Raw genomic sequence first — 72,089 nt, 5'->3', positions numbered from 1 at the left:
TTTCATCCTTTTGCTTATGTCGTAAGCTCTATAATAAATTATTTGGGCAACTCAAAGAGTGGCAAAATAAGTAAAATGCAATGAAAACCTCGTTTGACAGCAAAATACCCTAACTATTCACTAAAGGGGATTTTGATCATTAGTTTTAAACTTTTATTAATTAATTTTGAAAGTATACAGTTCTTTTCTAAAATGTAATTTACTCAGATTGTAAGTGCTAAACGTTCTTCTAAATCTTTAAAGAAAATGTCTTATGCCGTGAATATTGCAGTTCCGTTTACCACTTACAGCACAAACATCATCAACACAGTTTTCAAGTGCATATATCCGAACATCAAAATAAAATTGAACAAGTTTTATTAGTATTAAGTTTAGTTTGAACGGCCAGACCGTATTAATACTTCTTCAGCATTCTTGCTTGTCTTGATCGGTTACTCAGTGCTGTAAATTATTGATTGCAGTAAATTATTTTGTAAGAAGTTTAATATCGGTGACCAAAACCGATTTTCGGTGACCTCCTATTTTAATATTTCAAATGTATGTAGGATTGATATTGGATATTAAGGAACGCTTGAATAGATTAATACTAACTGTCCATTAAAAGTCTTGCGTCCATTTTGCGATCCTTCATTATGCTTCTCTTTAGTTCAGGGTGTGATTTTACCAACCAATATCTCTCTTTCTAATTGCATCAAATTCCTTCTTCGAATCGCACCTCACAAAGTGGACCTTCCTGTCCACCTTACTGTGTTGCCGCCGCTTCGTCCCTTAAGGTCACCGAAAAACGTCGCCGGTGGTCCCGGGAATCATTCCACACCAGATTAGAAATCTCGCGTTCAGGAGTGAAGTAGAAAATAAAAGGAACAAAACGTGCACCCGGACGGGTTCGGAAGTCCAACGCGGCAACCGAAAACGGTAAGCCCTGTGAGGAGAAAACTAGCCGCCGTGTAGTTGCACTGCCAAGCGTCGAAGAAAAAGGAAAGGCCGCCGGGACAATTTCCCTGCCCCGTATTGTATTGAGCTGATGACGGCATGTTGCACAACAAATGGGCCCGATTACCCGGGTTTCTTATTGTCAATGCGATGGGCCAGCGCCTCGGTTTGGGAAGGGACGCCGTCGGCATTCCATGATTGTGCCCGTAAGGGTCCACGGAAGGCTTTTCTGGACTCGGGGACCATAAACCCAGTGTGATACGCCGCAGTGCGCCGTGTTTTCCCAGGGGGAAAAAAGGTAGATTTTAGGGCCCCACAGGATCGGACATTCGGGAATGGAATTCTTCAAGGGCGAAGGTCCTAAAACGCTCGCCATCGTCGGAAAACGGTGTTTGATGTGATAATACGACGACAACGGCACGGAACGGTTCATTCGCCGGGTAGAGGTCCGAGGAACACTGTTTACCGAGCACCAAACTGTCAGAGAGACACACGAAATATAGATCCTTAGATTGCGCGTCCCGAGCGACGCGTCCTGCAGGCCGACTTTTCGAACTCATAGACACGTTAATAATAATAGAACCAGCCACCTCAGGACCTCCGGGCGACGTGGCGCACCGTTGTTGGACCCGCTCGAGTCGAAAATTAAGTTTCTATGATAAATGATTGGCTGTCTAGGCCAGCTTTTCTGCCTGTTTGCGAGTCCCGGGACTCGTCCGTGTACGAGTACGCCATTTGTTGTACGCCATGCCCCGGCTGGATGTTTCTTTTCGGTGATGGTGAAATTAAATTATAGCTCCTAATAGACATTGTGTTTTCCCCTCGCCCGACGCAAGACCCGCAGGTTCTAGCTCGTTGATGTGTAGTTTAAAGTTTCCTTTTCCACAACCGAAGCCCGTTCGCCCGGTGATGAAGGGCTTTTTCAGGCAACAGCGCAGCGCAGAGGACCAAACAACAACGCCTGGCAGCCATCAGCAAATTTGAAGGGTTCGTGAAGTATAATTACGTCCTGTGCCTTCGAACTTTTTGAATCCCGAAACACCGCCCGTAATCCCGCCAGAACGCCGCTGTTGAGCCACTTCATCGCTGGCGATAGGTTTGTTGGCTTCATTTTCCTGTCGGAGTGGGAAGTGCTTTGCAGTGCTACGGTTCTAACTACTATATTACTCAAACGTCGGTCCAGAACGTCCGTGGCGGGCCTAAGGTGGCTCTATGCTCTCCTGGCGTAGGGTTCTGGAATGGAAAAATGAAATGAAAACCGGGCCGTTGCGGCTAATGAACCGATTTGCATTTTTGAACTCCCGTGATATAAACCCATCACCTTCGTTACTAAACAAACATATGGAATTGTGCTGCCCACGGTTGACGATGATGATGATGATGCATGCGAAAGGATTATACATGTGGGGGATTTCGATACATTCGTTGTGGCTTTGATTTGTGCTTTGCGTGACGTGCGACGAATAAACAAATATTTATACCGAACGAACAGTATGAAAATGTTGTAAAATTATTAGAGCATCAAATACAAATATGAAATAATTTAAAATAGACCACTCTGTATATTGATACCTGGCAATTGATTCACCATTCATATTTGAAGTCTCGAATTATGTGATATCTAAAATCATATACATTTCTCTAGTCAACACAAAAGAGCATGTCGTATCTCAACACAAATCACTGTCAAAAGATAATTTTCAAAGCTGGCTCCAAAAAGTAATTTTTAGCCGAAATATAAACCACCCAAAATCATCATGTCAACCTTTGTACTTCGTTGGCCACAAAGCCGGCTCCAAAATTGAATCGATTATTCTTACGCTCGCCTGCGCATAATCATTAGATCATTATCAAGCGATCATTTGCCCAAAACGGATGCCTGGAAAAAAAACTAAAACCAAAAAAAACACGCGCCATTTAATATGGCGACCCCAAACTCCCGCCCGCCCTGGGGGTCATAACAAAATGACGATCGATCATGGTTGGGTAGGTTCCGATCGAAAACGCAAAGCCTACTAAAGCAAATGGAAACGGTTGAAAATTTGAAACTCCGTACCAGCTGCGGGAAGCAGCACTTTTTTCCGATTGCTGTGTGATTAATTTAGCTGTCAATCTCGGCGGGGTGATTTCCAAACGAATGCTGCTGCACGGAATGATTTTAACTGCTTGTTTCTATTCGCTTTTTCTCCTTGTTCTTCCTTAAGGCTCAATTTTGTAGCTCCGTTGATTGCTGCGCGCTACCGGCTTCGTTTCTGCTTTTCATTTTTCTCCCCGCTCGGGTGGCTTGTAGTGGTTGGTGATTTGATTACTATTGCTACTATAATAACGGCTATCTACACATTCACGCTGTCATTTACGGTCCCACCACGACCCCCAAATCACTCCCGACGGCATGCTGCAGCTGATGATTTGCATGTCTAGCGAAGTGTAGTTAATCTGTACCGGCTTTTGACCTAATCTGATCGAACCAACAGTGGTGGGTGAACATGAGGATCATGAATTTTTCATTTTTAATGATATTATTTAACTTAAGTTAAATGATTTAAGTGAATGATTTCAACATTCAAACAGAAGACGAACCGATCAATTTGTAAAAGGAAATATAATAAAGTTGATCGTTTGAGATAACAGTTTAGTTCAAATAGAAAGCAATTTCAAATTTAAAGCTTAATCGTTGTAGCTAAAATAAATAAATATTATACCATAACCCTAGTAAATTAAGCCCCCAACTGTTTAATACATGTGACAAACACTTTTGTTCGAGCAAACACTGTACTTACTGGGCATTTTGCAACTTATCCACTAACCAGCCAACTCCGAATAATGCCTCCACAGCAAAGTTTTCCCCACGCACCATGACCGTACCATATTTTCCCCTGATAACACCGTCGTGATAGATAGACGGATGATTAGCCCTGAAGGTTTGCCCTTCAGCCCGGATAATTAATGCGAGTCCATGCATGCATGCACGGAACCGATTATTTAGCCAGTTTGTATGCGTTTCTCTGTGTGTTTAGTAGTGGCGATGTGGTCTTTTTTTTCTGCCTCCCTTGACTCTCGCAATGGTTTCCTGCCTGCTTAACCGCGTCCGGGGGAAGGGCTTTGATTACATTGTAAAAATAAAACAACGACGCACAGCGGGGCGACAGTGATAAAATACAGTAATTTACCGAGCAAGCAAAGGGTTTTCCACGCCACCGAGCGGGAGGGAAGAAACGGGTAAACGGGTAGGATGAAGCAGAGCAGAGTGTACACTAGCACGAGATCGCACACAATCGAGGCGGGCGGCCACGTAATTGCAATTACGATAATTATCGCCTCCTAATCGTTTCCAATCGGGAGCCACTCAGCTCAGGAGCCACGAAGGAAATGGAGGAAGAAAAAAGTGATGATCGTCGGGGACCGTGGACCGCCATATTCAATCTTCTCCTCGATCGCTCGATCATTGAATAATGAACGGTTTCGAGGAAGACGCGGACTCGATTCATCTTTTCTTTGCATCCCACGACTGGCCGAGTGGGGCTTTATTTTTAATATCCATATCGATTGTCGGATCAATCGATTGGTGCGGAAAAAAACCAGACCGTGACACATTTTATTAACCTTCCATATACCGTCGGATGAAAGAAGAAAACCATTTGTGTTTGATGGAAAAAAGGCCGCAACCGTTTCAGTTGACGCATTTGTCAACCATAAATCATAACCGGACTTGGTGGAGTGCCGGAAGCCAGCAGCAATCCGTCCCGACTAGGTTAAGTTGTAGGACATGCAACACGAAACGTGGCCTTTTCCACCCCCAACTCTCTCCCTCCTTCTCCCATTCTAAGCCACAGAAGTGACAAAACCTTCACTCGAAGTGGCCCAGTCCTTGCGGGAGCCCTATTTTACACCGTTTTCAATTTGGACGCGCAAACGTTCCCAAAGTGCCCGGCCCCGAGCCAACCACAACAAATCAAGATGACAAATGAGGTCGCGACAAATAATGATGTATAGGAGCGCTCGGAGTGGGTTTCGGTCGCGCCACCTCCGCAAAAGGGTTTGCTGGTTTGATCGAGAGGGGGTCGCCCGGTCGATATGTGGGCGTTTGGTCACGAAATTGACGAATGACTGTTGAATGATTATGACACGACCCTGGTTCGACATTTCCTACCAAGGAAGGCGAGGGAGATCTACGCTGGACGATAATGTTTGTCGAATTAAGCGTAACGTTTATTAGTGGCATGCTCCGGGAGATGATCGAGAAGATAAAAACCAATTTGTTCGGGAACTAATAGTTCACTGGTTGTAGATTAATACTTGTGGCATTCAATACTGGAGAATGTTAACTTTCTCACATTTTGATTTCGTTTTTTCAAATGTATGTTTGTAACGCCGACGTGAATCAAGTGATTCATCCAGGATTTAACCCTACAGCACTTTGAGTGCGATACTTTTCACCGATCGTCTAACTCGAAATAACTTTCCAAAGATCACGACACTTCTATTCCCAACCGCTGAGGGCTGCGCCCTTTTTCGATCATGATTAATTGATCGGCGGCTCGACGATTTGTCTGTCGTCATTCAGCTCATATCAATCTCCCGGGAAGAAAAGAAACCAACCAACGGACCACCCAGGCCGCCCGATCCAGGGCGCAGAAATCGACTTCGTGACTTCAAAATATTGTGAAACTGTTGTGACAATTATATTACGACCCTACGGGGCAAAAAAAGAGGGAAACGGACCTAGGGCCCCAGGGAAACTTCAAAGCCAACGAAGGGATTCCGACCGGCATTCGTCTCGATGGCAACCGGGAATTACCGGCTGTCACAACATGGTTAGCTCATGGTGCACACGCACGCAACCTGTGTCCCCGGTACCTGTGCCGATCTCCCCGGGCAACCCCGGGGTGATCAATTGACCGATATTAATTTATGTTCTGCCATCCCATGGGATGGGACCACAAACGTTGAACATCAAACGACGAACGGCGACCGGCGACAGAAACTCAAAAAGGATCCAAAATCCTTTAGTGCATTCAGACTTTGACAACATTTTTGGTCGCGTTTGGCAATTGACCTTCGCCGCAGGAAGGGTGGGTGCCCCGGATCTAACGCTCCAGGAGTTCGCAGGGCACGAAGACACCAAGGGGAAGTTGTGGACTACAAACTAGATGCCACTGCGTTAAGAACAGAGACGAAGAAGAGCACTTTGTTGTTATCGAATTTTGCGGCATTTGACACAAGAATCAAAGGGCTAAAGGTAAGACCAACGATTGGTACGATCCCTAGGATCTCCAGAATCCTCCTGCGACAAATAAAAGAGCATCGAAAGAAAAGAAAGCCGCAACAGAATGATGCGTTTTGGTCCCAGAATTCACTGAGGCTGGAGTGCGTCTCACGCTGCGCCAAGGGTTGGACTTTCTCAGCCGATGAAGGTGTCGCCCGAGGAACGTGCAAATCGTGGGAAAACTTAGTTCCCGGTATTCGTGCTCAGGTTGAACTCTAGGATGGAGAAACTAGGACGTGCTGTTGAATAGAATACGTTGTTTCAAGGAGTTGTAAAGTGCTTTCCAAAAGGATCGCTCATGAGGGTAATTTTTATTGATCGAAACGTCGACTCAATTTATTCTCCCCGAAGCTTCCTCGAACGTTCAGACACGCAACAAATCAATCAAGGCTTCTTGATCATAGGGTTATCATATATTGAGAAGTCTATCATTTTATTCCACCAACATCGGTGAAATGGAATAAGTAAAACCAAGGCCAAACTTCCGAAACACGAAACCGTATAATGAACCACTTCCTTTCATTCTTCCGGAAAAAAAACTCCAGGGAAAGGAAAAAAAAACCCACATCCGTTCCGACATTCCAAGCCTGATCTACAGGAATTCGGACGGCTTAAAAACGAACGAACTTTCCTCCCAAACAATGCCCCTAAGCTGGCTCGGAAAAGCGGGGAGGAAAAGAATTAATTCCATGCCATCGACCTCCGAAAAAAAGCGGGTTTAACGTAGGCAATCAAGATCAAAGTCGGAACGGGATGGGGACGATCCACCGTGCTTCTGCCATTGATCCCGAGTGCTTTTCCACCATTTTCGAGCTCCAGCTCGCGCGGGGCGTGAAGATCCCCGCGCTTCAAGAAGCGAGATCCGGACGAGTACCGAGTAGGCAATCATTATCTATTTGCTTTTCGTAATTAATTTTCATTGGTCATGCTACCGACCGGGGGCTTCCGGCGAACGGAGAGGGGAACAAAAAAAAATACTATTCACTAGGAGAATGGAGAATTCATCCATCAAAAGAAGCTTGCAATCTTCCTAGGAGGGACCGGTTTTGGGAGGTTTTGCGTGAAATCCGAAAGAATAGTATTGTCTTATCGTGGACGCAATCCATCGCGATGGAAACGAATCGCACCGGCACATCCGCTGGCCCATGACAACATGGCGGACAGTATCATCATCATCATCACCATCACCCTTTTTCTGGCCATCAGCGCCGAAAGAGAGGGGTGCTCGTTGCGCCCAGGGTCTAGAAAATGTATGGTAATTTACCTCTGCTCGGTACAAGTGAAATAATTTCGGGTCGGTTTCGGACGCGGGCAGCTCGGACGGCATAATTTGTGGCGTTAATGATCGATAGAAGTGTGGCCCCCTCATCAGGCGCGGTGTCAGATATCCGTGACGTGCGCTCGCGACTCAACGAACCTTGGAGCGTTCCGTTCCGTCCCCAGGAGGAAGCCCCGACCAGAAACAATGAGCGATTCTCCCGAAAGGCCGTATAAATTGGGCTCAAAAACCTTCCCATTTTGTGGAACGTTGGATGGAGGTCGTCTTAGAAGGAGGTGAGCAATTTGGTAGCAATAAGCAATTATCTACCATGAATACGAATCTGGGCGACCCGTGCTAAAGTTCAATGATTTTGGAATAGTATCGCGAACAGTAATCGCTTGGTTGAAATCTACGGCAAGTCCCCAAATCGTGATCTTGAAGTAATTTAAACAGGGGCTCTGTTTAAAGGTTTGAGGAAGGTTGGAATTATTAAATACAAACTTACGTTTGGCAGAAAAGATTAATCATGATTAATCAACTTTCGTTAATGGATTTTTTTTGTGGAAATTTTCAAGCGATATCCGTAGCATTGCTTCCGATTTTGAAAAAAGCTCTGTTTTCCGAGCAACTGGAAGCCGAAATCGTCTATCCTGACATTGGGAACTTAACAGAAAAGATCGTTTTGACAAGGGTTGCTAGATATAATAGTCCGGGCTTTCACGTTCGAAGTTTTTTCATCTTTTAACGCGTATTATTTTAGCGAATATTTCTTTCACGAAATAAAATTTCAATAAAATACCGGGTTGCAACCAATTTATTTCAATCTACATGAGTTTAATCACGGGCTTCAAAGAATTACTTTAGTTTTGATAGAACCACAATGCAAACTATAGGATGGAATTAATTTGTGTATTTTGTCAAAATTAACGTTTTACGATCAACGTTAATTAAATTCGTTTTTAAAAATAGATTTCAGGCCTATTTGAATAGCTATAGCTATTTTCTAGAGTGTTTGAATTGAATTGAAGTAGCCATTAAAAAACCTATTAAAACACGTTATTGAGAAAGTTTATTTACTTCTGCTTGACGCTTAAGTTGATATAAATGGATATAACAATATCATCATCCACATGAAAAATAACGGCTAAATGTAACAAAGCACAGTTATGTGGTACAAATATGAGCATGAAATGTGTTCTTTATTTTGAGGACCAGCTAAACATTCTTCAACACAAAAGGATCACTTACGGAGGCACCGGAAACAAGTCTGAAACGTATTTTCAACCAATCCAATCCAAAAAACAAGTAATAGGTCTCATTTAAATTATTCATAAAGTATCCATAGACATATTTCATGCAAATTACGATGGCAAAATAAAACGTCTAGCTCGAGCCAACTCATTTGATTAACGCAACATGAAAGTTAACATTGTTTTCCAGTGTTCTAGCACCACATCCCCTTGCAACCCAATGGGGCAGTGTTCATTCACCAATAATCAAGCTAAAATTGTCAACCCGTTATTCCACCGGCAGGCCGCTGAACAACGGAATCCTTTTCAGGAGTTCCATTCCCGTTGATCGATAGACTTGTTGCAAGATTTCCATAATACTTTGCCCCCCCTCAACTGGACACCGCCGACGCTGGAGGGGAGGGTGAGGGTAGCCCAACGAAACATACGAGCAAACGCAACCGAAAGCGATCAGCACCGATTACCATAAACATATGCTCGATGACAATTTCCCGCCGGCCCCATCGCCAATCCGATCCGCACATCGCCGCTTCCACCGGCGGCTTTCAACGGTGTGGCATTCACTAATGATATTGTTTTGCATACATGTGGAGTGAAATTTTCATAAAAGCGACCACTTCCTCGCCGAGTATTTTCATCCCCCGAGGCGGATTACGCTCCTGGGAAACGGTTTCGTTTCGACAGATGTTGTACGACAAGTAGGAAACAAACCACACAAGCGCACACACTCGCACAGAACCATCGCCTGGAGGCTAAATAAGGCTAATTTATACGGTAAATTGAAGCACAATAAATAAATAGATCTGGCCCGTTTCGATGCACTTCGATGGTCGTGTAGGTGGGCGGTTGCACCGAGAGAGATCGAGAGAATGGTTTTGACGAACCAAAACTGGCAACCAAAAGGGTTGGCAATGATTGTTCCTCAAAGTGTTTTCTTTCCTTCGCTTGTTCCTTGTTCGTGTCGAAGTTGTGCCGTAATTGAATAATCACAATTGGAGTAGAAAATTGCATCTCCTACCGTAATCGTACTACCTATTGCAACCAAAGAATAAGTACAACGTAGGGAAGAAAACAACCACCTACCCAGATGTGGAAAGTCGGAAAATGCATCCACCCGGAATTGTGTGGGACAATCGTTGCCCATTCCGTCCAGACCCGCAACGAGCACCGAAACCTCCGCATTATGCAGTCACGGTTGACGATGAAAAATGCATCAACAAGCGGACGACCACGGCCGGGGACGGTATTGTGCCGAGTTCGATCGATTGTCTTCGCAAAGTTCAAGGGAGACCAAATTGGCCACCGGACGAACGAATGAATTGTCATAGCGAGAGGTTTTCAATTTTCCTATTGCTCCGCTCATTACGATAATGGGTGCAGCCGTCCGCGTACGCACGTTATGCACCCCCGTTTGGCGCCGCCATCTTGTTTTTGTTGCACGCACCCTGCCCTGCCCTGCCCGCTGCCTTACCTCACCCGGTAAGTTTGGGAAAGCGAGCGTGACAAGCGTCTTTATGGGGTGAAATATTGAAGGCAAGAAAATGAAGCATATTTTTAAGCAGAAAAAAAACACCCCATCCCTCCAAGGCTTTGACGGATTGGGAATTGGTTTAGTTTCTCTCGATCGCCACCCCACAAGGAAGGCGAAAGGAAATGCTCCACGACGACGACGACGACGACGCCATTACGCTAATTACTTCATCAACAATTTACATTAAAGGAAACACGCGCTCGGTACGCAGCGTTTGGTGCATGTGTTTCTCTTTTGCCCGGAGTTGGGACCAATATTTTCTTCGTTTTCTTCTTCTGCTTCGTGCCTCCGGGCTGCACCATTGGGTGCCATCGTTTGTAACGACGGGGGGAAGCTAAATTGCGTACCGTATCTATGCGAGCGAATGCAGATGCATCTATGGTTTCACGCTGTGCCAATCGGCCGGTGGTGTTTATCGAACAGTGCCGTGGTAGGGTTTTATGAACGTGTAGACACATAATAAATTCGATACTTAATTCGACTTAAAACTCACCGCATTTATTTATCTACAATAAATAAATAAAAATAGGTAACGACGTTCGATTTAGAAACAGAAAAACAGTTAGAAATATCATTACAAAATAAATTAATTTATTTTTATTTGATACTAATACAAGTTATGGTGCAGAAGGAAGCTACATTTAATCGAAGATAAACCCAAACATACGCCCGGCAGTGTGAGCGCAAAACCTGGCGCGTACATTAGCGACGCAAGCTTTGCATTGCGCACCATTTTGTAGACGAATATCATCACGTAATTCGAAGGTTTCCCGCAAATGGACGAAATTGGGCTCGGACAGCGCTCATCACAGCGGGCATCCCTCCATACCATTCGCGTCTCAAGGGGACTCGCGTCGTAAAAGGACTTCCATTAGAGAGCACCGGTGCCGGTTCGGTGGTCGGCTCGGAAGAAGCCGTGGTGGAAACATGGACGACGGACGAGTTTCGGGATTGTCGAGATGCTTTCCTAACACCGACCGCTCGGTCGAGGTTTGCATTTTAATTAGTAGAAGGGAATAAAAAAACCGTAAGGCGATTGTTTGGTGGAACCGATCCGGATCCGGCACAATTAACGCAACCGCGACCGGGACGCATCCTTATTCGGGGCAGGCACCCTCGGATGCGTCGTTATGCGCCCAGCGCATAAGTGCATAGGACGAGCGAAACAATTTAGATGAGCGGCAGAACCGAACGCAAAAGCAGAAGCTGCGGCATGCCCTTTTTCGGGGCTCTCCGATCGCGTAATGAATGCCAACGAGTCGGGCGATCCGAAATGTTCACTGAACCCGGGAGAAGGTGCATCTTTTGAGACGTTTGGTTTGGTCCACACATTAGGTAAATTAGATCATTCGTAATTCGCGAGGTTGCGCATTCGTCAAACGATGAACAAATAAATTAATTTATCCTTTTTCGGTAGAAAAACAAATCGTTAAATGAAGCATTCCAGCTTGAACGAGTTTAAGTATGTGAAAATATGTCTATCAGTCTGAAAGGATAATGTTTACGTTTCATAATTTAATTCTTTAATTGAAATTTAATTCAATAAAAACCAAATGAAAGTTTTCGCTAATCCGTAAAAATCCTGATGTCATAAAACAAAAAATGATTTTGATCAAATCCTGATTATTTTAGGCTTCACAAGCCACATATACATTTATTGTCTGCTTCGTCCATGTTATCAGCAAAAGATACCCTTCAACTTAGTTCACTTTGAACAAAGCCAATGGCAAAACAAAAGTAAGATCTTCACCCATCAATTCTTCGATAAACAAACGCTGGCGGAGACAAACGACACCATCCGTTGGCAGCCATCGAAGTAGAAGCCTTGTCCGGTGACTTGATTTGTGGCTCGCTCGTGGATCTATCAGCCTTCATCTTCCTTCAAACATGGCGGCTATTATTGTCAAGCGAAGGGCAAACATTCTCCTCATTAGCGTGACAACCGAGCCAAGGTCCGTCGTTGATCCACTCCGAAAAAGGATCTCCAGTACGCGACGGCGGCCAGTAGCGGTATGGAAATTAGATTAGCTCGAGAACGAGAACGTCATAACTGACATGCTACCGACCGGATCGGTCGATCGTGATCGCGAGCGAAACCCTTCAAATGCGTTTGCAAATGCGACAAATGCAACAGTTTCATCATGTTTTCTGGTCACCAACCAGAAGCCTCGCCGCATCCATAATTGAGCCTCCAAAGAGAGCGAAGGAGTAGGGAGTAGAAGGAGGTCTATCCTAATATGAATTGGATCATTCAACGACGGCATCGACATGGAAATGAAGGCGAAAAAAGCAGCAACCGTGTGTCAGGAAAGGCAATACAAAAAAAAGCACACACACATAAGCCTTCAACTCATAACAGAGTCGCGCGTGACGTGCGACGGGTTTTAGATAAAACTCCCAAAGAAGGAGATCATTATGCAAATGGTGCGGACTGGACGCTTCGAGCCCGTCGCATGTCGTCTTCGGTTCGGTTCGCATGATGAATTGGTGCACGATCGTCATGTGCGCGCGCGATGGAAAGGAAAATGTGGCAAAGATGGATGGAAAATAACACTCGTGCCAAGCGGGCTTCTTACGAAGAAAAACACCGATGCGGCGGAAACAAAAAAAACTGGGATAGCGAACTGAGTTGCTTTAATTTGTTAATCGAACTGCACTTATGCAGCATTTTGTCACGACACTCGCGGGCAGTTGGGTTAATTTTTGCTCAATTTAAATAAAGTTTCGTGCGAGGAATTTCGCCGAACGAACGCCGATTTGCTCGAGATTTCTTCCGTTCGAATTTCGGCGAGCGTGATTCACACCGGCTCCCTTAAAAGGACACACTCGGACACCATCGAACCGGGCGAGTACCGTTTTTCCATCGGTACCGGTATCGATTTCCATAAAATATTGGCTCGCGGCCACCCAGCGAAGGCCATCGTTTTATTGATTTGCGATTGAGGGAAAAGCGGCTCGCGATATGCAATTGCGTGACGAGGCCTTGAGGAAGACACGGGGAACGACTCGCGGGCAGACACGGGGCACACCTTTAATCAATTTAAATAACATCATCTTCCTTTGGCGAGCAACGGAGACAGCGACTCCACGACAATGGTTCCCTTTTTTTCTCACCCCTCTTTCGGGGTGGAAAACAAGAAGTGGCGAACGGACATGTAGATGCACCACGGCAAACCTGAAGTCGGCGGTGGTTGTCGCCGTTTTGTCGTCATCCAGGGGGCTCGAATAGGGAACGCTGTTAACAACTTGTCTGTAAATGTTGTGTCTGCGAACGGTGTTGCAGGGTTTCCCGGCTGAGGTTGTCTTGGGACGAGAAAGGCTTCCGTGGGTTGGCAAATCAAAAGTAACGCGAGTCGAAACCGGGTAGTTTACAATGTAACGGAGAAAATTGGTCTCTATAGATGTAAAACACGCGTAATTTGAATACTCCCTAAGAACTATAGCTTGATTTATTGTACAACAGAACATTACGGTGGTTTGGAATACAAACTAAACAGCTGCTTGAGACCACAATAAAATAACAAAATTTTCATTTACAGAAAAAACATTTTTGTTTTAAATCAAACAAAACATTTGTTTAAAACGTTAAACGTTTTTTTTCAAGTCTCCATATTGTACAACACTACGATTATTTTTATTAACGAAATAAGCTAAGAATACAGCTAATGAGATTACTCATACACACTCATAGATGCTAAAATAATGGATAATTGTGTATGATATATTCAAATTTTAGTGTAAGCGCCAATCGTTGAAAAGTGTATTCAAATCTCATATTGCATTCTCAAATGAAGTCAAATAAAAATAATCAACTTAATGTAAGGAAATACTTAACAGTGCTATGGGGTATGTTACAAAATGTATGGTAAATAGATAGAAAAGCACTCATGAAATGGCATTCAAAAATTTTCGAAAAATTGTGCAAGCTATCTACTAAAACTATCAGTTTAATTTTGTTCTTATATTGTCATGTGAAGATGCCATTTTAAACAATATCTGTTTTACTCCGATGAAAGTTACAAAGAAAGAAAAGTAGATTTCTTCACACGCGTTCCTTCTCATACGTGGGACGGAGCGTTAAGAATGTTCAATTGTTGAATTGTTTATTGGTTACTCGTTGCTTGCTTATAGAGCTGTGCAAATATATCTTAAAACTAACAAAGGTATAATATAAACTTAACTACATAGTAATACGTAGATTGGCGAAGCGACCGGAATGACTAGATTCAATATATTACACATTTGTCAAAGAAGCTAGTGGTTAAATTATAGTAAAACCAGGGTCAGTTTTATTTGTATCCCCTGTTTAATTTCATTTTTACACTAACCATGAAAAACATTACTATAAAATAACTTTCACCAAATATACTGTAATTATAAAAATTAACCCATATATAATTAAACTCCGTATAGCCTTTTACTTCTGATTCTTCCAGCAAAAAGCCATGCCCCAGGAACTGGAAGACTTCGATGGGCAGAAATATTCCTAATTAATATATCAATATGGCCATGCTGCCCGGTAAGTGATGTGGAAGTAATGATACGAAATAATGCTACAAATTTCACATTTTTTCTAGCGCGCACGCGCGCATTTGCACGACGAAAAACCATACGCATCGTAACCGAGGAAGATCGTTCGTAAAAATATCATCATCAGCGGTCCCGATCCTTCCCGGTCGGTCGGTGATCGTTATCTGCACGCCACAAGGAAGCTCATTATCAAATGACTCGCCCGGCGGAGGAAATGTACGCCTCCTTGGAGCTTTTCCCCGCCTCCCGTGGGGGAAGGGAAATGTGCGTTTGGTGACATTTTCTTCCATCGATGTAGCTGTAGTAAGATGCCTTTTCGCTACGCTGCTAGCGGGGGAAGGGTGGAGAGGTGGTATGTGGGCCTGGTTTGTGTATTCGCGCGTGTGTGTGTGTGTGTGTATTTTTCTCCGAATATGGAAGGAAGCCCGAGCGGTAGTGAACGATCGCCTTATCGAACATTCCGCACCGTCGATTCCTTAGTCGACTCAGAGCTGGCACGCGCTGGCCCCTTTTGCGTTTGGCGTTCGGATCGCAAAGCACCAAACCCATCCCTCCAAACCCTCTCCCAACCCCCAACCACCCAACGACGGCCCAGAAGGGAGCTGTGATTAGGTTGTTATGGTGTTTTTATCGGCAGCCGGCCCAAAACTGCGCGCCTCGTTCGCTCGCTCGCACCGTAATAGACTCTCAATTAATCAAGTCTGGCCCGGACGGACGCGGATGCACGCACCGTCGATCCCGTGCACCCCAAAGTGGAACCGATCTGCAGCGATATGGAAAATTGCCCGATCGATATGTGGCGAGGGTGAACAAAAACTGCACTAGATCCTTTTTTGCTTCGATCGATCCCAAAGCGAGAGAGCGAGAAAGAGAGAAGAAAAAACAAACCAAACCCCACATCGAATCGATCGCCGATGCCATTTCCCAGCACGGACGGACCACCACGGAGACAGCGATCGTCCCCCTCAATCCACCTTCGGGGAATTGAACGCAACGCGACACGGAAAAGGGAAAAATTAGCGACCATCCCGGGTTCGTCGCTTGCCCGCATCGCACCGATTGATGTCTTTCGTTTTCACTTCTCCCCTTGAGGCTCCGGCGAAAAGTTCTTTCAAGCACTTCAGGCCAACGGAAATGGCTGGCTGCATCGGGGCGGGAACGTCGTCCTCCGTGGGGACAAAAATATGGCAGATTCCTGTCAAATGGGCGCGTTTATCGCACGCTCCAATCCGAAAACTCAATCAATCGTAGAGCGGGCGAGCGAGCGAGTGTGTGAGGGTTTGGAAAAATGGCACTCGCAGAAGTACCGTCCTCGAGTGCTGTACTCTATTCCCCCAACCCTCCCTCAACCGGGAAGTGGGGTGAAAGTGGGCGGGAAGCTTTTCCCGGCCCCTGTGGAACCCCCATCGCGCCAGGAATGGGGAGAATTCGTTCTGACAACAGATCACCTTTTTCCTTTCCCGGCGAGTCGAAGTTTTTACTTAATGAGCAAGCAGAGCGTGGTTCGACCGATCGATCGATTGCAAGAATTCAAATAACTCGCCGCATACCACCAGATTGTTTAACAAGCTGATAGCAATCTGAGCGCATGGAAAATGAAGCTGGAAACGATAAACAATACTGGCTGGTAAGGTAGGCAGTGCTTATGGTATAATTTGTTCCCCTTTCAAGTGGGATTTTTTTCGAAGTAAACATAAACCCTTAATATAAAAATCCCCCTAAAACGAAATACGAAATACTAAAACCAGAGCATGTGATTAAATGTTTGTTTATGATATTTCAATCACAAATAAAGAACAACAAAAACACATTTGGCTAATTTTGCTAAAGATCAACCAAAAAGAACTGCCAACATTCATTTATGCTTTGCATTTACTGCTTGGACTATCAATAATAATTACTTATTTTAATATTTTTTGACTAATTTACCGCTTTATGTATGTGAGTTGGATCATAACGAGCAAAAGGCGTTTAACGCTTTCTAGAATATTTCTTTTGGAGGATTTATTTTTGAGAATATTTTTATAAAAGAAATAACAAATAGACTCAATTTCCCCAAACATGTGTTTTTTACAATTACTATTAGCTACTACTTTATTAGTGCAATACTAAATCGTGCCTAATAGGTTATCAAAATCCGTATTACCTTCACCTACAATGTGTTAAAGCAAAGATAGTTTAATTGTACATGTGTGAAAGGATAGATTAACGCTTTGACTGCCAAGCGTTTTTTGAAAATTTCTTCAAAACAATAATGTTGTAATGGTTTGCTAGTAAAATTGAACAAACCAACCGTTTGCAAAACCCAAGGAAGGAATAATTTTCCCAACGAAGCATTAAAGAGATTTGTTATTACTATAACTTTATGATGAATAGAATATGTTTTGTATAGGATAACAAGTTTTGAGAGAAGTAACGATAAGGAAATCGTAAAAGGTGAATCTGTTAGCAAGGAACCCGACTTCTTATATGAGTGTCACAATTTATTTTTTTATTACAATGCTAATTTTCTTCTTTCGCTTGTTTTGACTAGATCAAACAATAATCTAACATGATTAATCACTTAAGTCAATTACGTGTTGTTATCCTCGCTGATGCTGCATACATAATGCCTCTGCCATATTGTTACATTTTCAATGAAGCTTTCCAAATGCCAACTTTTACCCAACTGGGCATGTCACATCATCATCTCCTAAAACCATGCTCCATCGTCTAACATAATCACCCGGTTTCGGAAACATGATTACAACCCTCACAGCACAATGCTCGGTGGGAATTTGGGACGGAAATTGTTTCGTCAGTGGTCGGACGAACGAAAACCAGCATCAAAAGCGCAACCTCGCAGGTTTAAAAAGCCGCCGACAGGAAATGTTGTCCCGTACCGGATGGTCGCCATGATGATGATGATGAGGAGCGCGCTTGGCGGCTGTGATGATGACAGCCCAGATTTACTGTTATCCGACCGGTAACCTTTTTCATTTCTCGATCGGCAAACCAAAACCCTTGCCTCAAATGGGTGTGCCCTAGCGCGATCTCGTTTTCGAGAGGAAAATTGGGTGCGATAACGATGGAGGTTCGTTTTTTTTTTTGTTCGAAAGAAGACACCCCCAGGGAACCTGCATTGAAAAGGGTTGCGCAGTAAAGCTAACCAAAGTTTAATCAACTCCAAAATCAACGCAAGCCCTTTCGGAAACACTCGGACGGGAAGCTTGAAGAACTAGATCGCTTTTACTTGGCCCATTGGCACACCCTTCGGTTCCATTTACTTGTTCCGGCGATGAAAACAGGCCCAAAAATCGGCCATTTTCCTCATCGAGGCCGGTGGGATGGAAGACAATTTTTCGAAGGCTTTCGAAATTTGTCCCACGACCAATCGGAATCCGCCCCGATCGGATGTCATTATCGAGCCGGTCAGATCGGATTGAAATTTATTGATCCTCCGTTGCCCCCTCTCCCTTCCCGGTCGTACCTCGTTCACACGCATTTTCCGCTCGAAATGAAATGGTGGTTAACTATAACCGAAAGCATACGGTAACTCTCTGGCGATCGTTATGATTCCGCGATGAAGCACACATTTCATCGTCGTGTTTTTTCCTCTCCCCATTAGAGCCACGATTTTTTTTTTAAATTCGTTGCGGGACGGAACGAAAGGAAACACTAGAAACAGGCAAATTATTATTCCATATTCCACCCGGGTCGATATGTTTATCATCATGGGGTCTAGGCGCCATTAATTTTCTATAGCTTTTCGGTTCGTTTTCGATCGCAGTTAACGTGGTTTCCTTTTTTTTTTTGTTTGGTTATAGTCTTCACCTACCATCCCGACTGGTGCCGTTATCGTTTCGTTAGCCTTCGTTATCGGCGGTGGATAATTAATAGGCCCACGGCACGCGGAATCGAACCCACCTGCGATCGTGCGAGGAGTTTTGGAGCCAATTAGCGATCAGTTCCTACGCGTGTCCATCATTGGCCTCAACACTGACCGGGGAACTAAATCGGGAGAAAAAACCATCACAGTTTGCGTATCGGTTGCTCTATGCATCGGAAATTAATTGGACCGCAAGGGGCATGTCAGACTTCCAAAGCAAAGGTCGTTAAATGTTGGAAAAAGTATGATCGTTAAAGCTTCAAATATTTCTCGGAGCTAAACAGAAGTGATTTTACAACCGTGCAGTGAACTTTCGGGCGACAAATTTATGTTATCAATGCTTGAAACTATCGACTTGACTCGCTTTTGTCTTATTCGATCGCATGATAATTTTGTTTGTCAGTTAAACGCTTCCCCAGCACGATCGAACGCGAACGATAACAACGTTGCGGTTATGAGCTTCCCTTCAAGAAACTATAGTATGTAAATATTTATCCATGAGGAACTGAAAGGATACCCGGATGTCCCGTTGGCCACCAGAAAAGAAAGGCAACGCAACCATAAATTATTACGCAATAACCGCTTTTTAAGACACATTTAGCCATAGAACGGGATCGTTTTCCCAATGTTAAGGACCTTCGTTGTGGTCGGAAGGATACCTTCCACATACAGTTCAGTATGACAAACAGTCGAAAGATGCTCTCGACACGTTTTTCACATCCGAACTCAGCCATATGGCAAATGGAGCAGTCGTTGTGCTTGGTATTCTTCCTCAGGCGGGAAGCGTCTTGTTGGTTTGCATTTAATATTTATGCTGTGCTCGGTCGTGGTCATCGTCAGTGCGTAATAAACTGTCCTCTAACGATCAAGGATGTAATTAAACAATACAACAGGATGTGTTAGGGTAGCTTAAGTGATGGCGTCAGAATCAATTGATCAAATGCGTTCAAATCGAAGTACCGTATTCAAACCGAGATATTTTGCTGCTGTTTTTGTTGATTTTACTTTAAGTTTAGCTATAAAAAATCATGTTGATTTATTCGAGACGATCAACGACATTGATTTGAACGAGTTTGTGCAGCGCCATTTGTTGAATGATTAACGAAACGCTAGTTTCGTTAAGTCAAGGTGACTAAAACAACACAGCTTTGTTCTAGTAACCGTTTTTTCAGAACCATCTATCTAAACCTCGGTCACCTGGTATATCTTTCTCAAGCAATCTTGGCCAAGCAACCGGTAACGAACCGGGAAAGTTGACATTGATTTTCTCGAGCCTGTACGATAGAGGTCATCGAATGCCGCAAATTTCAAAATAACTCGTTTGTTGGTGTAACGTGATATGCGTCAAGTAAAATAACTAGGATTACAATTTATTATTTAAAAATGATAGTTAAATAATAATCTTAACAATATCACATATCAATAATGCCGTAAATATGAACGCAAACGTAAACTACGTGACTGAACTGAACTACAAATGGTTCCAATCCACTGTTCTGCTCTGTTACAATCTGCTGAAATCTTTGATCGAAAATCGAAGATTCCGTAAGTATTTTCGATGAAGATTCAATCATTTGTATCATAACTTATCAATGCGTACAAATAGTTGTTGGATTTACAAATGAACTCAAGAATTGATTTTACCGATTGTAATAAACTTAGAACGATAGTTTCTTTCGGAAAATTATATAATTTTAAATAACCACCATGACGCTAGATTTTTTCACTAATTTATCAGTTATATTTCAATATCATAGACCTTAGTTTATTATGCTTATCCTTCAGAACCAAACTATGCTTTTGTTCTGCTGTTGCTTGTTGTTTGTTTCCTTCGTTTAACTTTTTTTAATATATAAACTGATTCGCCTTCCTATGTACAAGCTATATTAACACATGGAAAAGGAAAAACTCGCCTTTTCTGCATTTGCTGCCCTACCGTCATGACATCATGTTTAGGTTTACCATCCTGCACTTCCTGCGCGGTTTACCGTATGACTAATTATTAAATAATGCATTCCGCAGAACCACGGGGTGGGGAAATAAAATAAATTTTAATGGCCAAAAACATCCAGATAATTATGCAAAGATAACCCTACAGACTATGAAATATTTTTCGTCATTCGATCAAATGGAAAAAATAAAGTATACTAAACGAAAACTACCATCAATGCAACGCAATAGATAAGAGACCATAGGTTTTTACATTCATCATCACGCGCTGATCAAAAAGGGGTCACACAATAAGCACTTCCTAAGGAAAATCTACCTCTCGTCAGTACATCAAGTGCCATCGTGTTGTTTTGAAATGTAACGTTACAGTTTCTTTCGGCCGAAATATTTGCCCGAGGAGTAAAGGATCGCTTTGCTGCACCACATGTAAGCACTAAAACCGCGATGGCGTTCGTGTTTGTTTTTAAATCCTTTTTTATTAATTATTTGTTCTCCTTCCTCTGTTTTTTTCTATGCAGAAGGAATGGCTGCATTCTGCTTCTCCATTATGTTCATTTGTTACGGAGATAGTTTTGTTCTTCTCAGCGTTGCTACTTATACAATTATTACATTTGTTTCATTTTACTCCGGTACTCTAAATGCAATATCGACTGTTTTTTCCGTTCCTTTACTTTTGTTCGTTTACGTTATTTTTAGCGACATTAGCGCACATCCAAAGAAGTTGACTAATCATTATTATGCTTGATCCAAACCATCAACTACCAGTGATCTTTTAATTTCCCAATCTTACGATTTCTAACGAACTTCTTCCTTTATTGCCAGATATAAAGCAACTTATTGTATCATCACGTGATGCCAAATATACACACACACAACCGATACTGATCCACCCAGCATATGACAGGCAAAGAAGGTCATCTTCTTACGATCCCCGTCGATTCTGCCGATTAACTTCATCCCGCAATATTCCTGTGGAATTGTGAGAACGTAAAAAAAATATACTTCCTTTTATTTATATTAGAGAGAATAAAAACACTCCCACTGCGTGTTGGAAACTTCCGCTAAAAGTAATCTGGTTCCTGCGAAATCAATCCGGCTTTTGCTCTGTATATATGTATATATAGGTATATGTAAAAAATACTTTCTCTTCTGTTCGGTGCAATATCTTCAAGGTTCACCTAAGTTAATCCAACCCGAACACCGGGGGTCGGTTCTGTGTGTTCCGGGTTCGTGCGTTGTCCGTGGAATCATTTTAACTCGCAAGTATCTCAGTCATTTAATTCACGCTGCCTTAAGTCGCAGGACAATACGTTGTTCACGTTTTTGTTTCAATAAATATTCATTCGTATTGGGGTTTCCATCGGGACTAAAATTTGCCATAATCGCGTGTTGTCCTTTTTCCTTATTTTTAGGGAGTTTTTGTGCTTTTATCGTTTCATTGCTCTTTGTTTACTGTCCTCTTTTCGTGATGCATTTTGAAGATGCAAATCATGCTTTTTTTTTCTTATGTGGGATCTAATTCAAAATTCCCTTCAAAACACACACACACCCTCTTTTTGTGCCTAAACACAACCACAAAGGGACGTAGAACAGTATGAAATGAGTTCTACATGACTTTGTTTCGTACACTACTTATAATCACGAAATTTTGAGTAACCCTCTCCTGCCGGTTCATATCTCAAACTAGAATAATACTTACCTCGGCCTGTTGTTCAACTCCCTTTCAATCGTTTCCTAAACGAACACTAAACGTCTCCCTACCTTATGGTTCACTTTTGTATTATCTTTTGTTATGGAAAAGAAACTGAAAATCGACTTCTTTCCAGCAAATAGCAATGTCTTACTGCGACTTGCACGGATAAAATAAACACGCACACAAAATGAATCTTGGAAACGCTCCTAGAGTGAGAAATCTTCTATTATTTGTAGGAATCTATTTGTTGTGTGTCATTTGACTTAAATAATAATTCACTTAAAGGTCCCAACCGACCCAACCCATCCCTCGACTCGACACTTTTTAATTATCATGGCGCAAAACATGTCCCACACACTTTGTGATGACGACACTGACGTAAAACCAAAAGAAAAACCTAAACTACTCTATTCTTCTAGTATGTACAATTATTAATTGGGAGGGCGGCGCATTTGAACGTAAAATAAAATGAGTCTCATCCATATTTTCTAAAGTCTTCCCGTACCAACTCTCTCTCTCTCTCTCTCTCTGATTCTTGTCCGTCTTGTTCTAAGCCTATTACTTTCATTTGTCTACAAATACACAAATAACTGCGCTTCGTACATTCCACGGTTCGAATTATTTACCCTATCCTTGGGTTCATATACGATGATTGCTATCGAATTGTTTTTTTTTGTTTTTGTGATGTGCTGTTTCTGTGATTGACAGTAGTATATTATTTATCAGTACGGATCCAACGATCCTGGTTCGAAGGAGGTCTTCGAGGATCCATCCACTAAAACAATATCACCACCGGTAAACAATTTACCAGTGAAATCATACTTTTTTTCTTTTTATATTCAGTTGCCTACAGGTTTGGTTACCTTTTTTCGATGTACCTTCAGTTACTTTCAAAATAATGACCAGTTCCGTAGCCAACACACACTCGAAACACACGCGCCACCTGCTGCTACCTACTCGGTACAGTCTTTTTTCTCTGGTTCAAAATGTCTGTTTCGTTTTTTCTCTTTATCACGTGCGTTAATTGTTTCTCTGTGACTCTCCCGTGCGCTGGCCAACCAAATCAGTGCATATTGTGTATTGTTCGTTTTAATACTAGCGGTTGCTCCGGTTTGCTCGTCGTATCGAACAGTACGTTTGTGAAGGGCTTTTTCCAGCATCCTCAAGCCTAGTCAATAGTCGCCATCGAGCTGCCGACTTCGTACGTGCAGGATTTTTCCAACGGTAAAACGTCCGACGCTATAGAACTGTGAGACTCCGAAGAGCACTGTTCGTTTAAATACTGTTGCGGTGGTGCCATCACCATTGCCGATGATGTTTGTGGTGCTGGAGGAGGTGGTGGTGAAAGGAATATACCACCAGATGTTCCCTCGGCTGGTTTCCCAACCGGATCCGGTCCAACGGATGGTGCGGCTAGTGTGGCAGATGGATTCGGATGCTGCTGATGATATCAGGAGGAGTGTTTATCCGTTAAGTCGGTCCAGCGTTGCTCGAAAAATTTACGCATGCCGTGCCCGGCTATACCGACGGGTGAGTCATCTTCGTTGAAAACTTCACAGTTGTCGAAAATTTGCCGCACGTCTGCGATAAATTCTTCGCGTGATTTATACCTAGAAGCGAAGGAGGGCTCGTTAGCAACCAATTTTTTACCAAAACCAAGGCATGCTATGAGCGGATACCACAGATTTTTACCCATCTGTGCAATCTGGTTGAGAATAGACTTACACCAAATCCTGGAGGCGTTTTTTGATCGTCGAAAGATCCATCGGACATTTGATGACCTTGCGATACGTTGGAAACTGCTTCGTGTTCACCGGTAGCAAGAATGGCCACGAATCTTCATGAAGCTGTGAACGAAACAAGTCGATGCGTTAATATTGGATAACAACGGCCTATAACACTTTAATAATAGAATGCATTTCTTTGATCTTGCCCGAATGCCTTGTAGCGGTTTTTCTGACCGCAAGCTTTTTTAAAGGTATTTGCTTTCTAGCGCAAACTTTTTTCTGAATTTTCATAACATTTTAAAAGTATAAAAGGTAAAACCATCCCAAACCGACTTTTTTGCTTTACACCAAGCTAGCGGAATATGATCAACAAACCAAAAACGCCAAAAAATAGTAAACAAACTTACTAAAAAATAGCTGTTCACAGATTAGAAAATCTTCGAAAATGCCGGTCAAAATCAGCGCTAAAAACATTCGGACCTGGTCAAGTTGATAAGTTCAGAAGGATTCAACGCGATTTACCTCCATTTCCTCCAGGATCGTTTTGCAAACGGCCAACTCTTTGAGCAGCTTTTTCGTTGCCTTCTTCTCCTGTCTGGCGCGTTCCTTCGCTTCGTCCCGTTCTTTCGAACGCTCCTTCCGATGCTCGCTGCTGCCACTGCTGCTGCTACTACTACTGCTACTACTGCTACTACTACTGCTGCTGCTACTGCCCGCTTCCTTTGCCGGAGATGGCCGCGGTTGATATTCCTCCGACGAGTCATCGCCGCCGACGCTGCTGCTGCCGTCGGTACCGGAGACTGCCGAACCACCACTTGTGCCTTGTCGTTCACTATCCAAGTAGCCCACCGATGAGCTTCCACAGGCGACTGCTGCACTGTTGCCGGAGAGACAGTACTCACCGCCAGTCTGCATCGAAGAAGGCGATGCTAACGCAGAGCTAGCTGACGTGGCAGCGGATGCCTCGGCGGGTGTATCGTGCTGTGCTAAGGATAGATTGCCTTCCAAAGACATTTGTTGGCTGCCCAAATTCTCTCCAACACCTGGGTGCGGAGTTTCTACACCAGAGGGTATTACTCCAGCATAACCTTCCATTGAAGTAGCTTGATTTCCCTGTTGGCCACCTTCACCGTGTGGTACCATCTGTTCACCTTCCATGGCAGTGGCCTGTTGAGCATGATGCTGCGCATAAGCGGCATTATATTCCCCAGTAGGTGTTGGGTAATACTGTGGTTGCTGTTGGGTTGCCGGTGCTGGCGGTGGTGGAAGCACCGTACTGTCGACCATGGGCTGCCCGGATTGCTGATAAATTTGTTGATAGTACTGTTGCTGCTGCTGCTGGCTGTACATGGCCGCTATGTTTTGGTCCACTGGTGGCGGTGGTGGAAGTGTTTGCGTGGTCAGCGCAGGCGGTGGAGGTGGAGGCGGATGACACACGGAATAATTCGGTACTACACCACCGACGGATGAGACACTACTGTACGGCTGCTGGTGTGGATGGACTGGTTGTTGTTGGTGGTACGGTGGTGGTACCATTGCTGCCGTTGGCACTCCCTGCATGTGCGGATGTTGCTGTAGATGTTGTGGCGCCGACGATTCTTCATGACTCGTGGACGCTATTGAATGTGCTGGACTGTATTAATTGGGTTCTCTTTAATATCTTCTAAATTGTTCTCTTCTTTACAACAACGATTATGTATTAGATTCCGCGTAGGCACGGATGCAGATGTGAGAAGCAAGCGGGGGATTAATTGCGTCCGACAAACGGCACAGAAACAGTGAAACAGTTACGAAGTGAAATCATAAAGAGAGAATCGAATGGTTCAATGATGTGTAAGTGTTCGTGTTGTTTTAATGCTCATGTTCAATGGTAAGTTTTCATATGTTTTGTTTCGTTCATTTTTTGTTTTTAATTTTGAGAATGAAAGCGCAGTTTTTTTAGATTAGTGCATGCAAGCAGACGACAACAATAGCTACCTTAACGGCGTCGTTGCGATATCCTCGTGGGACGAGTTCAACGACTGGTTTTGCGAGCTGTTCAGCGATGAGTTTAGCATCGACTGCGAGCTATTGTTGGTGGTGCGCTCCTTCGGCTTTCGCTGGGGTTTCTTCTTCGGTGGTGCCTTTGCGACGCAATTCTGGCAGTACCATTTGCCCCGTGGATACTAGACAATAAATAAAGGTAACAAACAATTAATGATACTTGAAGCAAAACCATGTACGAAGCAAGTAGGTGGCTGCTCTACAAATGATGATTCTATTCGTACCTTCAACATGGGTGGGATGTAACAATCCTGATGATATGCTCGGGGGCACAGTTCACAGTAGACCATCTTGCCGAGTGGTGGTGGCCTCAAACCACCACAAACAATACACTTTCGATCGCCGGTAGCTTTGTTTTTACACTCGAAGCAGTACCTGAAGGATAAAACGAATTAAATCAATCGGTTATAAACTTACGAACCATTGGTTTTTGCGAAGCAGTCATTCACTTACCAATCACCATCCGGTATCTTGTCCATGCGGGGCTTGAAGCAGTAGGTGTGATAACCCCGGTCGCAACCGTCGCACAGCAGCAGCTTGTCCTCGGACTCTCCCGATTGACAGAACTGACAATTCTGCAATAGAAGGGAAGATAGTTTGGATTTCGAGATGACTTTCTTCTTCTGTTTGTTGGTCGTTCCCGGTCCCGCTGTCGCTTCCGCCGTAGTTGCCGTCGCCGTCGTCATCGTCGTCGTTGGCGCAATGTTAGTAATAGTAGTGGAAGTGGTAGTAGTAGTAGTAGCATGGTTATTAGAGGTAGCATTGCTTTTCTTGCCCGCTGGCGAACCGTGCTGCTTGTTAGTGGCACCCTGCACTGTACCGTTCTTCTTCTTGCTCGACTTGTTGCCACTATTGGTTGCAGTGTTTTGCTTTTTACCCTGCCGCTGCTGCTACACATGCGCATTTGATTTATTTTTGCAATCAATCGCAGAAGGACACATTGAAAATACACCCGATATGATGATGCCCAGATTGGTCATTCATCCATTCCCAAGATAATACCAAATTTATCATCGGATTGTACACAACATAGCAGAAAAAAGCATTCACAGCAAGTTTATATGTATTCGTATTTATGTGTGTGTGCGCGCGCGTTCGATTGGTTGGATTATAAACCGCATACGGCAAACGATACCGAAAACATCATCACAAAAAAGATACATATTTCACGATGAAAACATCGAATCGAAAAAGAAAGAAAATGATAAAGAAAGAAAAACAACAATCAGTATCAAAGCAAAGTGGGCTGCTGCAAAGTAGCAGGAGATAAGAATGCACATGCAACACTAAAAAACGATACGAAACCAAAGGAAAAACTAATGGAAATTGAAACAAGTACAAAATAGTAGCACGCAACACACGAAACAAAGATGAAAAAAGTGAAAACACAAATCCGATTAAGATAAATGGATGTGCCGTGAGATAACAAACTAATATAAAAGCAGAAAACAATAAACGTAAATATCTGACACTTCAAAAAGAATGTGTGAGCTCTAGGAACAAACAAATTACTAATAAAAAGATCATGCAGCACGCTTCAAGATCGAGGAGTAGAGAGCGAGAGAGAAAGAGAGATAGTGTATTATTTTAATCTAGTCGTAGACTATAAAATGCGATCATCCATCGGGCATCCAGTGCTTCGACGACGACAACGACAACGACGATTTGTGGCCGGTTTGCGGTGGAGGAAAGGCTAGGAAAAATCTATTCAAATAACATCTCCCCCTTAATTTTGCTCTACACAAGGGGTGGTGCAGAATAGATTAAGACGTTTCAACATAAATACGAAACTCATGTTTAGCACGAAAGATACTATGGGACGAAAGAAGCAGACTGATAAAGAGTCTTCTCTTACGAGCACATGGGGAACGCTAACAGTTGGACAGAACTTTACAACAAAACTTAACCGTGATTCAAACAGGAAAACATAAGAAACGTCACACTCCAACTCCAGTGGCTGGGGAGGGATCTACTTACCGCCTTCATGATGCTCTTGTCCCAGGCGACGCACGATTCCAACACGTACAGTGCCATCGAAAGTTGGGCGGTAGTGACGGATCGTTCTACTGCGTCGCGCCATGACAGGAGACCTAGAACGAAAAACAAATTGCATTTCATTCTCTCATGCATTAGTCGTTTCCCATTGCTAACTTACCCTTCGGGAGATTCTCATCCTCGGCGGAACTGTTCGAGCAGTTGGACAGGTTGGACACGTTCGAATTGTTTTGATGGTGCTGCGCCTCTTGTTGCGCAATAACCGCCATCTGCGCCTCGGTGGTGCTGTATATGGGAGACCCAAAGAAGGATATTCACGAGAGTTAAAAACATATCGTAAACAAAAGTGACACAATCACGTGTGCCCACGGGTGCCAACCGGGTATCCCCATCCCACCGTTCACACTTTAGATCATACTCACTTGATTCCCAACGGTGGCTTTAGGTAGCGTCGTTCGATGGCCGCCTCAAGTCCGAGGATGCGTTCGCGTAGCATCTCAATCGTGACGTCTTCCGGGGCACCATTCTCACTGTCACCTTCGCGCTGCGGCATCTGCCAGCCTTTCACCTGCATCGAGGCGCTCGCCACCTTGTCCTCCATCGCTTCGATCTGATCGAGTAGCGCTACCTCGACACGGCGTGCGATCGATGGGTTCCAGGCGTTCCACGCTTCCGGTTCGATGTAACCGCTCGGTGGGGGTGGGGCGCGTGGATGCGAAACGTGGTGCGGCGTCGAAAGGTTGACACTTTCCGCCAGTGACTCGAGCAAACTTTGACGCAGCAGTCGTTCTCGAACCCCGCGTGGATTGAGTGCTTTGATTAGCTCGTTCAGCTCCTCGATGTCGTTGATTTTCCACCAACCGTAGCGGAACTCCCGTGGCACCACTTTCGGGTCCGTCTTGCGTGGTGCTCCGTGTATCTTGATGTCCTCCAGTTGTTTTTCTTCTTCCGGTGTCATCTGGAGCGGTTGAAACTGATCGCACTGCACGTACGCGGTTAGGTTCGAGAGCGTCAGCGTCATGTACGCTGGCAGCGAGAAGTGACCGTACTCTTCCGGGTCGGCCGGCTCCTCCGCCAGTTCCGCACGCAACCGAATCTGGTTCGGATGGTTTGTGCTGTACGAATATTCGATCGTTTCACGCTTGAATGCTGGCTTCATGTCGGACAGCTGCAGCGGTTCCGGGCGAGACTTTTTTGCGATCACCTCGTGCATCTCGTCATCGTCCAGCCCGGATAGCGAGAGGATCGACTCGTTGGGAAAGTGAATTTCGACACCCTTCTCAAGCGGAACGCTGAAGAATTGAATGTTGTTCCCAATGTCCCATCGGTTGCCTTGAATTTGACAGATTTCACGACACGTAATGTTGGTGAAAATTTGACGCGCCATCGATGCCGGAGTGCTGCCGTTAATCGTCGGAAGTGGACATTCGGTACTCGACAGTGGTAGCTCCTTGTCCACAATCGAAAACCAACGGTTCAGTAGCTGATCGCTAAATTCCTTCTCCTGCTTGGTGTCCGTATTGCGCAGATACAGGTAGCTTCCGGGCATGATAGGTGCTGGGATGGATGGTACTCCCGCATTGCTATCCTCGTCCTTCACCTCGATCATCTCTACATCGCTACCGTACGAAATCACGGACGACGTTGTCGTCTTCGGTGGCTTACGATCAACACCTCCACCACCGTTGCTTTCGCTTCCAACGTTCGGTTTACAATCGGCACCGTTCGTGCGACATCCCGACCCGGGCGGTACGATCTCCTCATCGTCGTCCATTTCCTGCAGCTGACACTCGACCAGCTCACCCGGATCGCGCAGCTCCACCACACCATTCTCCACCAATTTTGGCTTCATATCACAGTTCATGCTGCTGCTGCTGCTGCTTCCACCGTCCGCCCCTGTCCGCGGGCCAGCTTCCGTTAGGTCGGAAGCCTTGCCTCCAGAACCTTCCATACGATCGCCACTGTCCGTGTCGTCGTCGGGGATCGTGATCGTTGGCGTTTCCTCCTGCACCATCGTCACATCGTCATCATCGTCGTCTTGTTGAGGCTTCGGTTGAGACTGTGGTTGTCCCCCGGGGGACACATTCACACCACCGATCTGGTTGTTAACCTCGACCGTCTTCGTTTGATCGTGATCGTTCCCCTTCTGCACGAGGATCGCCGTCGGGATCGAATCCTCGATGTCCATAAGCTGATCGTCTGGTTTTCTAGGAAGGGGAGTGGCGTTCTGTGGAACCGATTCCATCTGTGGGCGGGATGAAGCATCACCGCCGTGTCCGAGCGATGATTGATGATTTTCCAACCGATTTTCATCGATCGATTTTTGTTGCTCAGATTCAACCGATTCCGACACGGGTGGGTTTTCTACTAATCCCGCTCGTGCCTGATCTTCCGCGACACTACCCGTTGGTGCACCCTCACTACCACCACCACCCTCTGTCAGTACCACTTCCGGCTCGTCGATAATCTTACAATCGTCCGACTGAGAATCCGCCGTACGACCATCCTCCAGTGCGGGCCCATTACTGTAGCTAGTTCTCGAGCAATCGTCCTCATCTTCCTCTCCTTCTTCGCCCTCGTCGTCACCGTCGTCTTCGTCAGCAGCACCACCGCCATCATTGTAACCCGTCGTCTCATGGCCTCCGAACGTTCCACCCTCCGAGGTGGTTCTCGGCTTCTTTTTCTTCTTCTTCAACTTCTTCAACGATACCGAAGAGCAGCGTTTCCGCTTACGATCATCCACTGTGCTCTCCTCTGTACCGGTACCTTCTTCTTCCTTTTTCACACCTTGCCCATCACCTTCCTCCTGCTTACAGTTGGTTCCGGGTTTTACATCGGGATCCTGCTTCACCTGCTGCTCACTGCTTGTGTCCGCTTTGATGGCCGGAGCGTACTTTGGCACGTAATCTGGACGGCTTTGTACCTCCTCGAGCGCATTCTCGTAACGGTACATATCGGGCTGGGTCGATTCCATCGCTTCCACGTAGATACCGCCACACTTGCCGAGGTTCCAGTACCGCCGCCAGTAGCGATCCTGCCCGAAACACTTTACCCGTAGCTGATTGAGCGCATTCTCCAGCTGTTGTTTGTTCTGGAAGGATGTTTCCAGTATTTTGTCGTACTTTCGCTGAGCTTCCTCCGCCGTCAGGTGTGCGTCTTCGTCCTCTTCCAGCTGTGTTCCTTCACTCTCCAGGTCACTGTTGTCCTCATCCGCACGGTCACCGCACGTCGCATGATCGTTAATCATCGACTTCGAGAGCAAGTCCAACTCGGAGGCGGACGAATTGTTGGCGTGCAGTGGTGTCACTCCTGGTTGGCCCACCTGACCCGGTTGCGGTTGCTCACCACTGCCCGTTAGATCACAAGTGGGAATTAGAGGTTTCAGGTTCGCCTCACCATTAGTCCCATCCACTTGCTGATGGAGCTGATGATGGTCTCCCATTTTGACTGGGCTTTCCTCCGGGGTCGAGGGTACAGAAATGGTCGGTATTTCCGTCGTAGCTGCTGCAGGATGTTGATGGTGATATGCTCCACCCAGCGCCGATATATCCATCCCTGGAGGAGGAATTTCACCCGGTTCCAGCTGCATCATCGGTTTATGTTGCTGCACCATTGGAGGGAAATTTGTATGTGGTGACGTTACCGGTGCCACTGATGATTGGTTCTCATTCGTGGTATGTGAATGATTGTTGTGATTTTCTTGTGGCACAATACTCGCCATACCGGTGCCATTCTCGTCCGTTTGAATCGACGGGCTTTCCCCAATACTTTCGATACCGTTCATCGGTTCCGGATGCTGGTTGTTGTCTGCCGGTGGTAAGGCCGATTCTGTTGTAGCCGCTAAAGGATGATCCGCTTCGTTCATTGCCGAAACGACAGCATTGGTCATTGCCTGCTGCTCCTCATCTTCCGCCGAAGGTGGAATTGTGTTGGGGCAAGAGTCTTCCGTGACGGTGCACGTAACAGGCATTGGAACAATCTCAACCACATCATTATCATCATCATCATCATCGTCGTCATCGTCGTCAGTCTTATTTCCATCCTCATTAGCTTCTGAAGGACCCCTGGTACTAACTTCTCCATCGGTTTTGTTTACAATTTCACCTTCCTCAAGCTCTCCAGAACGACTTCCCTCTAAGGTTGGAGGTTGCACCACCGGTGCATCACCCGTCTCATCCGGCAATTCATTACTACCTTCGACAGAAGGGCCATTTTCGACAACAACTCCACCTTCTCCTCCCCTTTCTTCACCGTTTATCGCATTGCCACCCTCCGAGTCTGTCGCTTTTGGATCTCCACTCGTAGACGCGTCTTCTTGTTGCTCCGAGGTTGCCGACGTTGCCGCCGCAGCTGCAGCCGCTGCCGATGCAGCAGCCATTGCTGCTGCTGCTTCCTCCGCTCGCTTCGCCTCTTCCGCCGCTTTCATCGAAAGTGACTTCTCTAGTGCGGCCTGTTGTGCTTTCTCGTACTGCTCCAACCGTTGCTTGCGGGCTACCAGCATCTTATACTTGCGAATCTTGTTGTCCAACAGGTAGCGCTCCTTCTTCAGTTGTGCCTGTGCCTCTAGGCTGCTATCGATCTGCTTGCAAACGGCCTTGTTCATCAGCAAATCGTTGCACAGCATCGCCAGGATTTCCGTCTTGGTCGTTGGGTTGAGCGCCACGAACGGTTTGTCCTTCAGCAACTCCGACAGCTTGTAGCGCGCGTTTTCGGCAAGTAGCTCGTAGAACTGGGAGTTTTTCGTGCTACACATCTTGAAGTCTTCATCATTGACTAAGTGATGTTTGGAAGGTGCGTCCCGGTCTCGTTCGAGGTTGATGCCGGACTGAAGCTTCACCTCACCCGTAGCGACGGCGTATAGATAGATGCGCAGTATTTCCGACACGTTCGTGTGCGTGATGTCCGCTTGCCGAAGTGTTTGGCCAAGCAGTGTCGTGTGACGGCCGGGGTTCGGAATGCCGGGGTCTTCGATGGCGCACACCAGAAGGTGTGTCATCACTGACAGCAACTCTTCCTCCGCGTCGATCGCATTTTCCGACGTGAGCGCTAGGTGGAGTGATTGCAGATTGGGCAGTGATTCCATGTCTAAAAGTAAACAATTCAATACCGGTTAGTTATGGGTCGTTTATCATATAGGATTTTTCATTTTGCACAAAAAAAGAAACGGAACTTAAGAAGAACATTCTTTGCGAACATCGTTCGAGTGTATTTTGAAATTTCTTTCCCAACAACTTAAGCACGTCATATTGACGAAAGAAAATCAAAACACAAACCAAAAGCAAAAGCTCCTACTGCTCCGTTCCTTTTTTTACCTGTTGACTCACCGAAACCAAGTGTTTCGCCAAAGTTGTGCAAAAATTCGAACACCATCAGCAGATCGGCGTACCCGGTGCCGGTCAGCTTCAGGCCAGGGATACGCGAGAAACCAGGAAGCTCCGTTTGATCGACGATCTCCGAATCTTCTTGTGGTTTTCTGTGGAAGAGAGGAAAACAAGGCTCACGGTCACGGTCTGACACTTGATGGACACTGCCGAAACGTACCTCAACTCAGCCAATATGTTTGTGTCACGCTTGCGCATCACCAGTTTCTTCTCCCGTTGAATTAACTTGTCCAATATCACCTGCAACGAAATTGGTTGAAATACGATCGTACCGTTGAGGAACTGACAAAAAAAATGGCATTCTCCCTGGATCATCTTACCTGATGCTTCTTCTTTTCCTTCTCTTCGAACTTGCGTCTCAGTTCCAACTGCTTAATCAGTGCCATATGCTGCCTTCTTCTTTCACGTTCCTAAAGAGACATTGAAGAAATTGGAAAAAAAATATTCCAATAAGAAGGAAATGCATAAAACAAACTTTTCTATCTAAACTTACCATTTCCATTGCGTACATTAGTTCCTTCTGCTTGGCCAGTTCCTTAAAAAAGGAAGGAAAACATTATTTTACCGGTTTTTGTTATCCGTTTGGCCGGAAAACCACAACCAATTTGAATGAAATTTTAACATAACACGTTTTAGAGGAAACAAGGGGATGTGCAGTACAGAAACTCCTATTCTAAGACGGTTAATTCCTAATGCGTTTACCAGTGTAAGTAAAATGGAGTAAAAGAAAAGTACAGGGGAAAATGCACAGATTGTTAAAGGACACATGGGAAAGAAAACAAGCAAATAATTATCGTCATACCGATGTACAAAACAATACTAGAAAAGCAAATAAACCATGGATTAAGGAACAGATTGAACCAAAACCTTATACCTCTACCACGACATAAGGGGCGACGAGCACGCGGAATATTGATCATGGACAGAGATAATAGTACAGACGATATCGGTGACAGTGGGGGTCTATTCTATTTTGGCAAGGATTCCGTGTATTTTACCAAGCACGATTCAATTGACTTCTAATGAAAGATGGCTATCATACACACACACACGACGAACACAACAGACACAAAACACACAACGTAGGGATCGGGGGAGGAAAGTGGAATTCGACTAGAAGACGACTGTGACTGGCCTAAGGCTTGTGTACCTGTTCCTTTTGCAGTAGGGCCTGCTGCCGTTTCTGTTCTTTTTCCTGCCGTATTCGAACGAAGTAGTGTATTTCAATCCAATTCAGTTCAGGTGTTTTGTATTTTGTTGTTTTGAAGCAAACGAGATATTTTGTTTTTAAACCACCACGAGGTTATTTCCCGGAGCAAAAAGAGTGTGTTAAACCATAGTGATAAGAAATGAAAGAAGAAATCAAAAATTAACGAATTAGATCCTTTAACTTAGAGATACCATGAAATAGTCTACGATAGAATTCTGTTTTCCCTCGTCTGAAAAATATATATATAGTAAAGCGAAAGAGTTACAAAGGAAAGAGCGTGTACCTGAGCCTTCCGTGCGGCTTCCTCTGCCTTCTGACGAGCTAGTTCTTCCTCGCGCTTCTTTTTCGCCTGCAATGAAACGAATAACAAATAAAAAACAATTAGTGTCCCCACGCACAAGATCAGCGATATCGCACGAACGTTTGTTTCAAACATACCTCGAGAGCTTGCTGATTTTTCAGCTCCCGTTCCTTGCGCTGCTGCTCCAAGCGTTCATTTCTTTCAGCTTCCTTGGCTTGTCTTGCCTGAAAAAAGAAACGTACAAAAACCATTAGCCAACGATTCCTGCCGTTATTTATCATTCTTCCTCCCCTATTACCTTCTCTTTGTTCTTGTTCATCTCCTCCTTGGCGAGCTTTTTCGCGTCCCGGAGGGCTTGCTGCTGCTTGGCTATTTCGATCCGCTGTTCAACGCCAAGCGCGGCATGTCGGGTGAACATCTTTAGCTCCTCCAACCGACGGCCAACCTCCACGTCGGTCATCTTGATGAACTCCCCGTCGGTGGCGTACGGGGGCGGGGCAGGCTGTAGGAACGTGCCGACGATCGCTTTCGCCGAGAAGCTGAAGTTGTCCCGGTTCAGGTCTTTCGGTTTGAACTGATCCAGGTACTGTGGAAAACGAGGAAAGCATTAGCATTAGTGATCCTTACGAAAGACAAACAACATTAATGTGTCTCGGGTCAACACTTACCAACTGAATCTGATTCATTCCCTTCATCTTGTTAACACTCTGCGGTGGATAGTAGAACACATCGCCCTTAATGTGACCGTTCTTCGTTAGCCCACGGATAACCGTCTCCCGCCGCCAACCCTTCTCCAGCGGCACCCGGAGGTCCTTCACGTTGATGTGTTCCTCGCCCTCCGACTCGGACATTCCGCTCTCGGAGATGCTCTCCGTATCGGTGTTCGTGTTCGAGGTGCTATTGTCCATCGATTGGTTTCGACTCGCTTCGATCATGGCCTGGCGAAGTTTTTCCTGCGCGAAATAGTGATTTTCTTGGTCAGACAACGAACACTTCAAAAATTGGCTCGCCAAAGGAAACTTACAATTTCCGCTTCCTGCGTGAGAAGCTGCTGAGCAGTGAGAGGCTTCGAACCGACGGCTCGACTTTGCGCCAACAGCGAGGCAACCGTGTTCTTCTTCGGTTTCGAAACCCCACGGCCTAGGTTACGTGGACGACCTTCCTTGAACTGAGCTGTATGTGGGAGAGAGAAAAGAAAAGGTAAAATAACATTTAGTGGCGTGCTTCCTTAAAATGCTATTATTAAACAATTCTATCAACAAAGCGACACACAATCGTGTAAGCATTAGTTCACGAAGTATAGGTGCATTTTTAATCCTTCGCATTGTACATCTGATGGTATTTTTTTCTCGGGGAGATTGTTAAACTTGTTATGCATAACTACGTTTCTATCTATCAAGCAGGATTCGGTAGCATTTGCAATGATTTGGTCAAAGTGTATCGAACAACAATCGTGTTTCGATTCCCTTCTCCGTTCAAGCTCGTAAGCTTATGCTAAATTTCAATTGCTTTGTCACATTATCGTGCAATGCGGTGGCAAAGGACTCAGTTTCGCGAGAAAAAAGGATAATAATCACTGCTTCAACAACCACTTCCCAACCACTAAACTCTTGATTCGGTTTTTCTGAAGGATTGGGTAAAACTTTGGTAGTGAAAGGGATATTTGGAAGGCAAGGCAAGGCAGGCAGGATGGCAAGCTGGCAGGCAGACGGGCATGACAGAGGGAAGCAAAAGTGTTGACTCGCGAAGAAAACGAAAACAATCAAGAAGTAAAAACAACGGGCAATACTAACAACCACCGGTGAGCGACGAGTAGTCGTACTCCTCGTAGTTGGAGATTTTCAAGAGCTCCGACAGTGAGCTGTTGAAGCCGAGCTGGGCCGCCATCAGCTGATGATTGGCCGCATTGGCGGCGGAGCTGCTTGTGCTACTGCTGCTACTGACACCGGTGTTGCCGGTGCCGGTGCCGCCACCGCCGCCGCCGCTGCTGCTGCTACTAGTGGTGATGGTATTGACCGGGCTGGTGATGCTCGTCCCGACCGAAGCCATCAGCAGCGAGTTCAGGGTGCTGGTGCTCGCCCCCGTCGAGACCGGGGAGGCCGCGGCGTAGGCGGCGGCGGCCGACGCAAGGCTCATGCCGTCCAGACCGCTGAGGGAACCCGCCGTATTGGCGCCGACAGCACCGAGGGCAGCGGCAGCACCGGCTGGGGTCATCAGCGATGAGGCCGCAGCTGCCGCCGCTGCTGCAGCCGCCGCGGCCGCATTGCGACGGTTCTTGCCTTCCGCTTTTCGACGGGCTAAAAGTTGGGATTGCACAAGGCATGACAAGTAGGTGATTTGATTGCCGATAATAAAATGTATCAAAGAATGGAAGAAACAAAGGCGCAGATGCAAAAAAGACAATATATAACAACACGAGTGACACAAGAAGAGCAAAGATTTATAATTTCTCCTCGTAAAACAGTAAATTTACTGCAAATAACTTATGGCAATTTCTTCTAATATTAAAACAGTGCCTGAAAGATTTATACTCTTTTTTTGCTTGGGTTTGAATGAGTTTAAGCATTTGTTGTTTCTATTAAACAAACCTGCTCGACTATCTTTTCTTATATTAAAGGCTTTCCTTGCATCAATTATTTGCTTTACATATGATTCCTATCTTGTACAAGCTATATAACAAATATATACTCTCCCCTTCCCTGCATTTAAATGAAAATTACAATAGAAATTATTATTTTTAATTGAAAAATAATTCTTCATTAAAACTAAACAAAAAAGTTTAAATCAAAAACATTTTTCACTACGCAAACGAAATCCGAATTTTACCAGAATGCATATCAGTTTTTAAGTGTACAGCATGTGTGCTTCACGCCAGAATAATTTTATTCATACCCAACATCCCTTATTTTATTTCCTAACAATCGAATTGAAAAATACCCCTTATGGACAATTTAATCCTGACCATTTTCGTAATTAAACTAATCAACCCAACACTACACAATCATATACTTACATCGCGAAGAGTCGCTACCACCGCCCGATCCTCCGAGCGCGGCCGTAATGGTGCTCAGGCTCTGCAGACTGTTCGCACTTGCGCCGGAAATGGCCGGTGAGGATGAGGTAGAATCACCTCGACCAGCACCATCGTTGGACGATCCACCCTTCGATGGTTTCATCGACAGATTCAACGGAGCATCGTCCTGCTCAAGCATCGATGACGATTGATTGGAGCCGCCACTGTTCATGCCGGCCGCCGCGGTAAGCGACGACACGATCGAGGCCGCCGCAGACGATGATCCACCACCACCCGACGAGCCCCCCTTCGCACTGAGATTCAATCCGGCCCATTCGTTCATGTGGTCCACCATGGAGTCTTTTCCTGTTGACGAGCAGCAAGTGTTAAGTTTAGTTTATCAAGTTTCTGCTTCGACAAGCGTATGCCCTTAAACTTACCACCACCACTACCCTTGCCGGCACTGTACACCCCGTTCGAGGTTATCGTCGGTGGTAGCTTGATGACCTCTATCCGATCGTTCGATGCACCACTACCACCACCACCACCGGATGGCCCGAGTCCTCCAATTCCACCGTTGCTCCCGACCTGATGGTGATGGGAAAGACCGGGAGGAAGCAGTCCACCACCGCCACTCGAGACGGATCCACCCGAGGTCATGCCCAACGAAGAACCGAGATGAGATGCGCCACTGTTTCCACCGCTTCCACCGCCGCTTCCGCCACCAAACTCGTTCTGTTCCAGTCGCTGGCGCTTGGCTGCACTTAAACCATTCGTGTGAGCAAAAATGGAATTGTCTTCTAGTGAAATGGTGGTTTGCTTACGTCCGCGACCGCCCGTGCCCGGCGCTTTCGGTCCCACGATGGAGGAGGTGTACTTGATGATCTCCGTATCCGGCGGCAACCGTACGCCGAGCAGCGACGAAGGATCACTACACCACCGCACGATTTCACAGAGAATACAGGAACAGCAGCGGAAAAACGCACGTGTACATGAAAATTGAGAAAGAGAGAAAAAGTCGATTAAAATTAGCAAAACATGGAGAAAAAAATCACATTGATTCGTATATGTATGTCCAATTTATTTCCAAATCCAAAACCAAATTTAGACATAATTTTGTTCTTAATTGATTCTTAAACTATATTTTCATGAAATAAATATACGTTTTTAAATTGACTATGATTATAATTTCCCCGGATTTGCCTTTTTTCCTGATCCCATATAACTGGCACATTCTTACGAAATTAAAAACACACACACACAAAGCATCGCCCTTTTTGGTAATGGACAGAAATTGCAGTGCTACGCAACAAAATCCCCAGGCCAAAACGCCGGACAGGCTGTTGTTGGTGCAAACGGCGAAATGGTTTGTCTTGTTGGCAACAATCCAAACCGGGATTGCAGTGTCCACGAACGAGTTGTCCCAAAAACTCTTCCCGATTGCAGATTGTCCTGCGGGACACACCATGGATATTGTGTCGTAAATACTACGTAAGATTCGGAAGGGAAGAGTACACTGGACACTCTTTCCTTGTTTTAATGGCGACCTCCCAGTCAACGTCACTTAAAAAAGGAAGTAAATCCATTCCTTACTCCTTCTTGTAAGGGGTATCCATCGATTGAACCATTTCCCGCGATGCCTCCGTTGTGCCGAACGGTCCAGTAGCCAGTACAAACACAATTGCAGTATGGTACACTCCAAAACAACAATCACGCTATCCTTTCGGGTGTCCAAAAAAATTGCATCACTAAATACGAATCGTTGCGGCAACTCTGGAAACGAAGAGTTGTGTAATGGTAAAATTGTTGTTCCACGAAAGGCTCAACTTTCGGGGTTTTTAGTGCCAAATGGAAAGCGACAAACGGAGCGGTAGAGCGGTAGAGGCTCTAAAACCCGCAGAAAGAAGCTAAGAAAAGAACCGACCGTGTGTCCGTGGTGGAGCCATGGCTTCCAACGTAAAAACTAACTATGTGCAGATGTAAACTAACCATTTGCCAGACACATACACATAAGCGTAGTTATCCCTAAGGGTGGAGAAAATAGAAGGTTGGAAAAAAGATTTCAGGGATGACATTCCAACAGGAACGAAAGTTCACATTCATTAGCAGTACTCTGCCACAGTTCACAAGCACCAGTTGGGCGTACCCCCCTCCCCCCCTCCCCTTAGGCACTCCTTTCCGGAAGTGCAACGCAGTGCACATCGAACACCAAATACTCGCCAGGCTATGGGGTGTTCGCTTATGCTCTTGCTTGTTTTCCATCTACCGCATACTACTGCCAGTGGTTTGCGAAATGTCAACTAGGGGAAAAAACAACCTCCTAGCATGCGGTAAAAGAACCCTGGCAAAAGAAAAGCACAGACAAGCAAGCGATCCTATCCTGGCCACGAGGAGAAAACCACCCCAGGAAGGCACAAGAGGACGAAGCGAGGCACACGATGGACGTTTTCCATCGGGTTAGGGAAAAAGTAAATCCATTCCCGGCCCGTTATCCCTCTTCGATGCTACCCCAATGAGGAGCATCCGTTTTTCCCACATATTTTCCATGCCAGAAGAGGAGAGAGAGAGAGAGAAAGATAGGAAAGCTTGCTTCCATCCATCGATTTTGCGGACAAGCGATTCCTGTACTTCGTTGAAGCTAAACAAGGGTGGCATGGGGGAAGGGAGAGAATAACACGGCGGTAACGTTTGCCAGAGATGTGGAAAACAGAAACTTTCCGAGCAAACACACAAACACGCACGTAGATCGGTTTTCCCCCTGTCCGATGGTAACGCGAATGGGATTCTCATTCCCTCCCCCCGATTCTTTGAAGAAGCCAACGAGCTGGCAGACGAGACGAAACGGTGGGCACACAAGTGGAGCGCGAGTTCCCAATCACTACACCCACACTAGTTCCAGCCACCAGAAGGGTAACAAATGAGGCATAAATGGCTGGAGGATGATGTTGGAGACAGTGTGCAGAGCGTGCTGCGAGTCTCGGTTCCAAACCAACCCGAAGTTGGAAGCGCTGCTGCTCAGGGCTTTTGGGTCCATCAAATATGCCGTGTAGTGTTCAGCCAAACGTTTGCGAAGCCCGGCGCAGGATGCTGTACACCCTTCCCTATGTCAGCTTCCTATCTCCACCTTGATCCAAATTTTCCAATGATGATACTCTCCCCCACTTTCCGGGAAGTCCGTGCTGCTATTGCGAACCCTATGCTGCTGCCCCCACGGCTGGGATAATTTATTCGTTTACATTTCTATATATCCTTTCGCTGCGGATCAGTTGGTGTTGGTGGCCACCCGCCCACCGACGTACGGAGTACGGAGGTGAGCTGTTTCTGCGCGAGTTCGAACTGGAAGAACACGCCTATGGTGTTTTTTCGTCCTTCCCAAACTAAAAGAGAGGAGACCGAGGCAACGGTCGCAAGGGGGACGGTGATTTACAGACCAGTAAGCAGCAGCGTACAACCAACGGCAACCCGTGTATCCTCCACCAGCAACCCACCAGCCGTGTCGTGTAAAGACACACATAAAACACTCTTCCGCTTTAAATGCTGGATGGTCTTTCTCCGGTTTTCCGCATCTGCTATAGCGAGCAGGAAGAAAATGGCAGGAACACTCGTGCACCTCAGTCAGTTTTTCGTCCACCCGGCAGTAGTCTTTCCTGTAGCGTTGGTAGAAGAAACTTTCTTCCCGTTTTAATGTCCTTTTCCCCGTCCCCGTTTAACAACCTCCAAAAACAAGCATATGGTCGTCTCTTACGAAATACATCCCTCGGCGAGGTCGGTCATTTTGGGCTCTAGTCATAAAACCCAAGGAAACAAGGGAGACTTCTCACGTGGCTTGGAACAAAACGTGCCATGCTTGTAGAGAACAGCGAGTAGTTTTTTAAAGGGAGATTTTTTACATTCAGTTTACTGATTGCTTGTCACTCACAGGGAGAAAGACAAAAAAGGCCCTTGCTGGGAAAACCAGCACGGTCCTAACCCACGTACACAAAGCCTTAGGAACGGATCTGGGAACATAACTCCAATCACCACCAATTTAGGTGACGTTATGGCGCAACTGCAATGGTTATGCTTTGCTTTTTGTCCCCGATTTATGTGGAATGCAATTTTGTTCGGCGACAATATAAGGCGACCTGTTTTCGATGCAGCTCGAACTCGGAAGCCCCGAGCCATCCACTCTGCGCGGGTTGGAAAATGTCTCCAGGAAGAAGGATTGACACAGACTCTCCGATATTTCCGCTGCCAAACCATTTACAGTAGCACTGAATGCTGGACAGTGGCCAATAAAATGGCTCTGTTTTTCCCATATGTAACGAAATGGCATTTTTCCATATGAACAAATAGTTGCACAAAATAATTCTTTAGACAAGTCGGCCCTCCCATCGATCCCGTGCTTGGCCGTGCGTCGCCTTAAATCAGTCGGCTCGATTCAGTCGGTATCTAATCAATCCACATTGCTGCTCATTTTACGCATTCCAGGACTAACAGAACTAGTTCCAGGACTTCACCGAGGATACATTTCACTTCAGGAACCAATCGTCGATCGATAGTTTCGGTTTCTGCTTTTGGAAAAATTGGATACACCTCGCTCTGGACCACTAACCTCAGTATTCCGGACGAAATGTAATCTTTTCCCTTGGCCTGGCTCGCGACTAGTGCGTTCATCGTTGCCGTCACGTTCTGCTGCGACGTTAGGTCGAGATTGTTGAACTGGGACAGCGTGCTGAGCGCATTCATGGAAGCGCTTAGACCTAAAATGAAGTAAAGGAGGCGAAAATTAGTGTTATTTTATTTTAAAAAGGGTCAATGGACTGGACAATATCAATATGACTGGACAATATAACATAAATATTCTATTCACGATTCTAATGCTTCATTCTAACGTAAATATTTTAATGGAAATGTAAAACTTCAACAACTTCTAATCAGCAAATCATTCAGAAGAAAGAAGAATTTTAAATTACACTGGCGAGAACCTACCCAAATCGGCCGCACTCGGTCCACTGTTGGCGTTACTGTTGCCACCCTTCCCTCCCCCTCCTCCACCATCCTTCGAAGAGCGAGAGGACGAGAGGCCTTGCAGATGGTTCTGCTGGGAGGAACCGGGACCTCCGTGGCTGGCACTGATGGTAACGCTGGGCGTCGGCTGCTGCTTGCTGGCGTTCACCGAGGGCGAACTGGAGCCGCGTGTGATGGAAATGGAATCGTTCCCGATCAACCGGCTGGCACCGTGCGGCGACGAGGAAGTCATCGACGAGGAGGACGAGTTTGCTCCTCCACCGGACGAGCCGCCGCCACCACCGGATGACTTTTGCTTTGATGATCCACCACCGCCACTTCCGCCACCGCCCATCCCACCAACACCACCCATCGAACCGGAGCCACCAAGGCCGCTCAACATGCCCAAGCTGGCGAGCTGATGCTGTTGATGTTGCTGCAGTTGTTGTTGCTGCTGCTGTTGTTGTTGCTGTTGCTGCTGCTGCTGGTGGTGGTGTTGGAGTTGCTGCTGTTGTTGCTGCTGCTGACTGCTGCCACTTCCACCTCCGCCGCTATTGCCACCGGACTGTTGGTTCTGGGCGGCTGCGGCGGCCGCCGTTATGGCCATCAGCTCCTTGTGCAGTGTGGCTTGACTGTAGAGGGATTGCTTGTAGGCGGCTGCGGCTGCGGCTTGTGATGCAGACGGCGAGGAGGAGTTCTATATGAGCAAAGGGAGAAGAAGAAAAAACTAATATCAATACCATGGTTCTCGTGTGGCTGGAAATGAACGTGGTAGATGTTTCCGAAATATTTTAAATAAAAACGTTCAAAAGAAAAGAGGATATTTGGAACAGCATGAAACACTAGTTAGTTTAATAAACAGATAAATAAAATTATCTAAAACAAGCGGCCCGTTTCCGTCATATGCGTGCTTGAGTGAAAGGATAACACTGCATCCGTACCCTTTTTCCACCGCAAAAAAGTTGAACTCGGAAAAGCCATCCCAAAAGCACCGACCAGGCGGCGGGTGCACAGTTTCCCGCTTTTCGGTCAGGTTCAAACCCCCGGCCAGAAGCCCTTTTGGCCTGAAGCTGACGCTAATTAAATTTACATACACACCTTTCTCCATCCGAAAGCGAGATGGAGCTCTGCCGGTCATGGCTGGAACTTTTTTTTTATTTTTTCGTTTCATGTTTGCCACCAACGAATTCGTGTGACACATACTTCCCATCGCGGTGGACAAATAATTGTGTTTTTGGTAATGTGAAGGAGGTGGAGAGGATGTCACGACACGCGGATAAAAAGCAGGGAAACACACCATATACCCCCGTTTCGTTACCCGAAAGCATCGTTCCAAAAAAAATAAAATAAAAAAAAGGTTTGCCGAAGGGAAAAGCGAGTTATTTTATCCAAAACCCAAAAAAAGGTCAGGAAAAAGCAGCGAGAAATGGAATTCGGTGATGTTGAGGTTTTCCCCGTCAGGACCGCCGCCAGTGGCACGACGGTTCGTTCGTGCCTCGAAGGACATTTTTCATAAATTAATTTTCCATCCTGCTGCTTCTGATCGAACGTTGCTTTTTCGTCCTTTTGCATTCGTTAGTAAAATATTTCATTTTCAAAGCAGAAAAGCTTTTCGAAACCGTATTATTTAGTATAGAGCTTCTGAAAATGTTTTTATTAGTATGATGGAAACAAGGATAATAAAAATTTAGCAACTTCTTTCAAAAATTCATTTATGCAGGTTTCTTAAAATAGGTACTTAAGAAACATTGAATGACTTTCTTATGCACCCGCGCTTCCTTCAAAGTCAACAATCAGTTTCTTACGCAAATGCAAATTAGTACAACAAGCCGACATCGCGAAAATAAGGGGATTTAACTTCATCACCAAAACCTCCAAATTTCGAGCGCGTCTAATCAATAGCGTCGTGTTATTCCACCAAGGGGGAAACGCTTCTTTTTCGATAATGAACAAATTGGACAAAAAGAGAACGATTTCCAATCAAGGAATTGGGATGTTTCGCCGGTAGGAGAGATTATTTTCCCCCCGGCATCCCACCGATCGCTCCGGCATAAGTCGTTCCGGTAGGTTCGCAAAAGGTTGAAGAATAGATCCGGGTTTCTTTTTTTTACCCTCATCGAAAAGGAAAATGCTGCCAAATGGAAAACCCCGAACCTTCCTTCCTTCCTTCAAGGGTCTGAAGGTTCAAATCAAATTTGCAAAGCTGTCGAATCGCTGGGAGTTATGCGCCAAAGAAGAAAACAAAGCCCACCCAACAAAGATGGGAGAGCACGGGGACGTGCCACGGAAAAAGTGTTCCGTTAAAAAAGGGACGAAAAGTTTGGTCGGCACAAAGTTGCAATCAGGTATCCACCAACCCCACATCCGGTTTCGGCACCCGGTTGATCCATACTTTTTGAGAGGATTTGCTTTTGCGTGACGATTGGTGAAAAACTGGAAGCGGGTAAAGGGACATCCCTGGGGAAGGGTAGCGAAAAAGGGACGCCCAAGGAAAGCGGTGAATGTGTTGCTTGTGGTTGGCGTAATCAGAATCCCTTCCATCACGGCACAAGCGGCGCATGGTAGTGCCCCCTGACGAAGGTTTTCCGTGCGTAAAAGTCCTTTCCCGGTAGAGCACAAGCACACACATACATACACCGCAGTCTCTTCGTACCTCGGGCTCGCCAAAGGACGGATGACAAATATACATTAGACACTTTCGCAGCCTCCACACACAAGAGTGTCCCGAAAGTACAACGAGAGAAAATTCGGCAACGTTTGCCGAGGTAAATGACTTTCGTCCGCCATCTTTTGCACCAAGCGAGGAGACGCGAGCAAACATTGTTTTATGAGCGTGCTATTTTCAACTAGACGCGGCATTTTCAGTTAGTGCTGGGATGAGTTTTTGGGTAGGTTGATTACGCAACACCTCTTGATATATAAGAAAAGAGCACGGAGTTACATGACGAGAAGTCTTTTTCTATCAACTTATACACGTCTACAATTAAACAACAAATCATTTCCTTTTAAGAAACATTTGTTTACATCTAACTGTCACTTCGTTGTTAGATTCATTGCCCTTACGCACCTTGTAAGACGAATTGTTGCCACCACCGCCCCCTCCGCCACCCATACCGCCTCCGGACATGCCACCAGACGAGCCTCCACCGCCGGCACCGGAATTGCTGGCGTTGCTACTGTTGCTGTTGCTGCTGCGGTCGCGCTTTTTGCCCTTTCCACCGCCCGATCCACCCTTGCCAGAGTTGCCACCGCCGGCACCACCTCCTCCACCGCCGCCTCCACCACCCGGCGACCCACTGCCACCGCCCGAGGCTGCGGCGGCGGCAGCGGCGGCTGCGGCATTCATCGCGCCGAGCCCCAGCCCCGGGAACGCTCCGGCCAGGTCGTGCGAGAAGGGCAGCTGGGAGGCCATACCGGAGGCTTGCAGGCGGGCGAAGTAGTCCTGGGCCGCCAGCTGAGCCATCGACCACCAACCTGGAGAAAGAAGGAAAAAGTAGAATTAGTTGTGGAAAAATAACCGACAAAACAAACAGATGGAACTATTATTATGTGCAAGAGATGGAAATACATGAGCATTCAATAGAAAAGCATGACAACCTCATGTAGAAATCAATCAAATTCATTTTATGTCTCTCCGTTTCCCAAGCAAACGCAGCGCCATATTAAATCTTCAAAGGTAAACTATTTTAGCGCCAACGATAACTTATTAATCATTGCCGCTTATCATCAACACAACCGGCAAATTGCTCTTTTTGCTAGAAAGCATTTAATCCGTACTGATAATCAACATAATTGCGTTTAACAACCGACGGAAAGAACAGATCAAACAGACACACAAATCGTTTTCATTTGATGATGATCTGTACTTCTGTTTCAATTGTTTCTCCGGTATGTTAAATGGAAATGGACTCGTGCAATGGATTTCGTTTAAATACATGCATTAATCATTGCACGTGCTGCAACTCGCCTGATTCATCAAAACAGCACTCGTACAACCTGCTTTCTACGTACCTTGAGCGTATTTTAAAGTGGAGTAGTATGTGTGAGACAAAACACCACAACGCTCTCTCACGCGAAGGAAGCGAGAATCCTGAGAGAATGTCACGGTGAGAAGAGAAACAAAAACTGCTCACCGCGTCATCTCACTTCATTCTCGCGAAAAAGATGCTTCTCACTTCGCGAGAACCGCGAGATGCCGGTTGTAAGTGTTCGGTGGATGTTTCATTTTCTCTCGCGTACTGAAGGATTTTTATACCATATCCTTTTTTTTCTAAAACAATGAGGCTCAACAAAATCTATCCTACGTCTGCTCCCTGCTGGTGTTCAAGCAGGACATTGCAATAAAAAGATAACCAAGACAACCTGATTCTCTTCACTAGGAATATCATGGTTCTTTGTTCTCTCGAATTTCTCCCTCGTACAATTCCACCCTTCCTAACATCCGTGCCCTTTCTTCCGCGACATCCACGTCGGACCGGCAACAAAAGCTGAAAGATGGCGCGCACGGGAGACGCAGCGCGATAAAATCGAAGCGAGGGATTCTTTTCCTTTTCCGAAGATCCCGAGACCCCCCGCAAGAGGGCGCCCGCGTAACCCGACATGTCGCGTTTTAGATTCCTCGGATGCACACGCCGTACACACTCGAACCCCGTTTGGCAGACATTTTCTTTTCCTCGCAGCTGCCGACCCCGCGATGCCCGACAATGTTCCCCGCATTACGTTCGCAGAAGGACCGCATCAGCATCCTCCACGGGCGTGGGGCGTTGGTAAGCAAATGGGATTACGGAATGTGCTCCTGATTCTCGCATTGGTGTTTCCGAAATGGAGCTCTTCTAAAAAGATTAACTTGATTAATACGAACGATTCTTCGGCTAAAGTAGTTAACTTGAAGCGAAGTTCGGTATGAATCCAGATCAACCTACAATTTTGGATCAACTAAACGTAACATTCACTTTCTATTTCTAGCTAAAAAGAAAACAATGTTAACATTTTCAAACACGCAGTACAATCAAAGATGTTATATGCCATGGCTTGCTTTGATGCAAATATGTTAGTTCAGCTAACAAACACAACATAAACGATCGACCAGACGGACCATTTTGTATGGTTAGACATATTAAATCGTACCACAAAAGGCAACACACGCACACAAGTTTCGACCACAAAAATACCAACAGCGTGACCTTGAACTTGGCGCAACTCAACATTAACTCGACCGGGTTGTGTTACAACAGCAATCGCTTAGACCAGCTGACTATCTCCTTGACTACACCACACCACCCACTATCACCACCCCCAGCGGTTTTCAAGCTGATTTTGCCACGCCAATATGAATGAAGTAAAACAATAGTAATAACCGTAGCCGCATATTGCTGCACAAACTTTCATCTCAATTCTCAACATCATGCACAATGCAAGTAGTGGCGGATTAAATGGAGCGAAATAGGTGTCCTACTGACCTTTAGAACACACCACCGCTTTAATCATTCATAAACCCACGCCCAACACATACACACACACACACACGCGCGTAACACTTTCGCAAATCAAATAATGAAGTTGTCAAAAGGTGGACATAAATGTTGCCCCATTTTGGCCGTTTGTCTGATTATGCTAATGCGAAAGCTGTTCTTTAAAATCGCCAACGGGTGATGGGATGAATGTTCGCTCATAAACAAGGCAGCCAGGCTGCTGTGGCCTCGGGCAGCCAAGGCAAAGGTGTACAAAAAGTTATGTTTACTTTAAAAGGTATGCAAATTATGTTGGCTTTTGCGAGTGAAAGACAAACACTGCACAACTCATCCCAGGAGGGCGAGCGTTGGCTTTAGATGGCGTTGGTGTAGATTTTTAAACATAATCAAAGGCAATCATGCTTCCTTCGTTCTAGACCTCTTTCTGCACGTAAAGTGCTCGCTTCTTTGCTTCTCAAGAAGAAGAAAAACAAATTCCGCTGCCCTATAAACGCCACTGTTTACAGCAGTCGCAGCAGAATCAATTGTTTACGATTATTACGATCCGGATGGGTTGTAACTATTTATATTTTTACAACCTCCATCGGCAGGATGATGATGCTGGAATGAAATGCTCTAGCATTCCGGGGTGGCGAATTCAATATCATTCCGCGAACCTCCACCAACTCCATAAATCGGCGGGCTGCGTTAACCACCGAACGGTTGCGTCGGTGTGAATGCGGACTTATGGTCGTTAATTGAATCAAATGTTACCGCCGCTGAGTCGGCGGGCAACAGGTGCAACATGTTTAACATTCCACTTTAAAGCACTCCACACTCTCCGCATCGCTTGTCGCTCATTCGGCACGCGAAGGGCCGAAGGGAGGTAGGTGTTAAATGGGCCGAAGGAAAGCCATGGTGAGCGCGGGGGTGTTGCAAAAAAAGTTTTATTGCAAAAATGTAAGGAACTTTGAATACTGAACCGAAGGGAATTGGGGTGGTAGGTTGTAAATACTCATCATACCAAGCAAAATGTTCTTCAAATTGTTTGCAACGAATAAATGAAACAACTAGATTGAGAAAGGAATGTTGTAAATATGTTTGCTACCTAATTTTGATACAGTACTTTCAAGTGAGAAAATATTGTGCAAGGTTTTTAAATTAGTTCAAATTTTCAACTGCTTTAAATACCAATAACCGACACCATGATTCAAAGGAAACCAAATTATTGGAACAAACTCAACGTCACCAACAACACTTTAATACGAAGCGAAGCTAGTTAAAAAGTGGAAGCGTGCACTTTAATGCTCAAACTACGACCACTTCTACTAATACTACCACTACAACCCCCACTAAATCAAACAGCCACTAAAATAGTGCTAGCTACCCACCGCCGCGATGCACTTCCTATACAAAATGCACCCCGGCAGAGATTGAACTGCCGATATTATGCATCGTTGACTTTCGATGCCAAACATCGACAAACTACACACACACACACACAATGGCACAGACATTTCCAAATGCGATCAATTTGGCGGAATGCAATTGATACTGGCGTGGCAAGTATGAAATGGTTGGCAGCCTATGCACCCTCCCACCCTTGCTAGACCAAACCGGGAGAGCAGCTTCTTTGTTGTGTCGACCCGTCCAAATTTTCCACCCAATTGGACACACGGTGTCGGAAAAGCATCGATATTTGGTGGCAAAGCCGGGGGTGAGTTTGTTATATTAATTCTGCTATAATCAATCAACGTTAAACAGATGGACTGGTTGTGATTAAGTTGAATGTTATTTTTCCATTTTCTAGAGTTCACTTGTTATCATTTCCTGCCTATTAATTGAGCGACTTGATAAGAAGTTGTTATTCTTGCTCATTTACACTTTGTGCAGTTACAATTTGATCGACAGTTGTTGCATCTTTGTGTACCTTTGCAGTATTTGTAAACTTTTTCTTCACGAATCTGTTTGTTTGCTGTTTACATTCTTTTTAATCTACTTACATTAAATAAAAATTCTTTGATAGAGAAAAACATAAACTTGAATAAAACATGACTATGATTTTTCCTGAGAAGAAAAACCCTTTAAACAGTGCCGTCCAATAAGGTGTGATGATTAAAACGGGGGTAATATAAAACGCTCGGTACAGTACTTACTGTTGTGCAAACCGGCCAGCGAGGCGGCCTGGGACGCGGCCACGGCCATCGTGTTCTGGTTGTGGTGGGACATCGCGAAGCGGTCGTTTCCGTTGCCGGAGCCGGTGCCGGCGTTCGGCATCAGCCCGCCGAGGCCACCGGGCATGCCGAACTGCGAACCGAACAGCGGGTTCGAGGCGGCCGCGGCTGCCATGGCCGAGGGGTCGCGTCCCCAGTAAGCTGTGTTGGGTGGAAAGAGGAAAGAGAGAAAGTGAGAAAAACAGTGGCAGATAAGGGCAGATGAATCAGTGCAAATGGGTGGCGCACAATGTACGCAGATGTGTATCAGCTAGGAACTCGTGAAAAACTTGTCCTCTTGCAAACAAAGAAGGAAAGGGTAGCTAGTGATGAGATAAAACTGTCAAACAAGATAAAACACTTCTAACGAAAGACTGCCTCCCTACATGATATACACAAATGAATAACAAAATACGTCCAGCATGGAAGCAACCTCTTCGAGACATTCATTTCACTAAATTTGTTGACATAAAATAAATCCACTTTGTACCATGTCTTATGCTTTTAAAAAACATGATACCATCTTCTCGACCCGACCAACAATTCGAATTAGTCACGAGATAAGCATTACATAAACTAATACTCAATCAATTTTACAACGAACTCTTTATTTTTTTCTTTAACGGTTGAAATCGTTTGTGGTTATACTTTTATAAAACAGTCACACATTTCTTCTAGCGGTCAATTTTGTATGGCATTTTAACATTTACCAAGAAACAAGCAACATGAAGCAAAACTTTTAATAAAAACAGCAAACAAACTTAAACGGGCCCCTAGCACCGGATCTTCTCCTGATAACGCTGTACAACTATGCCACCCTCAACAACAACTGATGAATGGCAAATTGATGAGGAAAAATGTGATAAAACGCGCACATTTCGACAAGCGCGAGTAACACGAACGGGTGATTAACGGTCTGGAGTAATGTCAGCCCCCAAAGAAAGCATGAATTCAACCCATTGCAAAGATCGGATGAGGGTTGCATCATTTAAATTGTACTGCGAAACATTCAACCATGCGCTGGTGTTGTTGCACTTTGCCATCCGGGCTTTTAGCGAGACGACGATGGCCAGATAACGTGAACAATGTTAAACGATTGGTTAACTGGGTTGATAAAGCCGGTCAATGGCGTCAAGGCGAGCGTTAGTAAAGGCAAGATATTTTTCTATGACGCCTGAGCCTCATTGGATTATGACACATTCATTTTCAGTTTATGTTCAACTTCAGTGTTACATAAGTAGCGTTGACTAATGAGATAGTGTTTCCTGCAGGAAAAAGAACTTTTAAAAATTAACTTAACGAAAATGACCATTTCACGGACCTAAACATTCGGTTTGACGCGATCGAACTTACCGAAAAGCGAGGCGGCATCTAGCAGCGCGGCCGGATCGTTGACACCGGCTGCGCCTCCCAGACCGGTTCCCGACTGCCCGCCGCCACCACCCTTCTTCTCGCCGCCCTTCTTGTCGCCCTCCTTATCCATTCTTCCAATTTTGACGGCTGTGTGTGTTTCCCGGTGCGCCGCAAAATAAAAAGCGCAATCAAGCCCGCTCTAGGGCTCGATGGCGAGGAGGAAGAAAGCTCGGGGCCGATCTTTGCTCGCGTCTTTTCTCCGCGAATGCGCTTCGTTTGCACTGCGCCACCGAGCAATTTTTCGAACGTAGTTTTAAACTTTTTTGTACACTTTATCTCAACACCTCAAAACTCCGCTGTAGCCGTTCTTCGTGAGGTTATAGAGATCACTGTTGATCACTGTTGATTCTTAGCATACGTCGTGCGGGGGCGAGTGCGATCGATACTGGTGAACAACAGTTGGATTATAAGATTATTACCACTTGCCTACGTAGTGAATATACACATTTATTGAACCCGCGAAACAGATTCACACTCATCGCACGATCAACACACACACTACTACTGCCTGCTTCCCACCACTGCGACGAGTCTGCGGCGGTTTTTGGATCCTATATTACACTTTTTTTACAACACGGCCTCCTCCATGGCCGCGGCGGCGCGGGGAGAGAGATTCGATGCGATCTTTTCCTTTGCTTCTCCGAACTGAAAATCACTTCGCTTTACAATAACCTTTTGCTGCACTTCCACCCATCACGGCTTCCTGCACTTCTTACGCAACGCGCGGCGTCGTAACATTTACGGCGTACGAAACGGATCATGGACATGATTGGTGGCGCACACGTCACTCTCCACTACCTCCCCCCCCGTTGCGCCTTGCGCTTTCACCAGCCAACCAACTTGGGCATGGCAATTTTTTACTTCAACTATACACTTTTATTTTCTGTTGTATTGATTACTTTTCGCTTGGCGGGGGTGACTACACGATAAAATCACACAATTGCACACACGAGCATCGGATTTTCTTTTCCCTTTTTTTTTTGGACCCGATGCATTTACTTCCGATGCACACTAAAACACACTCGCGCACACACGCAAGGACAGGACTTTGGGTGTCCTAGTTCCTTTTTGTCAACACTTAACGTACATTATCTGATTTGTTGGTCACTGCACTGCGGAAACGAGAGGGAAAAAATAATACATTAATAACGGGGAATGTGTAAAGAAAGCGAATTGAAAGCACATGCTGATTCATTTCGTTCGAGCGAACTGGAAATTTTCAGCGGTACAGCTGTCTCTTATCAATCAACTAGGGATGTGTTTTAAAGCAACATTCTAACACAACTTCTGTGCAGTGTGTTATCAATGTTGTGTCTTTAACTTCTGCCGTTGCACAGGCGTGCTTAAAATAAACTTTTCCGTGTGCTTTAGATCACCATGTTCTAGCCGAAAGGACCGAAACTCACGCTTGGCCTAACCGTTTTTTCTCATTCCTCTTTGCTGATTCATTCATCCAGTATAAAAATTTAATATTATTTTTGAACAAGCGATACGTAAGGAAGCATTGTTTTGCGATGACACAAAAAAAACCAAAAGCCTCGGCCCATAATTGTTGGAGTTCGAACGGGTGTATGGGAATGTTTGCTGTGCCCTTCGTGAGTAATAATTGCTAGCGTATCAGAAGCGCCTCCGAGCCGCTGTTCGGGGGTCCGCGAGGTTGATCAGATTAATCGCTTCGTCTTCTTCGGATCGCACATCGAGGCACATCTTTCAAGCCCCACGTATGACAACGTCCATTTCCGTAGCCATCATTCCATCATCTCGGTGGGTCGTGTGAACGTGATCGCCATTTTTTCCCCCTTTTTTCAAAACCGATGTTGCTGACTGCTGATGCTGTGATGGCGCTGTTGCTGCTGTTAGTGCTACTTGGTGATCCGTTTTACTGCACCATTTGCCACACAGCCAGAGCTGGGGATTCGTTGGAGAGAGATGACCTGCTGCCAACTCTGCCGAAGAAAAAGAGAACGAAGATAAAAACGATTAATATTGGGCTAAAATTGTTAAGCTGTCATTAGACGGCATTAGCGGTCTGCTGGGAAGCGGGCAATTTTTGTGTTTTTTTTTTTTTGTATAATGTCTCGTCAATATTCTTGTCTGAGAGTCTTATGAAACGCCTCGTCATGAGAAAATAGAGCCCGAGCAATGACCGACAGGCAGCGATGCTCATAAAAGGGGAGGCCAAGATTACTCACAAGAAATCATTTTTAGTCTTTCATATGAAGGAAGGAAACCTAGCATGCTAAGATGAATCACAAAAACTCTGATTTTCTATACATACAACTATAAGAGAACCCTAACCCGTACCATATTCGAAAAATAAAATATCATTTAATTTCGTTTACATTTTCCAATCCGTTAGAATTAAAGAAAAATCGATGATGCTCAGTTTTTATTTGTTTTTTTTTTTTCATCAAATATGGTAATTCTCCGTCTCGTTCCAATGATTCAATCTGCTCTCTACAATCAAGCAAAATCAACTGCTCAGGATGATGGTTTGAGGAAATCCTTTTTTCTCCATTTGGAGCAATCCCAAACGAAAACTCGAGTCTAGCGGAAGACTAAAAAAATATCGAACACATATCGAACCGTCGCCATTTGTTCGCTCAGCAATTAAGAGAAATGAAACTGCTGGTGAGCTTCCATTCCCAGCGGAGAAGAAGGAACGGATGACAGGCCATCCTCCAACGACGCAGCAAGCAAACCTTCACCGACGAGAAGAAATAAAATGCAGATATGGCCGGAGGTGGTTTGTTACCCCCGGGATGACACACAAAGTATTTTCTCACCCACACCCCACCCTCGGGAAGGGGTCGCCCGCTCGCATTGCGCGCAGTCGTCGTGTGCTGGCTGTGGAAAATTACCCCCACCGCCATCATCCCTTTTCGGAGGGGTACAAAATGGTTGCAGTAGAGGAGGGGCACCGCAGGGTAAGGGTGAACAGGACGGTGGTTTGCCGCTGCGGGGTGAAATGGAAGTGAGCAAATAAAACCGTGAACCGACAAACGATCGATTCTACTCGCGAAATCGACGCGAACTCGCCGGGAGGGCGAGAAGGAGACGAACAAATTTAGCAGCAGTAGGAACAAAAAAACCGAAACCCCGTACTCCACCCGAGGGTTTATGCAAATTCCAAACGGTGGGAGATGGTTTTTTAAAACGAGAAAATCTCAAAGAGCTTCCAAAATGGACGCAACGTGTTGAGATGAGATGAGATGACAACCAGATACAATTTGGTCCCCTGATTTTTGGATCTAAATAAACGTCACAAAACGTCAAAGGGTCGTGTCAAAAAGGTGTGAAAAATTTATATTTTAGACAAACAACAACTAAGTGGATAGAAAAGAATTGCATGACCTATGACGACACAATTATCGTACAAATCATACACTAGGAAGGTTCAGAATAAATTTAATTATTTCAATCCCCACCAACCGGCAGCCACAACACCTCGGGGAAAAATTGTTCCATAAAATAGGCCGGTAAAATTGATTTATGGGATAACCCCCTCAGTGTATACGAAAATTGTGTGCGTGTATGTGAATCTGCCGGAATAATGAGAAAAAGCACAAAGTAGGCGCACAGATGGTTGATCAGATTACGTCCCGGACCCCGGGACAGCACGCATTCGTTAATGGCATTGCAACCAAATCCACGCTTGCTGATGACATAAAAGCCGTGTGCCGTGTGTGAGTGTTGTTTTCCTTTTTTTTTCTCACTTATCCACCACCGTTCCCGTGGACGCAGGGAAGAATGCAAATATGCAACCGAACCCAGACCCCGAAGTTTTCGAGGATGATGATTTTCACGCGATTTTTGGTAGGATGGGAAAATGGAAGCACCCCGAATGCTGCGGTGAATGTTCGGAGTTTTTCAGTTCGCTTTCGATCCGTTGAACCACTCGCAACGACAGATGATGCTAGCGTTCCTCCGTGGAACTGAGGATCCAGCAGTCGAGCTCAGCTGGCAAAGGGGAGTGGAGATGATGCAAATCAGGCATTTCCACCGGTGGAAGAAAGAAAAACCCATGTCACCGTTTCCACCCGTGCTTTAGATGCTATGCACTTGTCTGTGGGCAATCTATCGAGCTCGGGTCGAGTGGGCGATGACGAAATGTCATAGCAATACTTGTTCATACTGTCACCGTGCGACAGATGGATAAGGATGCGAATCCATTACGAAATGAATTAAACACAAAACAATACACACAGACGCACACACAAAACATAAACATTACTCATACCAAACGGAACTGTTTATGCCATCATCAAGAGCCAACGTCCTCAAACATCTGCTAGGGTGGGATGACGGGGAGGAAAAGAAATTATCCTGTAAATCAACACTCATATCAGGCAATCTATAATCGGCTCTTATCAGCTGATTAAATGGTTGATAATCTGATTTGCGACTTATACACTAATCTTCACCGATCATGGTGTCTAATCAGGGATTAAAATAAAACCATAACCCTCTCACCGAAACCAGCGTCTGATTGTTTTATCGATTTTTTGTTGTTCGACTCCCGGAACATCTTCTGTCTCATATGCTGTCGCGTTTAAGGTACGGTATTTTTCACATTTGTTTGATTAACAAGTCAACATGGGAATATTTTAAAACACTTTCTTCACTCCTATCACCATGAGAAAGTGTGCATATTCCCTTATTTCGTTCGTGTCACTCATACACACAGGTGTACAGATACTCTTCCTGCTTCTATCCATCCTCTTGACTCCTGCCGCCTTGTCCACAAACAATCGTGTTCCAATATTGATTGCACCTTCCTCCTTATGCTGCGTCTCCCGGGGACCACGCGGCAAACGGGATTGCAGGACGTGACATGGAAGGTGAACTGGTGCGTGATGGGTGAGCAACGCCAACGAAAGCCAAGAGGTGAGCAGCAGCAGGGTGGAGCTGAACCAACTCTAAAGGGAGGAGGAGGTCACATCAAGCTGGCGGTGGTTTGGGGGGTGGCTAGAAAAACGGCGCTGGGGTCGTGTTGAGCAATTACGGGCAAGCAGCCGCAAAGGTAGAGCACCGAACCCCTCCCAACCCACCCGCCACCTCCCTGGCGTATCTCTTCGTGTCCAACTGAGTTTTGTGTTTGCTTGGGCAAGCGGGGGGTGAACGAAAGGGCGCGGCCGGGGTGTCGGACATAAAGTGGTGCGACCGAAATGGCACGCCGAAGAGCGGCGTTAGGGCCGGGAATGGAGTGAACACGAACGAGAGCGAATGGATGTCCACCGAAAAAAGAAAACAAACGGGAAACAACCGCGTCCACCGGTGGAGAGTCCGCGGCGTTCGTGCACACGTACGCGCAAAAGAAAAGCAATTGATGGTGGTTGTGAAGAAAAAAACATTAAAAGAAAAAAACACAGATCCGCAAATGGACCACCTCACCACCCCCCGTCGTCACTACTGGAGTCGTGGTGTGCCTTTCTTTTTCTGCATTCCACATCGCGTCCCCCCCGCAATGCGAGCGAAAAACAAACAGTACAACAAAAAACCACACACACACACATACACCCTGCCAGAGAAGTAGCTCTCCCAGCATCCGGGGCGTGTGTGTCATTTTAGAAGGTAAAATACCAAAACGAGGATTGGATGCCGCCCCGAAAACGATTGGACTATGGAGTCAAATGATGGGATACGCGGTTTTAAGGAAAAACGGTTGTGGGGGAAAAGGCTGGTTAAAATGTCCCGCGGGCTGCTGGTCCTACCGGTAACGAATGGAACGCGTCGAACGGTGATGGAAGTATGGAATTTTGACAGGTGAGAAGTCCGTCGTACAGAGTGGACAACGAGCGAGAACGTCAAGTATTGATTACAATTGCAATAAATAGCGGGATAAATGACGGTGCAACTATGACCGAAGTCCAGTAGAGAAAAGGGCACTTGGGCGCAGTCCAAGACTGGAAACCTTTTTTTCCGATATAGAAACTGTACCTTATGAAATGCCCTGTCTATAAAATGGTATCACAGAAATAGAGAAAAAGCGTACAGAATCAATAATTCTATTAGTGACTTTTAGAAAGATAGATTTATTTGAGTGCGAAACTACTGAAAATATGTCATACAAGAAAATATAATCATTCTCCAAACAACTAGTTTCAAATCATCTAACATTCAATCAATATGAATCGGTTTTTCGGTTCTCTTAGCATTTTGTACCTAGCAAATGAAGAACATTTTGTCTACCCCTATGTCGCCATAAACACACATCCACACACGAACATCAATTCGGTCAAAACTCAACTGCCATCGCTGGGCACAACCGAAGGCCGAAACGATGAGATGTGACCTCAACGAAAGGACTATTTCAACCACTGTTTCACTTGCACACTTTTGCCATACAGGGTTCGTCGGTATGGTAGGGACAAAATAAGGGACTATGGTCGAACGATATGTGAAAGGGATAAAAGGACATCCTCAAAGAAGTTTACATCATTTAAAATGTACCAATTGCTAATCGTTAGACGTTGTTCGCTCGAACACACATCGATTGCTCCGAGTTTGAAACAAATAAAATTGAAGTGAATGTGCAAATAAGTGCAGCACGTGACCCACTGTGCACCGAACGGGTAGCGTTTCTGCGCTAAATGGCGGTAGGCATGGTGATGGAAATGAAAAGAAGGTGAGATGAAAGCAACGGACAGCAGGTAGGGAAGGGTCCGTGTAGCAGAAGTGAAGCATCATCATCAACGGCAGCAGCAGCAGCAGCAGCAAAATATATGGACAGCGGTGTACCGTGGAACCGTCGTCGTCGTCGTGGTCGTAGTAGTCGCTGGCGTCGTTGTCGTCATCGCGCGGATATATCTGACTGTACGATCGATTTGCTGCTGCCCGCTTTTGCTGCTGCTGCTGCTGACTCCATCGCATCGCATCACATCGCGTCGTTGTCGTCGTCGTCGTTGTCGTTGTCGTGGTCGGTTTTCGTTAGCACGCATTCTTCCAACGCGCTGCTCCCATCTCGCGCGTTCCCTTTTGCTGCTGGGATTGACCCCTTCGCATGCTTTGGGGGCCGCGTCGTTCACGTATTACCTCTCACCGGCCACCATCCCCTCTCCCATCCGATTGCTACTCCCTCGCGGCGCGGGGTGAGATTAACGATGGACGCGCTTCAGTCGTTCGCTCGCGTTGTTCGCTCGCAATCCCCCAACCCACAGTCTTCCCTCCCGCACTAGCCTAAACACACACACACACACGCATACACACGTGACGAGATGCGTGGCATTCGAGATCTACCAAAGCCTGAAGAACCAGCAACTAACCCATGCCCAGACCTCTGGATGGAAGCTGACGGGGATTTTTGGAGGCGCCTGCGAGAGAACATTTATCCCCTACATCGCGAGCATGAATATGGTCATATTTGTTTGTGTGTGTGCATATGTGTGTGACAGTACACGCGGTCTTCCCGTTCGCGGGTCAGAAGGCGATGCTGATTCGGAGCGAATCAGAAAATCCTTTCCACCAACCGTGTTCCGACCGCTCTGAATACCAGAAACCAGTCCTTCCATTTAACACAAAACTTTGCCTTTGCTTCAGCGCCTCGGGATGGCTGCTGCAACGACGAAACGGCATATAATAATAATAATAATCATATTGGAAAATTGAAATGTCTGACGGAGGGCATGCGGAGAAAATTGTGCCTCATCCTGCTTTCCCAGCATAAACCACTTGAGCTTCCAACGAGAAATCGATGGTACTTCGATTGAAAATAAGCAGCATGGAGTGCAAAACAGAAAGAGCCCCTCACTGGATGTTTGTTTAATTTTCCACAAAATGGAAGGTGATACTAGAAGAAAACTTGTCACAGAAATATTGGAAATTAAAATATGCCACTTGAACGAGAAGACATTAAACAGAAGAGTACCTTTAAATTACAAGTTGATGCTGAAAAGAGTAGTGTCCAGTAAGTCTGGCCCATTTCTATGACTAACGCACTATTTTTAAGCAGTTCATGTACAAATCTATTTTTTTATTTTAGGTAAAGTTTGTCAAACACATTATAACTTCAGGAAAAAAAAGTTCTGCCTTATTTTCTACATAAAAACCTCAGGTCATACTTTTCTCCTGGAAGATCATGTTGGTTGCTTGGATGGATACTCGTCGTTCTACGGAGAACACTTTTTGTCAATGGTTCCTTGCAATGCTGAGTGATTCACAGCATGCGCTGCAGGACACACAGGCAGCAAGCATAAAGGAAAGCCCCGCAATAAAAATTATTTGATCCTTTCCACTATCCCAACGCCCGAAAAGTACGACGGGCAGCAAACGATAAACTTGGCTACAGCAAAACCATTTTCTCTATAGGTTTTCCCTTTCTCTCTCAAAAGCGGGAAGGAGATAGTTTTGAACCCTTTCGCATGGAGAAGTAGCGGCACCGGGTTTAGTTGTAGGGAAAAGTGGCAAACGTACACAAAAAAGGCACGAACGCCCAACGATAATTGCGCTGCACAAACCACCACCATGAGAGAGCTTCGGCAGAGCAGCTCGTGCGGTAGCTGGGACATGGGCAAGGAGAGGCGGGGCCAGGGTTGGCCGCACTATCTCTCCGCCTTGAACGGGGCGAATTTTCGCTCGCTAGTTTTTTGTGTCCCCCCGGTTATTTTCCAAACTCCCAGATCCAGAAACCCTGCGTGTGCACGGCCACCGATCCAACCCGATGGCAGAGGGCAACAAGCCCGGCGGAAAACGAAAATTTGAAGAAGAAAAAAAAGGATAAATTGGTTTTCTGATGCAGCTCGAGCAAGAGGGACAAACAATACTCCAACGGCAAACACCCACCCGGCCAGTCGGTCGGTTTTTGGCGAAGTGGAAAGGCATCGCAAATGGATTGGGAGTAGGAAAAAAAGGCACCCGCAAGGATATATAACGAGCAGAACGAGCGAGCGTAGTGCTGCTTCCAAGCGAGCCGCCATCCATCCTCTCCTGGATCGTTCTTTGAACATGCTGGCAGAAAGATGCAACTCACAAATAAAAGTCACCTGAACAGCAACAAGAACAAAATGAAACAACATTTTATATTTATAAAAAAAAGCCTACTAAATGTGCTCCGGGTTTCGCCGCACAAACGAATCATCAATCAAAAATGTTTGGTGTTCCGATGGAATATTTTCGGAATATGCGCCGTCGACGGGAGACCGTGGTTCACCCTCGAAATTCCTCGCAACCGCTGCAACGGAGCAGGACAAAACAAAACTGGAAACACAGTAGAATAACGATAAACGGGACATGGAAAAATGGGCGAAAACTATCGCCACGAGAAATCATTTGCAGATTTTCAGATTAAATATCAACTCGGCGTTATGGCGGAAGGAAGGCAATGAAACTAAACGGAACTATTGTTCGGGAAAGGGTGCCCTCAGGGAAAATCAGTCATTTCTCGGATGGATGGTAAAAAATTTCAAAACTTTTCATTGCCTGGAAAAGCGAAACTTTTTTCTTGCCACCAACACGACCAGGAGGTAAAGTAAATAGAATGCGATCCATTTATGGATAGTCGTGTACCTCAGGCACGAAGTCTAGCCCTCGGGGTGGCCAGTTAATTATGTGTCCGAAAATAGTATCTCACCCGCGCACGTCGACTACTGTTCGACAAATTGTATTCGCGTGCAGGAGTTCCATCTATCGCGCAGTGGGCGACGCATTTGCCAGAGAAAGCAAACTTTACACTCGCTCCAAATCAACTACCGACGATGCACCCGGGACGGGATGTCATCTGCGGATGGGGATGATGAAATGGTAACAACCGTCCCGATGGCCATAAAGTGTGCAAGTGTGACTGAAAACTGAAGCCTGAAGATGATGATTATTCCCGGAATGAAAGGTGCGCGGGACAGGGGGAGGCAATGGAGGGAAAGGTGGGAAAAAGGCGACCATGCGACGAAGTGTGCAAAAGTGGACAGCGGGTGGGCAAGCGGGGAGAAAAGAGTGTCGAGAGATATTATTGAAGCACGGGGAAACGATAGCCCCACGGGGGTGACACGGTGGAGCCTGAGTTTCGCGAGGTCAATAAGGGAAACGCAGGGCGGCAGTTTTCCTTCCCCGCACAGCTGCCGGTTTTCCTCTGACCGTCTATGTGCGTTTGTGTGTGTGTGTGTGTGTGTGTGTAGTTGTGTATGTATTTCTCCGAACCGTTGGGCGGAATGTACGAACGCGGAACGTACAGCAGCTCATCGTCATCGTAGTTGGCGTCGTCGGTCGCAGTCGTTTCCTGGTTAGGCGGTGATAGTTTTTTTTTTATTTATTCCTCCATTCGTTCCTTCACTTACCCGGGCGGTAAAAGTAATGCACGTCGTCCATCGCGGTGCTGCTTCTGTCGTTCATCGCAGCAATCGAGGCGGAAGCTGTGAGGCCAGCGGCCGGGGGAAACCCGAGAGACGACATCGTGTCGTACCGCAGAGAGTAAGTTCGCGCGCGCACACGCAGGTAAGACGAAACGGGCAGGTGGCGGATCGAGAAATATTCTGCCCTGCCCCCCCATCTTCCGTTGACACCGTCGTGTCCTTCCTACCGCGATTCCGGTGGATCCATTTCCTTTCCGTCCCAACGTTGCCCATCCGTCACAGGTGAGCACTCGGATAGCAGCATTCGAACGGTTCGATTCGAAGCGAGTCCGTCGAACGTCGGTCGATCGAAGGTTGAATGATGCTGGGCAGTGGCGGCGCGGAAGGTGCAAAAAGGTACAGGTAAGCGCAAAGCAGTCGAGCAGAGGCGAGGCAGTAGAGTAGGCATCGATGAACCACCGATTGCCAGAAGCGCGAGAGCGAAAGGGGACTGAGAAAGAACGAAGGTTTTTCTGCGAGTCGGAACGGGATGATTGAACCGGACAGCAGCAGGGCGCCGCGGGTGTGCGTGTGTGTGTGTGGAAGATGAAAAAATCCAAAATGTCAGATCTCCTTGCCCGGGGTTCACGCAGACACCACACCCCCGCCACCGACGAACGAAAACCCGCAGCTGCTTCCACACACCGGGGCGCATCGGATCCATCCAGCAGCCGGAGCAATAATGAGAAGACATCTTTTCTCAAACGTTCGCACTTGCCTCTGCCTGGATATCGACAAACGGGGCTGCGGCGTTATCCCATCCTTTGGGAGACTTTTCTCCGTGTGTCATTTAAAAGTGGAAAAAGGAGCAACGAGATTCTCCGAACGCACAAAATGGTGTTGAGCCACCCGCGTTCTTCACGAGTGTCACGTTTCCGATAGCGGACCAGCATCGTTTTGGCATGTCAAATGGAAAATATCCATCGGGACGAGCGACGCATCACTTGTTAATGGCTAATCGATGAATTTTAAAATCGAGATCTTGCAATCTTGAATTTAAAAATCACGGGAACAAAGAACGGTTCAGAAGCGATATTTAAAAGAAAAAATCTCCAAACGATAAACAAACAGCTGCAGGCTTGTTTACACCGTCGGCCTACAATAATAGGATCCTATTGCTATCTTGCACGCGATCCCACATCAACAGACATAATTCTGCGTGATAAGGAAAGCGGCTTCGACAATCTCCTCGGAATGCGACCGTCAATGAATGAATGTTAGCAAAACAAACCAGCTTCGATGTTGGGTTTAAATCGAATGAAACCCCAGAACAAACGATATAGCAGCACTAACAAACCGAAACCAGGAGACATTGACACACGATGGGACTCTTCCATGGCACAAAGTGACGTGAAAAATTAATCGTGATTGAACCGTTTTGCCATGGCCCAAAAAACTCCTCGGCTGAAGCTCAAGGGACACAACATTCGCTTCATTTCCCTTTTCCCTGACAATTTTCCACACAAACACCAACACACTGCCCGCACGATGCCTATGGTTGTGTGTTGTACTGAGGAGGAAGGAAGCGAAAACAACGAAAAAAATACATGCCAAGTATAAAATCACCCCGAAACGATTACGGATAAATGTAAGCGGTCCCTTTTACCCATCGAAAAAAGGGAAGGCCGGGACGGAAGTCAAACGGAAAGGCAGAACACGTAGCAAGGGAGGTCGAAGAGAAGGGGAGGAAGGGGGGGGGGGGAGTGACACGGTGCAACTTTTGTCTTTTCTTGCGCTCGGACTCTTGGCGTTGTTGATCCCTTCCACACACAACACCAGCAGCGCCGCCATTGTCTTTAGTTCTCTCGCCTAGAGTTGGCACGAGCGAATAACGATGAAGAAGGTGGTGTGTGGTCGCGGGGGGTCTGGCCTGCGTTACCGTTTTCGCCCGTCTTGCGCCCCTTGGCACTGCTTCTTGGCTTCTCTGATGCCGCCGCCGCCGCCACCGCCTGCTTTGCTCGAGAGATGCGAAATGAAAACCAATTTTTATTTGCCCCCTTCGTCTTCGTCTCCTCCCCAGCCGAACCCACGTCGCGCGACGACCTCTTCCGCACCGGTGTGTGATGTGGTGGGCTTTTTGCCGCTGCTGCTGCCGTATTATGTACGGCAATCTCACAATCCACGCGCGCACACACACACAGAGGGCCGTTCATTTACACGCGTGTCCACGGGCCACGCGCAGCACCCTTCGTATTCCCCTTTCGCGTTTCGAGAGTTCACGTCTTTCCGTGCCGTTGTTGCTGTGTTTGCTGCTCCACCCCGAATGGAATGGCACCGTAGAAAGGCGCGGAGGCAAGAGGGACCGGTGGTTGGCGGTTGGCAGCGCACATCATCAGTAACAAACATTTTGCGGCCCCTTTCTGGCGTACGCCCAGTGGGCACGTTCGCAACCCGTCTCGCTCGATAGCTGGATCATCAACGGATCCATCGCCGCGCGCGGCGGTGTCGGTCCATCGTCGTCGTCGTCGTCGACGACGTTCGGCTGGTGGACTTCTTGCCGTGCGAGCATGAGAAGACCAACTTTTCTTCGGTCCAACAACGGGGGCGCAGGGAAGCAGCGAGGAGCGAAAAAGGGCGTACGAAGAGGTGAGACAAAGAACGGCAGTGTGGGAAACCGGGAAACCGTACGTGCAGCATATACATACGGGGGTACCTTCTTCTTCCGCCAAAAAGGCTAAAGCACCGGCGCGGCGTTCGTTGCGGCCTTTCAAACACCGCACCCTCTTCTCCTGCTTGCCATTCGCATGCAGGACACACATATACACACGTACCCTGGGCTCAACACGCACCACACACCGCGGGACGACCCGGACCAAGGGCAGCAAAGCGGCGCAGCGAGCACCAAGCACCGAACAAAATCGAACCGAGCGTCGCTGAGCAGAGCGTCACCATCAAATCGAACCCAAAACGGAACGGAACACACGGCTGGGCGGGACGGGCGGCAGGTTCGCCGAGTGGAAGCAGCCGAAAGGGACAGGGGAGAAAAAATATATATATCGAACGACAGTAATGGCGGCGGCAACAGCAGCAGCAGCAGCAGCAGCAGGACCAGCAACAGCAAAAGCGACCCAGGCAGGCATCGTCTTCGACTGGTGACGATGATACGTCGATGGAACGGAACGGAACGGACCAGCACCTCACAAAACGCGAAGAGTGCGCGCGTCTTACACACCAAAAATCGGCGATTCAGTTAGCGTAGGTTGGAGACACACAAGGCAGGTTGAGATAATTAACGAAAAACTTTCAATCGTATGTTTACACTGTGTGCTGGTCCCCCTCCACCACGCGCGCTGGACCGAGCCACCATTGTTGTCCACCCGTATGTGCTCGCAAGCTACTCTGCACTCGTTCGGCACAAACTTTCACGAAATTCGCACTTTTATTTGCCTCCTTCTACTAGAAGCGCATTGCAACCGATCGCCAAACCAGCGCGCGTCACGTAGCAACCATTAATGCCACCAACGACCATCGAAGGTGTGTGCGTTGTGTGCGTTCGCTTTTGGGGGTTTGCGACGCCGTGCTGCCTCCTGTGTTCATCTGCTTCACCAACAACACAACAACAATACCAACACTCGCTCTTGGCAGATGCAGTTTGCAAATGACGAAAAATTAATTTACAACAGCCTTTGCTGCCCGTCTTCTTCCCGTCTTGCTTGCGGCTTTCGCTGTCCATTGAAGACAGCGCGGCGAAGCATCTCACTGCGTGAGGAAACAAAGATTTCGTCTCACTAAATGCACCGTCGCGTCAGCGTTGCTCACTGACGCTTCCTTTTCTTTTCACTGTGCATCCACCAGCATACAAATAGCACACGCACGAAACGAAGCGAAATGGTAAACAAATCCTACACCAAACTAAAAGGAAAACAGCGGCGCATGCTGCACGAACTCACGCACCTTTTCACTATACGTTTATGTGTGTGTGTGTCACGGTAATGTGAAATAGAAGAACCGGCGGATGAGTAAAGCGCGTTTTTATACCCCCAGAGAAGTACGGCGAACTGGACGGGATATGCGTCTGAACGCGATCAACACTCATCACTCACTAAAACAGCCGTACCGGATTGACCAAGCGCCGCCGCGACGACGACGACGACGACGACGGTGGAACACACAAAACAACAATTTTCGGACGATTTTTACTGCTTTCCCTGTCACCCGACCGGTGTTGCCGTATTACCTGCTGCTGCTGGCAAAAGGGCGAGCTCGCGGTGTTGCATCGCGCACGCTCTCCATTTCTGCTCTCGGTCGCTATCGAGATCGAAATCCTCTCGGAACTTATATTGTGTATGTAGGACTACCGGGACCCGTGACGCACGAGAGCAAATACGCGGTCGCTGTTGTTCCAACGGAGGCTTTGATCCAAAGCGGGCCGGTACGGGTTTTCTTTTGTGCGGTGTGTGCGCGAGAAATATCGCATGGTACGTACCTTTTGTGTGATGTACATCATCCTCTCTCACGCGCTTTTTCGGACGCGACCGAGAGAGCGAGCGTTCGGATTGTCGTTCGCAAGGCAAGAAACGCGCATTCCTTTTCCTCAAAGAGTGCTGTTTTTGTTACCATTTCTTGGCCCGTTTGTGGATTCCATGAAATAATCGGCGAAAAACCATGCGTGTGCCAATTCTTCTGACCGCCATACTTGTGCCGAGGGTTACAAGAGCGCCGGATGTCATCTACGACATCAATCGGCTTGTGTTGAGAATGAATGAAATATTCCCCGCTAAGCTTGATGACATACGCGATGCGAAAACCCAAGCAGTCCAATATCTAAACCGTGACAATGAAAAAGCATCGGCTTGCTACGACGAATCGATTTATTTCCCCACCGCGTGGGTGTGTGTGTGTGTGTGGGGGTGCCACTGGAAGCACTGTTTACTTTGCAATCGAAATCCTACCCTCTATCAATGCTGCACCGAACGCGTTTTTATTTGTCGGATGACACATCGTCTTGAAAAGTATTGGGCCGATTCATGGGAAACAATTAGCTGCTTCTTTTGGGGCGATTTTCTTTATTCTTTTTCCCCCGGCCGTGCGCTCCGACGCGAGTCAAGAGCAGAAAGAGAGTAATCAACATACTTATTCCTGTAGGTAGGTCTATACATACTTTACACCCGCTTGATTACGTTCCATCCCTCTCTTTCTCTGTAACCGGCTAGCATCTGGTTCGCTGGTTTGCCATCTGCACGACAAAGGGAGAGAACGAGAGAGGAGGATCGATTGCCGTAACGTTAGGTCACTATCTCGAACTTCATCGGGCGACGGCGACGGCGACGACGACGCACTCGCCATGCAACCGTGCCTTCCTTCAACCAACATGACACGACCCCGATCATCCCTTACTCCTCGCTGCTCTCTGCCTTCCTGCCCATGCAACCGCCATCCTGGTGTGCAGATGTTGTGTGTGGTTTATTTTCTTTTTGTCTCACTACCCCTCGTCGCATTGCTGCTGCTGGCCACACTGCTAACGCACACAGACACACACACACACACACACTCACTCACAACGATGTCGCTTTTTTCATGTTCCTGTTTTGGCATTATAAATTCCACTTCGGAACCCTCCGGGGCACAGCACAGCCTTTTTCCACCCTGCGTGCGCGAAAAAAGAGGCAAAATTATATAAAAAATCATTCTCTCCTACCTTACCCGGTGTGTGCGAGCGCTAACCCGGGGTGGCTCAAGAGATCGTCTATTTTTCTCCCCACAGCTTTTCCACCGCCGCCACCACTCCGTTCGTTTATGCTCGCGCATCCACCAGCTCCCAACCCACCAACCGGGGCGGCGTGGCCCAGCTTCACATTCACATCCGTCCGTCCCATTTCCATCCCGAAAGAAGCGACACATACAATTCCCTCATCAGCCTCGCTCGACCGTTCGTTCCCGCGTGCTTCCCTGCCCTCGCCTTTCGTTCCGTTTCACACCAAGCTTTTCCATTCGATCGCTCCGCATTCTCCTTTACCGTCACCGCCGCCGCCTTGCCTTCCTCATCCGCGCTGGCGAGAACGCGCGATGCGGTTCTTTTTCTTCTCCGTCCGCACTTTTCGCCTGGGTTTTGTTTCTTTTGGCCGCCGTCTCCCCCCCAGCCCCCAAATGCCTGCCCCATTATTTTACCTTTTTTCTCCGTCCCGGTTCGCCCGCCCGTTCAGTTTCGTTGTCCATTCTCGATTTATAGCCCGAGACACACCACCAGAAGACGCTGGTGCGCCGGTGTTCGCCCCGGTTTTTTCTAATTTTTTTTTTGCTTTTTGCGCGCAGCACGGCCGGTAAATGAACAACCACACACCACCGGCAGCAACGCGCAGAAAGAAAGGAAGGAAAAAAAAGGTTTCCAACGACCGGGGCGAGTAGGAAAAGTTCGTCAATCGCTCCAGCGCCCGCGGATCACAGCACAGATCGGAGGGTGGATATGTTGGGGTTTTTTTCTCGTGATTGTGAACTGATTGGTGCTCCCCTTGCTTGGCCCCTTGGGTTGCCACTGGATGCAGTACACCTGTCCCTATCTGGCTCAGTCTCGTACACCCTGCCGACAAACCGCTGGTGGACTGAGGGACAAGAAATCGACAATCCGATCGAAACAGTCACCTGAGTGATTTTGTTTTTAGTATTTTTGTCTCAAGGAGATCCAGTTGAACCTTTCATCCTTGGCCTCAAGACGAAACGCCAACTCATACTCAAAAGACTCGATAATCCGCGCTTATCAAATTAACTAACGGCAAAACCAATCGATTTAGCATAGATTCTAATTCAATCTTTCATTGCGATCTTTGTCGATCTTTTATGCCTAGCTAAGCGGTCTCCATGGTTACAAGTGATTCATAACTCCAAGGCCTCCTGCGGTACGAGAATATCGTAAAACAAATGGATCCCACAATACATTGCCCGATTGCTTTGTTTCTAGAATGGCGTCTACAGTTGCCCAGGAATAGGGGTGATCCATCCCATTCATTTTGTGTTTTACTGTCCAACACACCAATTATCCAATTACCGTTTACCGATTACCGTTTACATTCGCCTTAGTAATTGGTAATTTCAATCCCCAACGCCGTCCATTCTTGTGGCGCCCAGAATGGTTTCTACCGAACTAGTTTTGTTTTGCTTTATTCATTGTTCTAGTGCCACCACCTTCTCGGCAGAACTCCAAGAGGTATGATAAAACGGAGGTGCCTCTGTACCCGGAATCAACAACCATTCTCGATGGGGGTGACCGAAAATCAGTTGAAAACAAACACGCCAAAAAATAACAGTTCCCCCCTAAGCGCCTTCCAGTGAAGAGACGGTGAAGGTGGAATGGAATGAAAGAAATTAGAATCAATCAACCATTTGTGCTGTGGAGCTTTATGGAATGTTTTACATCAAAAACGCAAGCAGGAACGATGTGTAAGAGAGAAAAATAAACAACAAAACAGGGGCGACACCTTTCTCTTCGTTCGCGCTCTGGTCATAAATTTATTTGGCAATAATTTGCTGACGCATTTAAACCAACTGAATTTTGCTTTTACGTTAGGCGTTGGTTTTCGTCTGTGTCTCATCAATACGTACAAATGTCTCATTATCACCAACAACCGTTTGACTACAGTTCTAAAAAATCTAATAAGGATATCCTTCAAGTTAATCCTCTTCAGTAGCGTCTCCATACGGGCAATGTTGGTTACATCTAACTACATCGAAGACCCTTTTTCCTACTTTTCTCCTCCACCACCACGATCACGATGATGACGACGGTGGCACCACACCAATTGCTCAAAAGTAAACCGAAGCAAAAGCAGCACAAAATAAAGAAGACAGTGGCAGCATCTGCTTGCCCTCTCCGTGAGCCCTTTCGCATGTTCTCCTCCCGGTTGTGTCCTTTATTTTCCTTTTATTTCCCTTGTTCGACTCTCCTCTGGCCTTCGACGTAAATCAAACACACATCGACAGAAAAAAAACAAGCGAACGGTGCGACGGATTTGGCCATACCTTTCTGCGACGCTTATTTCATATCACCATCCCTTTCTGTCGTTCCGGTCCTTTCCACAATGAGGTGTGGTAAAGTGTGTGTGTGTGTGTGTGTGTATGTTTGTTTGTGCCTGTATGCATACAGTCAGGATTTATGATTGCACACCGCCACCACTTTCACCACTACCAAACTTCGTCATGCAAAAAACAAAGCAAGGAAGAAAAAACATGAAAAGGAAACACGCCAACATGAAATTGAGAAAGCAGCCCCCCCCCCTCCCCCCCTCCCTATCCTCCCAACCGAAACTCCTCGGCCAAAATCCGTTCCGACAAAGGCGCCCCATCCGTTCACCCTCCCCAACACTTGATCTTAGACCGGGGTGGGCCCGAAGAAGGGAGCGAGGAGAGGAAAATCGTCCTTTTCCTATCCGGCATGTTCCACACCCACGAACTTCCTTTCACCTGCACCGGACTCCGGTAGCACGTTTCCTTTTTCTTCCACCGGATCATCTTTTGCACCCCCTTGCCCCGCTGTCGTCCTTACCGCCAAGTGTCCGCATTTTGGGGAAGTAATGTTTCCCATTTTCCCCCGCTTGCGCTCGACGTTGTCGGTGGCAATCAATAACGGCCCCGAGGTTTGCCGCCACACGCCCCTTTAATCCCTCCCCCTCCGCCACCCATGGGAGCAGCGTGGGCCGGGGAATTGGGATTGTGTGAGTGTTTTGCTTTATTGTGCGAATTTATTCTTCACGCGCGCTTCCATTCCGCCTGTAGTGGCCGATTTTTGGAGCTTCCTCATCGTGTTGGCCGGTGTTGAGGGAAGTGGGAACGAAAGGCATTATTTGTACCCCGTTTCCGTCCAACGGCACACCCCGTGGTCTTGGTCGTCCGCGTGGGCCATTTTCCTCGCATCATCAAGCTTTGCGTTGTGAACGGGAAAAGCTCACCGAAGCATCGATACTGCCGCGGTGATGAAGGCACACGATTTACCTCTCTTTGTTTTACGGATGGATTGGAGCACCCACTCCTCCCCAACTACCCATTTGAATGCGATAAACTCGAGTTGAGCGGGATCTAGCCGGCTATCGGCAAATAATAGCCGGCAGCGACAACTCCCCGCGATAGCAGCGTCTTCGCGGGCTATTTCAGTGGTGAGCGCGCGAGCACCCCAGGGCCTTGAGTTACTTTTCCCCGCGGTGTATTTGTTTCTTTCACTCCGACGCTTGGCTGTGACGTCACAGCTGTGACGGGCTAGCCCGTGCGCCGAATAAATACGCTGAACGAAAATTATTTCCTTTTTTACAATTTATTTACCGATTTTTTGGTTGCTTACAGTTGTATTACGCGATCTTCGGCATCCAATGGTAAATCTGAAACGAAAAAAAAAAAAAAAATGGATTAATAAATGTTTATCTGTAAAAATCGTCATTGAGTTGATATTATAAATTAACGCCAGCAGAGTTGTTATTGATTATTTACGATATCAACTAAACACAGTTGATACACGAAATCACCTGTAGTATCGGATATTAACGATTTGTTAATTGATCTTTTCATACAATACCACTATTTTAATATTATTCAACATAAATTTCACGGACTTAATTATTTATAATGAAAACTGTTTACCCGTGAAAAGAAAGCAATGTGTTAGCAAATTGGTGCTTTAAAATTTATAAAGCTTAGCTTAGGGGTATGATCCTTATTACTATGATAGTAAATATAAGAAATAGCTTACCATATGATCTGCCCGTCCATCCGCTATGATGATGTTGAGGATCACCAAGTGGTGCTGTTGAAAGTACCAGACATTAGGTC

General features: G+C 46.2%; 1 protein-coding gene and 1 long non-coding RNA gene across 2 annotated transcripts in view; both read right to left on the bottom strand.

Moving 5' to 3' along the window:
* Positions 1 to 22,474: 22,474 nt before the first annotated feature.
* Positions 22,475 to 66,368, bottom strand: LOC131265947 (uncharacterized). The gene is made up of 28 exons (XM_058268263.1): positions 66,234 to 66,368; positions 51,958 to 53,129; positions 50,548 to 50,766; positions 46,009 to 46,415; positions 42,924 to 43,638; positions 42,547 to 42,694; positions 38,777 to 38,883; positions 38,393 to 38,710; positions 37,953 to 38,318; positions 35,964 to 36,112; positions 35,608 to 35,892; positions 35,238 to 35,525; positions 35,077 to 35,163; positions 34,922 to 34,987; positions 34,579 to 34,623; positions 33,922 to 33,963; positions 33,749 to 33,838; positions 33,589 to 33,668; positions 33,372 to 33,520; positions 28,470 to 33,132; positions 28,208 to 28,332; positions 28,030 to 28,142; positions 26,506 to 26,627; positions 26,277 to 26,427; positions 25,987 to 26,174; positions 24,532 to 25,642; positions 24,008 to 24,129; positions 22,475 to 23,892 (listed from the first exon to the last, which is right to left on the bottom strand). The coding sequence occupies exons 2-28, from the start codon at positions 52,085 to 52,087 to the stop codon at positions 23,733 to 23,735; spliced, it is 10,446 nt and encodes a 3,481-aa protein (XP_058124246.1). The 5' UTR covers positions 52,088 to 53,129; positions 66,234 to 66,368; the 3' UTR covers positions 22,475 to 23,732.
* A 5,213-nt stretch (positions 66,369 to 71,581) lies between these two features.
* The window catches only part of LOC131265948 (uncharacterized), a 1,273-nt gene continuing 765 nt past the window's right edge, over positions 71,582 to 72,089 (bottom strand). Inside the window, exons 3-4 of the long non-coding RNA XR_009178350.1 lie at positions 72,010 to 72,089; positions 71,582 to 71,641 (exon numbers count right to left, since the gene is read on the bottom strand). The exon at positions 72,010 to 72,089 is cut by the window's right edge and continues 39 nt beyond it. This is a non-coding gene — a long non-coding RNA (uncharacterized LOC131265948). The remainder of the gene's footprint in view (positions 71,642 to 72,009) is intronic.

Source organism: Anopheles coustani, chromosome 2 (assembly GCF_943734705.1).
Source record: "Anopheles coustani chromosome 2, idAnoCousDA_361_x.2, whole genome shotgun sequence".
Classification (NCBI taxonomy): Eukaryota; Metazoa; Arthropoda; class Insecta; order Diptera; family Culicidae; genus Anopheles; species Anopheles coustani.
Note: the sequence above shows the minus strand (reverse complement) of the source record. Positions and strands in the feature narration are given on the sequence as shown.

Coding starts and splice junctions, on each gene's coding strand:
- LOC131265947 (XM_058268263.1), bottom strand. CDS start 52,087: ATGGATAAGGAGGGCGACAAGAAGGGCGGCGAGAAGAAGGGTGGTGGC. Junction 50,767..51,957: donor AGATGCCGCCTCGCTTTTCG/GTAAGTTCGATC, acceptor CACCCAACACAG/CTTACTGGGGACGCGACCCC. Junction 34,624..34,921: donor AAGCCGCACGGAAGGCTCAG/GTACACGCTCTT, acceptor CGAATACGGCAG/GAAAAAGAACAGAAACGGCA.